The sequence below is a fragment of the Gymnodraco acuticeps genome, unplaced genomic scaffold (assembly GCF_902827175.1).
Source record: "Gymnodraco acuticeps unplaced genomic scaffold, fGymAcu1.1, whole genome shotgun sequence".
Lineage (NCBI taxonomy): Eukaryota > Metazoa > Chordata > Actinopteri > Perciformes > Bathydraconidae > Gymnodraco > Gymnodraco acuticeps.
In genome coordinates, this window is record NW_022989855.1 from 1 (window position 1) to 51,510 (window position 51,510).

At 40.0% G+C, this 51,510-nt stretch overlaps 3 protein-coding genes across 5 annotated transcripts; 1 reads left to right on the forward strand and 2 right to left on the reverse strand.

The window, feature by feature from the left end:
- Nucleotides 1–14,262: 14,262 nt before the first annotated feature.
- On the reverse strand, nucleotides 14,263–37,702 carry xrcc1 (X-ray repair complementing defective repair in Chinese hamster cells 1). Of its 2 annotated transcripts, none has more exons than XM_034239994.1 (17): nucleotides 37,196–37,702; nucleotides 36,725–36,817; nucleotides 34,805–34,912; nucleotides 34,542–34,700; nucleotides 33,424–33,501; nucleotides 32,174–32,297; nucleotides 31,832–31,956; nucleotides 29,732–29,894; nucleotides 29,412–29,646; nucleotides 27,825–27,911; nucleotides 23,376–23,457; nucleotides 22,711–22,810; nucleotides 18,872–18,920; nucleotides 16,838–16,971; nucleotides 16,487–16,577; nucleotides 16,297–16,372; nucleotides 14,263–15,259 (listed from the first exon to the last, which is right to left on the reverse strand). In XM_034239994.1, the coding sequence occupies exons 1-17, from the start codon at nucleotides 37,244–37,246 to the stop codon at nucleotides 15,152–15,154; spliced, it is 1,863 nt and encodes a 620-aa protein (XP_034095885.1). In that variant the 5' UTR covers nucleotides 37,247–37,702; the 3' UTR covers nucleotides 14,263–15,151. The 2 variants fall into 2 exon arrangements, with proteins under 2 accessions (XP_034095885.1, XP_034095879.1); XM_034239988.1 differs by having other exon boundaries at nucleotides 27,825–27,941; nucleotides 37,196–37,701.
- Nucleotides 37,703–39,802: 2,100 nt separating this feature from the next.
- Nucleotides 39,803–45,212, reverse strand: LOC117562236 (sialoadhesin). Of its 2 annotated transcripts, none has more exons than XM_034240096.1 (8): nucleotides 45,134–45,212; nucleotides 43,813–44,217; nucleotides 43,057–43,368; nucleotides 42,706–42,969; nucleotides 41,663–41,935; nucleotides 41,184–41,286; nucleotides 40,931–41,096; nucleotides 39,803–40,818 (listed from the first exon to the last, which is right to left on the reverse strand). In XM_034240096.1, the coding sequence occupies exons 1-8, from the start codon at nucleotides 45,174–45,176 to the stop codon at nucleotides 40,666–40,668; spliced, it is 1,719 nt and encodes a 572-aa protein (XP_034095987.1). In that variant the 5' UTR covers nucleotides 45,177–45,212; the 3' UTR covers nucleotides 39,803–40,665. The 2 variants fall into 2 exon arrangements, with proteins under 2 accessions (XP_034095987.1, XP_034095996.1); XM_034240105.1 differs by having other exon boundaries at nucleotides 43,813–44,214; nucleotides 45,134–45,184.
- A 1,139-nt stretch (nucleotides 45,213–46,351) lies between these two features.
- Nucleotides 46,352–50,693, forward strand: LOC117562039 (NLR family CARD domain-containing protein 3-like). The gene is made up of 7 exons (XM_034239808.1): nucleotides 46,352–46,676; nucleotides 47,302–47,376; nucleotides 47,460–47,510; nucleotides 47,619–49,428; nucleotides 49,684–49,770; nucleotides 50,036–50,203; nucleotides 50,333–50,693. The coding sequence occupies exons 1-7, from the start codon at nucleotides 46,352–46,354 to the stop codon at nucleotides 50,664–50,666; spliced, it is 2,850 nt and encodes a 949-aa protein (XP_034095699.1). The 3' UTR covers nucleotides 50,667–50,693.
- Nucleotides 50,694–51,510: the final 817 nt, after the last annotated feature.

Below are 51,510 nucleotides of genomic sequence, written 5' to 3' on the forward strand. Positions count from 1 at the left end.
GCCCCTAAAGCAGGGGTGGCCAACCCGCGGCTCTCGAGCCGCATGCGGCTCTTTGCCTAGTTTCATGCGGCTCTTCAGTTCATATCGAATTTTATGTGTGAGTTTGGGGGAGAGACACTGACTCCTGACAAGTGTTGCACGCTGTACCAATACTTGAAAGGTACCGCGATACCCTGCCGTTAAAAACGTTACGATTCCTCCGTTTCATTAGTATCGGTACTTTAAGAATGACGGGGGAAAGTACTCCGGTGAGAAAGCGCCGTTTTAATAAGAGCCGTGTGTGTTCAGCGCTCTGCTTCCACTCCCTGCACTGCAGCCGTGCCTGCAGTCCCTCCCTCTCAAGCAGGCTCTAAGTCCCTCCCCTCTCTCGGCCACGCGCTAGCTGCCAGAGCATGTGAGAAAACGAGAAGCATGGCTGCAAGTGGGAGTGCAACTGCCGCTGCGCCTCGGCTTGTTGACAAAAAAGACGCCAGAAGCGACATTTTGATGTATTTGAGCTATATCTCTGACAGTGAGGGCAAGCCTACGGACACCACGAGGCCTGTCTGTAAGACATTTATTTATTTTATTTTATTTTATACGAATTCTTGTCATTTATTTTATTTATTGTTCTCATTGTTTAAAAGTGTGTGTTATGGTTATGGTTCTGGTGTGAAATAAAGCACAATAATTACATTTAAGACTGTTTCCCTTTTTTTAAGAAAAATAATCGGAATTGCAATTCTTGACTTGGTATCGAAACCAAAATGTTGGTATCGTGACAACACTAGCTACTCCTGACAGTTAAACCTGATATTTAGTAGGTCTGTTAAGTATTGAATGCTGATCATTCTGACGTAATTTGGCCGGTCAAAGTTGTTTGGGCTCGGATAAAATCGCTCCGTTACTTTCGTCCCGGCTCTCCCTACGTGTGGTGTGGTGTCAGGTGTCAGTATGAGAGGATGACAGCGCGTCTAATTTTGATGTGGCCCAAGAGCCAATCACAATAATACCTGCGATGCAGTGAACCAATCACCTTTGAGGGGGGGGGAACCTATCGTTGATTAAACACTATTCAGTGTTTCCCCTACCATTGTCTTGGAGGGGCGCTGCGCCCCGCCAACGGAGCCCCGCGCCCCCCCCTGAAATTCAATTTTTAAAAAAAAAATATATATAGCACCAAATTGCAAATAATCTATAACTACTGTCACTTTTCACATTGAACATGTGCTCTTTTATTAAATAAACTAAACGCTTTCATCTTAAGTTGTGGGTTTAGTGTTTTTGACCCTAAGAAACACTGATGCATTAATCAATAACAATAATCCACAGCTCCTCTCTCTGCTCCAGAGGATTTAGAAAATATATCCCAATGCCACAAAAATGCATCAGTGACGTGGTTGAAATCTTGTCTCCAGAAAACAAAAAATTGAAACAAGCGGTATCAGTGACTGTGTTGATGTGGCTCTTTGCAGTAACATACAAATGTGGCTCTTAACCTCTGACTGGTTGGCCACCCCTGCCCTAAAGGGACATGGGAAAAAAAAAAAAAGAGAAAAAAAATAAAGTCAGAAAAACGGATTTGTTTCTCGTGCGCACGAGAAACAAATCCGAAAGTTACCGATGCACCAAGGAGGAAGTGGAACACGAGACAACCCATTTCATTGCAGACTGTTATGTTTACGTGGGGAAATGACAGTGCATACATTATTTGAGATATATTTTGAAGTCAGACTTAATTTTATGGAGATTTCGGCCAGGGGTGTAGAGCTATTGGTTTACGCACCGGATTGGCAAAACACTGGCGAGTCTGTAAACCAGTCTGCTTTGATCTATGAATTAATGTCCGTGACTCTCAAGAGTACCTGCTGCCCGCAGCTGTTTCATAGGGAAACACACACACACACACACACACACACACACACACACACACACACACACACACACACACACACACACACACACACACACACACACACACACACACACACACACACACACACACACACACACACACACACACACACACACACACACACACACACACACACACACACACACACACACAGAGCCAGTGGCGGACTGGCCATCGGGACGAATCCCATTGGGCCGGTACCAAAGTGGGCCGCCCGTCACTAGCCGTCTAAGTACGATATATATCTCAAATAATGTATGCACTGTCATTTCCCCACGTAAACATAACAGTCTGCAATGAAATGGTTGTCTCCTGTGCGCTTCACTTCCTCCTTGGCGCACCGGTAACTTTCTCAACAAAAAAAAGTGCGCACGAGTTAGTAAAAAAAAAGTCAGGATAACGAGTTAGTATCTCGTGCGCACGAGATACTAACTCGTTATCCTGACTTTTTTTTTTTCTCTCTCTGTTTTTTTTTTACATGTCCCTTTAGGGGCTCCGTATGTATGTACTGTAGAATGTATTATTTTATCGATGGAAAACATCTAATAAACGTTATTCTTGATCTGCAGAATCTAAACAACCACAGATAACATAGATGTCATGGTGGTGATTCATGACAAAATAGCAGAAGTGTTTCATTACAAAAAATGTGCAGTAAAGGGAACTAAATCATTTGTCAATTTGCAGAAATCAGCGACCTTTCGATAATGGATTTTCCGTTAGAGTTGTTGTTCAAGCAGCTCTGTTTGTCTCAAATTGTAGTTGACATATTGTTTTTTTAACACTAACGGAACAAGTGATAATGGGGGTTATTGTTAGTTGCACCCCCACACTGAATCACTTGTTTTTCAAGCAGTGCTTTTGCCCAAATGTATCAAATATATTATTCCTGGCATCAAAACAAATCGACTTTCTGCCAGCCATGTTTGTGGAGTTGAACTCAACAGCTTATCTCGCCTCAGTTTCCTTCTTAAATTGGATAAAAGACGAGATGAGTACTGTGGCATGCTTTGCCAAGAGCAGTTCATGTGTTTTTCGATCGTTTTTAGATATATATATATATATATTTTACAACAGTTCAATTATATCAGTTACAAATAATAATATTTAAAAATTGTGTGCAGACTTACACAGGTTCCTGTTTAGGTTTCAAGTGCATAATCATGCCTGTTGTAACAAAGTGTAATTAGGAAGCAATGTGTCCTCTTTTTCAAACTTTACAATATAAATAGAAACCAGTCTATAGGCAGAGCTATGTCCTGACAAATGACGGTATTATAATACCGACGCTTACAATTGGCAGAGGGCCAAAGAAAGGAACAAATTAATAAAATATGTTGTGCCTAATTGCACTGTTGTGGTTTAATAAGGATCAATAAATAAATGAAAAAGTCGCCGGGCACTTTTGGGAATAATGATTCCTTTCTCATCTATCATGCTAGAGTGTGGGACGTCGCCTAAATGGGAGTTTAAATCATTTATTTCTTCTTTTTTTGGAACAAACCAATTTTCGAACATATAATACAATTGGAGTATGATTTATACCGATTATAGTGAATGGCTGCAATGTCGTTCTTGCAACAAAACTGGAACCAAACACAGAAACGGGTCCAAGGAGTGAAGAAGAAGCAGAGCAGCTGTTAGTGATGGTCAGAGCAGGCAACACATCAAGGCACCAGTAAACATCTTTGAAGTGAAAGGTTGATGCTCAGACTGAAAAGGTCTCATAGCAACAATAATGGCCAAAGAACAAAAACAACCCAAGGCAGTAGTGGTAAAGAAAACGATAAAAAAAACAAAATGCCCTTCGAGTGAGCCTCCTGTCTGATAAAAAAATATTTCTTGCTTTGAGAGACATGTATATATTTAAGATAATGTTAAGAATAATGATTTCTCCCAATGAATTCATTTTAAAATGACCTTGGTTACGCTTTTCTCATCTTTTATCGAAAAAGCTGCCGTTGTTTCGGTGAGATGTCTTTTGAAATCACTGCAGCACGTCCATTAACTCTTTTGAAGGACAACATAACAACACATTGAGGGAAGTGCAAAGGCTCAAATTCAGACTTATCCTCCTTTATAATGGATTTACTTTACACTTGTCGTCGTCATGATATTACCCGACCTTAAAGTCCCCCTCCGCTCACAAACATGTGATTTGCTTATTGTTGCTTGACGTGGATGTCTAACTTTCACTGTGTTACGTTTGACATATAAAGACTGTTTTCACATTCATATAAAAAATGTTTCTCTGTGCTAAAAATATTGTCTTAAAAATGTCTTGAGGATATTTTAAGCTTCTTGTAGTTTTCTTCAAAATCATCTTGAGTCAGCATACGTCGTCTACACGGCAGCGTTGCGTGCTTCAACGGAGACGCTTCCCATTCACTTTGAATGGGGTGACGTCACACTTTCCCGAACTGCATTGTGGTTCCGTCGCGTCGCTTTTCCTCCGTTGCTCGCTTCGAAAGTTGAGAAAAGTTCAACTTTTCAAGCATCGACGGAAGCGCCAGCCAATCAAATCATATGCCAGTACAAGCGCTAGCCAATCAAACCACGTGCTTGTGTGTCCAGGGCGGGAGATTAATGTGATTGGTTGTTGGTTGCACGCCAGACACGCCCACCAGCAAGCTTCAACGTAACGCTGCTGTGTGGACGTACCGTTACAACAAAGAAGCTTCACTTCACCTTCAAACAACAACAGAGCTTTAATGTGAATCTCTACCTGATAAAATCACTCACATTTAGTCTGATTGCCTAAAACCGTACTTTTGAATTAACATATATTTCACTTACTCCCCAAAACGCATGGTTAAGGTCAGGAAAAGAACATTTTGAGTAATGCAGAGGATAAGGGATGCTCCGAAGCACGGCCATCATGTCAACCAATATTCTCCTTAATGAGCCGTATGTTTAAATTAGGGCCGGGACTCGATTAAAAAAATTAATCTAATTAATTAGAGGCTTTGTAATTAATTAATCGAAATTAATCGCATTTTTAATCACATATAAATATTTGACCTAAGAACAGTGAGAAGCAATTTTTTTCACATGGATTTTAGTATACCATTAGGCGCATTCACACCGCAGTACTTTTCCCACAAAGGTTCATGAGAACTTGGTTCATGAGAACTCTTTGAACCTGGGGGAGGATTAGGCAAATTAAGGCTGCTGACGTCACTTCTTCTTCTTCTGCTTTGGGTTTACTGGCAGGCCGCAAACCACTTCACGGCGTATACTGCCGCCCAAAAGTCCCCGGCCGGAAGTCCCCGGAGTTAGGGACTGGCTTCAGTAGAAGCTGCTGGGAGTCCCAGCAGCTTCTACTGAAGCCTTCCGAGTAAATCGCCAGAACGCCGACACCTCCTCATCTCCACCGCTCCCATGTTTTATTTTGTGTTGCCATAAGTTAGTCTCTCTGCGTTTCTGCGCTGGGCTAATGCTAATAATGCTAATGCGAGGATATGGCGACAATGGCGGCTTCACAAAACTTTTTGGGAGTTTTACGGGGCGTGGTTTGCAATCCGCCCAGCCAATCAGACATATAGCTCTCTTCTCACAAGAGAGCCGCACGAAAGTCCCTGCTGTGAACTAATTTTAGTACCGGCTCTTTTTGGTGTGAACGCGATAAAAGAGGCTAACGTCCACGCTAGCTGCTATATGTTTTGCATTGAGGTGATACTTGAGGCTTGATGTGCTGCGGTGATATGCGAATTCCTTTTTGCATAATTTGCACACAACCGTGCTCTTATCGACGCTTCCATCCGTCCGTTTTTTAAAACAACATTTACGCCTGAAACTCATCCAGTGAGAAACGTTCCGCGGTGCAAAAATAAGTGCGATTAAAATGCGTTAATTTTTTTAACGCGTTATTTTTGTGTAATTAATTAATCTTAATTAACGCGTTAAAGTCCCGGCCCTAGTTTAAATGTAATTGTACAAAATGACAAAACCTTCTCAGTAAGGTAATGTGGTGGAAACTTCTCCTATTATTTTCAGTAACAATGAAGCATTGTGCTCCTTAAAGCTAACCTTAATCATAGTTCAACTTTCCCAATCCAACCAAACGTATTGAAACTCAATGTATAGCCTACAGAAGGAACGGCTAAGAAAGCTGCGCATTATCCTGCTTACTACACAGCTACTACTAAATAAACCAGCGACTTGACCCGTAATATTGATTTCAGATTCATTTTATTGATTTAAAAAGGACGGTTTTGCTTCAGCTCAGAAAAAATGGTCTGATCTGCTGCGTGGCGGCTGGAGCTGCAGCCGCGAGCCTTTAAATGACGGCGGCACTGATCGAGGTTTTCCATCCAATAACTGTCCAAGTCTCTTCACATTTTCTTTTCCATTAACCAGTCTTTTAAACGCTGCCTGAGCCAACACCGTTAATGTTTACTTCCTGTCTGTCTTCTGTTGACTTCTCTGATGTCCAGCGCTCTGCTCTTTACCTTCCTTTGTATTCCCTTTATTGGGGATATTTGAGCCATTGTGAATCCGAAGTTTTGTGCTTTTCAAAATACAAAGTTAGATATATGGAAATATTGATCAGAGCGTCCTCCGTAGCAGTGGTATGCCAGCAAAAAATAGCAGACTACTGGAATGTCCAAATTGACCAATCACAATCAATGAATATTCAACTAAGCTTTGTAATATGAAATTCATTTTTAATGTGTTAAATTAAAGGACCCCGTCCATAGTATTTCATCTGCATTTCAGAGCTCATTTTTGAAAGGTGAGCAACATGGTTTTACCCGAACAGAAGGGAATAAAGTGAGCCACAGCCCAGCTGCTTTTCTGATGCTGCCGGTCACTCGAACCTTCATTTGGTTTGCACAGACTCACATTCATTATGAAAGGAGCAAAGTCTCATTTGAGTGTGAGCTAAGGAGAGACGTAACATTGCTCAGGAATTCACAAAGGGAAACACAGTCGGTCTGAGAAAATCAATGCAGTTAGAGCAGCGAGTTTATATTCTAATTATTCAGAATAAACCAGAAGAGGTGATGTGTTTTTGACTTAAAACGAAAATGAAACATAAAAGCTATGTAATTACAAACATATACTCCTACTCATTTTGAATTAAAGAAATCTTAAAATACTCATTCTGTATATCAACACTTATTGTCACTGCAGTAGTTATTTCTCTTTATGTTGTTTTGCTCTTCACGTTATGACCTCTGACAATTAGCTGATGCAACTGTCAATTAACCCATCTCAACTTCATCTGCAACACTATGCCTCAGGCCGGGACTCTGGTCCTCGTCCATTATTCTGTCACACACGTTTAAAAATGCATGTATGGTCTAACAGGAACAACTTTAATAACCATGTTGTGCACTCCTGGCCAAAACAAACATGATATATTCAGTAAATTAAACACAATATGGTGCAAAAACATAAATCCTAAACAACACTGAAAAAAACCTGAAACGTTGACTTTAATTAAATGTATAATGTCAACATAATACAGTCGGTGAAACCTGAGATAATACATTTAATTAAAGTCAACGTTTCAGTCTTTTCAGTGTATGACGCTGGATTAGATATTGATGTCATGTGTTGTGTTTAATTCATAAAAAAAGTAATATTATCTTATTTCCTGTAATATTTCCAATCTCTTTTTCTCACACTTCAGTACCCTATAGTTTGTTCATTATGAGCGGACCTCTCCGTCCTGGTGCCCTTGCTCCTCTTATTCTCCCTTCAATAACATCGACAAGCCTTCATTGGTCCATCTTTTCCTCTTATCTCTGTAGACTCTTGACAGGTCTATTACATCCTTGGCCTCATCTGCCCCCCAACTAACTTGAAAAAATATACAACACAAGACTCCTACAAATGTTACCCTCCACTCCACTGGCCAGCGATAAATCTTTAATTTCTTTTTACTGAGCGCCAGGAATGAGTCGCGGCCTCTGGGAATGATGTGGATGTTCGGCTGCAGTAATCAGCTCTCTGCAGAGTTTGGGGCAGAAATTATTCACAGTTGTCTCACACTTCTCAACCCTCGTTTCTACTCTCTATCACTCCTAGAACTCCTTATGTTCCCGTTTTCGCCCGTTTTTAACAAGCAGCCAGTGACTTTTGAAGTGAAATCAAATTGCAGGGCTGTGTACGTCAAGTTACACAAGATAGGAAATACACAAGAGATCACAAGTTTGTTTTTTATTTTGCCCAAAAAATGCCAATGCACCTCTATTTGGAGCAATCAAGCAATGAACGACAGTAACGTCTTCGTATGGCTCGTAATACACAGTAAATCAGCAGCCTGTGCAGAGCCATGACATCACTTATAATGAAAAGGGTGATTTGTGATACCTCATTCTACACCTACATAGGGCTGTGCAATTCATCGTATTTTAATCGCAATTACGATTTGGCCGGCCACAATTACGAAAACAACATAATCGAAAACAAATATTATTTTGCTTTGGCAGTAGGTTGTGACAGTGCACTGCAACATATTTGATCTCATTTATTTTGGTCTAATTTATTTTTATTTATCATATTTATATATGATAAGTAGCTTTTGGAAGTGCGCTCCAAAATATTTGTTGATCTTGTTTATTGGTATTTATTATTTTGATATTATTTATTTAAAGTTTTTCAGTTGAATTATACGTTCAGGGTAATCAACAGTTAAAAAGATACTGTTCAAATTATTATTTGTATTTGTTTTAAAGTTCAATAAATGGATGTTTTCAAAGTCAATGAATACTCGTATTTAATAATTGTGATATCAATTATTGACCAAAATAATCGTGATTATGATTTTTGCCATAATCGCACAGCCCTACACCTACAGTAATTAGTGGGTGACAAGGGGGAGAGTAAAAGAAAAAGTCACACCTTCACATAATTAAACACAGGCGTCAAATCAAGTTAAATTGAGATAAGAGACAGTGGATGTGTTTGCTTTATCGTTAACTTAAAGTGGACCTATCATGCTATATTTGAATAATATATTGTAGGGCCATACCTATATAAAACATGTCTGTGAAGTTTTTTTAGATCATGCATTTTAGCCATGCCTTATTTCGCTCTATTTTCTCTTTTTTAGCCCTGTTTTTGCAAGGGCTGATTCTGTGAGAAGTCTTCATCGCTGCTTTTGTGGCAGACTACAGCGCCACCTACAGGCCTGGCATATGTACTACAGCGTCTTCAGCGCTTTTGAACGGCAATGGCCATGACTGTCTCCTCCTGATAGGTGGAGAGTTGCCCATATAGGCGGAGCTCCTCGTTTCTGGCGTTTTTCAAATCCGTTTTTTGGGAATTGGGTATGGAGGAAAAGAGAGAGGGTTGTGTTTTCTGACACTTGGTGAGTTCCCTGACACACCGGGGACACATATTCATGTATAAAAGACGTACAAAAGTGCATTTTGCATGATAGGTCCCCTTTAAAGTGCAGGCTAAATATTGAGACTTACAATAATCATTTAGCTCCATCTAAACCTCTCCTAGGGTTAGTGATCTGCCACCGAAACGATAAAAGAGATGAGAATAGATGCAGAGGAATACAAAGAGGATGTGAGGATCCACTCTGTGATATGATAAATGCCCTCTCTTTGAATAACTTGTTCAACAAAAACAACGTCTTCCTGATTGGATGATTAATAGAATAGAGAGGGAATCATTTGATCACCAAGTCACACATGGAGAGTCCTCCACCCGGAGGCGACGCTTCAAACCTACCCCAAACATCTTTTATTCAAGAAGCAATTTTTGCATCTCCTCCATCTTTTTTTTTTTAAATGAGCGACTGCAGCTTTTGGAAGTCAGTTCCAAGTGATATGCGCAGATTTGAAATTAAATCACCACAGGAATTGAAATAACACACAACTGTTAAGGCTCTAAAGTGCTTCAGTGGTGTGTGTGAAAACAGGTGGATAACAGCAAAAAAAAGTGTGTTTAGGTTTTAAATTAGTACTTGAAGTAAGAATTTGTCTCGTAACAGATGGTAGAAAAACATTTAAATGTCATTATTAGGGCTGGCTGTTATTTGCACACTTAACCACATGTCTAATTGTCAAATAGGTTCATTCTGCTCTTTGATATCTCACATTTCAGTCCATTGAATTTCAATATGTTTTATTTAACTGAGCTTCATTACCTTAAAGAAATCCTCCAAGCCAAACTTCGCAGCCCTTTGGCCACCAGAGGGTATCACAAATGAGAAACTTCATTAAACCATTAGTTTATGTGACCAGAATGGAGGCAAGATGATTTCACTGCATCATTACGATGGAGCCTAGAGGACTCTATGTGATGTAGACCATCCTTTAATTAAAATGTTTTATTGGAAATCTGTAAAAGAGCATAGGCGATTTTTGTGCATGACGGTATAACTACCATCTGGAATATCTCCACAGAAACATCATCAGATTAAGGGGAATTATAAGGACATAATAAGTAGGACATTAGAACTTTCAATTAATTTAAGTGTCAGAGGTGAATTAACTTAGCTTGAAGTTTTGTGAAATGTGAAAAAAGAATCATTCAGTCACATTAACACATTTTAGTCACATACAGTATTTAAGCTAAACAAGCACAGTGCTCATTTACTTCACCTCAGTCTATCCCTTTTTGCACATGCTACCGATTTATCTTGAAAAAAGGCAATAACAACACAGAATATAGGTTAATGTTGTTTTTATCCATGGTTTTATTGTATAGGAATTATGTTATCAGCTATTGTTGGTTTGAGCCATACACCAACAATATGTTAGTGACATCTGTTATACACTAGTTGTACATTTTAGATCTAGGTCTATTATTTGTCATTGACATGTTTAGTTAACTATAAATCATATATTGTCATCTGAAATCATCTGCTTCTGTGTTTTTCCTATGGCCTAAGACCTGTTTTTGAGTGGCCATATTTCGAAATTATTGTAGTTTTAAATCGTAAAATGTATTTTCCATTTCACAAATAACTAATTTCAAACACACGGTCATTAACACTGCCATGTTTTGTTTTGTACTAACAGAAACTTCTCAATTCTTCCAAAAGCACAACAAACCCCCTCATTAAAAGGTGTGAAAGTTATAGCAACAAGTCCCCTTACTGACTGAACATTACCTACTACGAGTTTATCTCTAAATAGACTAAACAGAAGTCCCACATAGCAATTACACTCTGCATTTTCAACCTCTATTTTTTTAACCGTTTGAAACACTTACCCTTTCCCGGCAGAGCTGCTCACATCCAGGTCCTCTCAGGAACAACACCGGTGTCTGTCAGGCTGCTGCCTCCCATCTCGCAATTTACTGCCGAATCTCCCACCTTGATCTCAGGCAGGACGTCTGTGAACGGTCCACACACACTTGGGCACACACACATACGCACTCGTTAAGTCCCCGCTGTCAGTCGGTTTCCCTACTCGCGGTGTCCAGCGCGAGAGGCTCGCACGAGGAGGAGGATGGAGATAGTTGGAGAACATTAAAGGAGGTTGGTTTCGCGCAGTTTCTGTTGTTTATACTTGGAGAAGAAGAAATAATCGTCGAAGAAGAAATACTGCTACGCTATTGGCTGTGATGGAGCCAGTTATATTTCACGTATGGGACATAGGCTATGCACAAAGTTAACGGTTCGACATATTTACATCGGGGAGAGTAAGATCAATAATAGACTCCTCTAGTCAAATCTCTACCAAAATGCAAAAACCCACACTTTCCAATAACAGGTATCAATTAATATTAATCTGCTACTCAAAACATTTAAATAGAGAAAAAAGAAACAGGAATAATATTAACATTTTCCAGGGAAAAACACGACACATCTAACAATAGCCTATAGGCTAAAAAAACCTCTACCTCTAACTGAAGTTAAAGTGGAAACAGATTACTTCCATTTATTTCATAGTAGGCTTAAGCTAAAAACGTGACTATTGCCATTAGGGTATGATGGGGTGATTTCCCTGAAAATAAATAAAACGTAACTTCTCCTCATTTACACACACAATGTATTTAATGCAGTTTTAATAGTTTGATTACATTTCTTTAGCAAGTTCACTTTCATAGAAAGCAAAAGCAGAATATCAGTAGCTTTGTAGAACCCTTGCCTGATATTAAGGCTCTGATGCAATTTTCTGAAATGTGTTATAAGTTTTTTCATTTACTGTGATGGTAATTCCTGTAATAGCAACATCTAAAATAAAAAGATAGGCTCCAGAGATGTTATAGCCTACTATGGACTTGAACAGAAGTAAATGAGTCATGTGGCAAATCTGATTTCAAGACACCAGGCAATAAGATTGTCAAAGCTGTCAGTACTTGCAATAAATAATAAAGAAATCTCAGTGGCATAGTCCTGCAAGCTGGCGATGCTAACCATTACTGATAGCTGGGGCCAAAGGGAAAAGCAGAAAGAAAAATAAGAAACTGATTTAGAAAAGAAAAAAGAAAAGATATTCAACATGAGAGCAAAGCATTGGCCAAATAAGCTTTTGCTGAGAATGATCTGGGAAGGTCAGCACGACTACATAAACAATATTTACTGATTAAGACAACTTCTTAGAACTTTGATTGAGTAAACACATTATAAGTGCAACACATAAGTGATGGGATATTACAGATGAAACTACCCAGCAGTATGTAATTGACCCCCGTCACCAGCTGCAGATTTACAGTGGTATGTACATAATGCATCAATTAATAAAATATGTTTTGTACTAAACTGAAATGTCTTTCTTCATAATACATCCCATTACCTTTTTTATATTTGTAATATAAATAGTTTGGTTTGTGTACTACCATTTTGATTTCCATGGGGACTGCATGGTTTTGTACAATGGTTTTTTAGTGGTAGAGTTAAAGGGGTCCTAATATGCTTTTGGGGGTTTTCCCTTTCGTGCTATATAGGTTTTTGTGCATTTGAATGGTCTGCAAGCGCTACAAATCCCAAAGTCCCTCAACCCCCCGGTATTATGCCTCAATCCCTATCCTTTGTTAACTTCTTCAACATAGTGACATCACTGCGTAACACTCACTATTCTATTGGCTAGCGCTGCAACAAATTGTATGTGATTAGCTAAGGGGCGGGACATCTCTTACGGTTGACCAATCACAACAGAGCCGGCTAGCTAACCAATCAGAGCAGACTGGGCTCTGGTTTCAGACAGAAAGAGGTGCTGCAGCACAACAAATCAAGACCATTTTGAAGATTAAAGCATGGAAACATTTCACAATAGAGGCACTACATAAAGTTATGAAACCTGAAAATGAGCATAATAGGGCAACTTGGTGCTATTGGGTCTGCTTCATTTGAATTTGCAGAAGCATCTGTACTCTGCAGGGACACATTGTAACCTTTAACTTGATCTAGTCAGTCTATTCATTAATACTTAACTACATTGAAATCCAGTGTGAATAACCATTCAATAAACATTGCTGTTATACAGTATCATGACAATGTTGGGTGAGTAAAGAGAACATCTTGTGTTGGCTTACTTTGGGCTGAAAGATATCAGATAAAAGCTGAGAAACATAGCCCTAGCAGTTCCTTTTAGAAGTGTTCCCATTTCATTGTCTTAAAACATTCAATCAAAGTAGATTTAATGTGGAGTTTATTCACAAAGAAAAATACCTTTGACAGCTTAAGTGAAGATATGAAGGACTTCTTTGAAAAATACCCCCCCCCCCCCATTGACATTACAATTGACTTACACAGGGTGCCGGTGATAATGAGGATTACATTTACAAAGTCAAACAATGTTCGGCTATTTTAGCAGTCATCCAAGGTCATTGCTGAATTTCACAGGAGACATAAAAATGCAATGAGCAAGGAATAAATCTGACAGGAAGTGATCAAGGTGACAAGAATAAGATGGGACAATTTGAAAGCAGCCCACCCTCTCTGCCATCTTTACAACCAAACTGTATTTAAATGAAATATGACATTGTATCAGGATGATGCCGTAAGCTGCTGTAAATTCTCTTGCTTCAGGTCCTAAATGGATTGGACCTTGCACTCTATCTCTTAATGGGAAGCACCAGGTGCAAGGCAGCCCACATTTCTTCTAATGTGAATTATCAAGAAGAAAAATAAAACAGTCTGATCCTTGGCTACTCTAAAAAGGCATCCAAACCTTTCCATCTTTCCTGCAGCCTCTCTCCTCGCAGCCCTCCCCTTCTCCCCATCTCACGTCTACTTTCCAGCTTTCTAATGCCCTTGACTGAAGAGCAGAAGACCCGGTGGCTCCGGGGCACAAACAGGACGAGAAGTAAATTGAAGAGATAGGAGAAAGCGTCTCAAGAGAGAAGCAGAGAGTGCCTCTCGAGCTGCAGCCACAGAGAGGGAGGAACAGGAAGGGACGAGAGCAGCTAAGTGCAAAGACAGTTAGATGAATAATTATGAGAGAAATACCTTTCATTAGAAAACCATTTTTTTATTTTGACTAAATAATTAAGTAGCATAAGAACAAAAACAAGTTAAAGAGACTTAAATTGCTTCGGAAAAGCAGACGGTAACCTCGACAACTCTTTTACATCCTCACATCTGTCAATTTCTTCTAATATTCATTCCACGAACATGACTCAAAAAACAAATCACAAACTCAAGCATTATCAAGCATTGACACAGAGAAATCCATCACTTTCCAAATCATGGCTTTTAATAAAATAAAAGGAGAAAAACAAACTCCAGTATTTATTTATTGTTGTAGAATACTGTTTCCTGATTTCTGCATTTGGTAGCTGCAGCAATAGAAAAATGGCACTTTTCTTCAGCTGACTTTCACTGCTGGTTTCATAATGGTCTCCCCGCTTACCCAAGTCAGAGTGTTATCAGTGCTGCTGGCAGTGAGGACAGCGGGTCATTTATTTCCAGAGAGTCTGAGGTTCTTGAGGTGAGCAGCAACACACTGCATCACAGTAACAGAGGACTCAGAGTGTGTGTGCTTTGTCCACAAAGAGCGCCTGACACGACACTGATGAAGAACATTTCCCCTTCTGGCCAAGCTAAAACTAACAACCTTGAACTAAAAAGCTAACCATGAATCTAAACCTTATCCTAACATTACACACCACATTTTAAAATATTCTTCTCCCATCTTAGCAGAAAGCAAGGAACATCAGGGTTGAACCCGTTCCATGATGGCCAGGAGAAAGTGTAAAAGCATTAATGAACTGTAGTTTGTTTATTGCTTGTCTCTCAGGAAGCTGCAAATCAGAAGAAAGAAAAACCTTTGCTCCATTGTTCAGGAAACTGAGTGTAAGTGTGTGTGCTCATCTGTGTGTGTACGTACAGGATATTGTTCAGGGGACAACGGAGTAGGGCTGATAGGGCAGAATCTTTTGTCGTTCATTGATTGCGTAAATCCATGCGGGTTTGACAAAGTTTAGATTGCCGTTCTCCATCAGCGCCTGTGAGGAAATTGAGAGTGAAAGCGGGGGGAAAGAAAGGTCATCAAGTGTTGCATTATAATGCGCAGATAACAAAACGGTATGACCCTTTAAAAAGCTCTGAAACTCTGCTTGTTCAGATGCTTTCAAGGCTCTCAAATACGATACGATATACTTTATTGTCCCCGTAAGGACATTTGTTCTGGACTCTGTCCTGCAGTTCCGCATACATGTACATATACAAACATAGTGGACATTAAGAGACACACATATCATCAGTCATACACCGTTTGAACAAACACAATACACAGACGCACATACTGACAATGGCGACCTATTGCACTAACCCTCATGGCCAATATTTAAAAAGTACATTTCATTACATGTGAATGTTAAGAAGCTTAATGGACATAGGTAGGAATGAGTGCTTAGCGGTTCAGCCTGCTCTTGGGAACCCTGAATCTTCTACCAGAAGGTAGGAGCTGGAATTCTGGGTGGAGTATGTGGGTGGGATCGGACACCATTGTGTTTGCCTGTCTGATAACGGACTGCTCGTATATGTTTTGGAGAGATGGGTGTTTTTTAACCCCCATCATTTTCATAGCAGTCTGTAAATAGATTTAAAAGATACTCTTTCCCAACAGTGCTGCATTTTCACTGCAAGGCTAAAATACTAAGGTTCCCAATTTGCTGCAATGCTTTTATTTATACCCTGTGAAAAGAGAAGTAGCTGCTTAAAAGCAAATGCCAAAGAAGTGTGTTTGCCTTTGTGACATGTCTTCCTTTGCTACTTTTTAAATGGAGCTGTGCACTCTGTATAATTGACCATTCGATAACCCCGCCGAGAAAAACAGATAGAAGAGTCTAAATGATGTGAAGGATATATCCATGTTGTCAAAGTGTTCAGCAGCGAACAAAAGGGTTAACAAATCTAAAGATAAAGCCCGTAGATCACAGTGTACGTAACCTTCAAAAACTCATGTCCTTATGCTCTAATCCATATGCACAGAAATGTTGAAATCTAATGGTTTTTAGGGGGAAGCGACAATGAAACTCACGTCTTCAAAGGAGTCGTGCCACCCTTCACTGGTCACCACAAACTGCACCTTCTCCGTCATGTAGTCCTCGATCAGCCTGCAGCCAAGACAATATTATGTTTCTATACGATCGTACAACATCTCAGTGAATTCCCATGACCAATTAAAGTAGTGATGCACTTGTGTTGTGCTCTTAAATGGTGTTTCTCACCCGTTGAAGGCAACAATGTATCTCAGCAGAAGGCGCCTCTCGTTGTTGGGAAATTTACCATAGAGGAAAAAGTGCTTTCCTCTCAGGAAGTCTGGGGTAAATGGGAAAATGGGCAGATAAAGGCTTACTACTATACAATGGGAAAGTGGAGCAATTACAGATGCTATTTGATAAAGGAGCAAAGCACAGAAGAAAACTGAGAAAAACAGTTGATGTTTGTGTGTGGTGTTTCCTGAAAGACATCCAATTACTTTCTGTCAGGGTTTGCAATGTCCAAAGAGTAATGGAGGACATCTTGTTTCTTTGATAGGAACAGACAGAGACAGGAGACAAGAACAAAGAGAGCCTCACCTGGGAGCTCAGGGATGGGGAGATCCTCTTCAGCCTCAGCGTCTGTGTTTTCGTCTGTGGACCCCCCGAACGGATCCTCCTGCTTCACCTTCATGTCTGATGAAGCTTTCTTCTCTCTGCTCTCGTGCTCCACCCTATTACAGGGACAGGAAAACGACCCCTTATATTGTTGTATCAATTGTGCTACTGTGTGCAGCTCAAAGGAAGACACTTCTCGACTTTGTTTTAGTGTCAGAGCACTTCTTCCAATTCAACTTTATTTATAAAGCACTTTAAAACCTCCAGACCAAAGTGCTGTTCAGAGAAATACAAAAAGATCCCACAGCACAGCTCTCAAAACAAAAACAAATAAAGGTAAGAACACCAAATAAACAAGAATACGAATAACAGCCATATAGTAAAAACAATATACCATTTAAAAAGCAATAAAAGCAACAATCTACAAAACGCAGAACGCTAAGGATGGTGGGCTTTAAGACGCGATTTAAAAGCTGACAGTGTAGGAGCCTGTCTAACGTGGAGGGGCAGAGCGTTCCACAGTTTTAGGGGCCGTAAAAAGGGAAACGCACGGTCCCCTTTGAGCTTTAGCTTAGTTTTCGGCACATTAAGGAGCAGGTGATCAGCTGACCTGAGAAGGCGAGTGTAGGGGTGTAGCAGCTCAGAGAGGTAGGGCGGGGCCAGGCCATTGAGGGATTTAAAAGTAAATAAAACGGTTTTAAAATGAATCCTAAAATGTCTGGACAGCCAGTGCAGTGCAGCTAACATGGGGGGAATGTGCTCCTGTGCTAATGGCAGTCACACTGGCAGGGTGACAGATCTCACTTTCTTAGAGCTTATGAATCATTTTCAAAAAAAACGTAAAGCTCCTTCTTTGACACTGCTCTTAGTCCCTTTAGAGCAGAGGTGTCAATCATACAGAAAAATATAAGAAGGTCTGGCCGCTGACTAGAGGTATTTTGCCTCAAAAGTTAAGTTATAAGTTGGAAAAATCAATCCAATGTAGGTAAATCATTCTTGATACTTGAAAATGCGTTAAGAAAAAAACAGCTCACAGCTCTCCAGAGAGTTTCATTTATTGTGTTGGCAGCTCATTCCTTAAAACAAAAGCTTCAGATTGATTATCATAAGAGGAAATATGAAGAGTATATTTCAAGGTTGTTATGTACATTTGTTATTGGGCTTTTTTCTTATCAACTTAGATTTGATAGAACATGTTTTCAACTTTAATTGACTGAATTTATTTGAAAATTGGGCCTATTAACACATGGATACTGTGTAATATATTTGAACATATATATTTAAGAAGTACAATATAAGACAAGCAGAAGTTTATAATACTTAAGTCATTATACTTTTTTTATTTGCTGAGTGAGGGCCGATAGAAATAGGTCCGCGGGCCGCATTTGGCCCCTGGGCCATAGTTTGGACACCCCTGCTTTAGAGTATATACGCGATATAGAGTGTGGATTACGTACAACCATCTTTAAAAAGAGATAATTCAGTTCATCCTATATATCAGTATGAACGCACACCACACAGACCACATATAAGATGGTAGTTTAAGAGTTGTTGTATTAAGCTTTTGCCAAATCCTGTCTGAAGTACAGCAAACAATCTCTCTTCTCAACATAATCTTTCATTTCCTGGTTCCCAGAAAACCTTCAACCACTCCCTCAGAAATTAGTGGCTCTAAAGTCGTGAGTGTTTCTGTCAAACCTCTTTTACAGATTATCTTGAAAGGAGGAAATAGCCGAAAACAACAACATCTATTTGGTCCCTTGGGAATCCGTTACAACACTGACATAATTAAGAAGCATAATACAAAATGCCAATAAAATATCTGACTGATTTCACACAAACGTTCACTTAGGTCACAAGCTAGTTTTTTTGTTGATGCAGAAAACAATGCTTATTTAACAAGCACAGTAGGTTGTCAAAGCAAAACAATGAGATTCTGTGGACAACATTTAATTACATGGAAGAACAAACTCGCCCACATCATTACACACAGCATCGTTCACATGATTTGTTTACCTCTGCAGCTCGTCCTCAGTGTCCACGGCAGACTCCTCATCTCCACTTCCTGTGAAAAGTAGTGTCAATATGGTAAAACTGTCAATATGCAAGGCTTATTTTACTGCATGAAAAGACTTAGCAAATGTGTGTAATAAGCGAATATATGTATAGGTAATCATATCAGTTCATTGGTTGACGATAAATCCTTGTATCTTAAATTACCATCACTGTAGTTTGATCTCTAAACTAAATATTAGAATCAAATGCCCAAAAATGAAATCTTTAGTAATTTTTCATGTTTTTTACAACATGCTATGCTCTTACTGTATATTTTCAATATGCATAGCAGAAAGATAAAATGCCATATGAATCCACCCATCAATGACAGACACATATCAGCAGGTTCAATCATGTAACCTTGGTAACACTTGTCCATACAATCCTGTGCTGTTGAGGGGAACAAAAGCAGGTCTAATTGAATGCTGTCGCCTTGCGTGTGTTTGCTGTGTTGCCTCATCGATGCACAGCGACACTTTACTTCTGCCACGGCATTACCATAGAAATGAGAATCATGCACAAGTCCCTTCACAGGTATTACATGTCCCTTTCACGGTGGCCTAGTCGAATCATCCTGTTGTTCTTCATAAAGGTGATGCCTTTTGTCTAATCCCCTCACATTGCCCCCTCGCCCCTCTCACTTCACTCACTCCTCTTCAGCTCCAGATCAAACATCTCTCCATCCCCGGTTAGAATGAATCACTGCCAATGAGTAAAAGCCACTTCATATGTAGCTCTCGAGCTTCGCAATATATACATTTACAGAATGCAATTTATGACTTAATTTCAAGCTTGTGCTTTTTGTTTGTTGCTTCCTCCAATTTTTTGGAAACGTGTTATGCGTGTCATTGGAGTTTATTTTTCGGTGGGTGACCCTGAGGTAGTGTAGATGTTAAATCAGTGTTTCACATTAATAACCTAGACTGTGGCCCGCCCACAAACACCCGTCTCATTCACTACGCTTTAGGAGTAGGACTTTCTTGCAGAGTCATCACTATTCCTATGAAGGCAAAGCTTTTTTTGTAATTTGCATGGTTAAAAACCAACTTCCTTTGCCTTTCACTCCGTTAACAAGGAAATGGCCGATAAAGAAATGAATGCAATAACATAAATAAAGAATAATATGTATAATATACAATATAGCCTACAGAAAAGTTCTATAAAGACAGTGCTTACATTACGGTTTGTATACATATTTGCTTGTGTGTGTGTGTGTGTGTGTGTGTGTGTGTGTGTGTGTGTGTGTGTGTGTGTGTGTGTAGCCTTTATTTAACCAGGTAAAATCCCATTGAGATCAAATGATCTCTTTTTCAAGGGAGACCTGCAAAGTTGGTTACACATGAAAACAGAAAAACAACAGAAAACAAAAAGGACATCATACAACATAATTACAGGGGTACAATTTACAAACCTATCGACATTGACAGGTACCCAGATTATCATATTGCATTGCATCTAGCCGTGCTTAAAAAAGGATGCAGGGGAACCAAGATGCTCAGTTTCAGTTATTTTTGCAGAGTGTTCCAAGCTAGAGGAGCTGCGCACCTAAAAGCTTTCGTACCTAAATCCTGCTTTTTTTTTTTTTATAAATAAGACTATTGACCAAAACCAAGTCGTATTTATCTTTTATCTTTAAAGGGTTATTAATGCCTTCGTAACCTCAAGACTGGATTACTGCAACGCTCTATACGTGGGTATGGACCAGGCCTCAATTAGACGCCTGCAGCTAGTCCAAAACGCAGCTGCACGTCTTCTGACTGGCCACAAAAAGCGTGACCACATCACCCCAATTCTGGCCAATTCTGGTCCGAATTGATTTTTAAATCCTTTTATTTGTTTTCAAAGCCCTGAATGGGCTGGCTCCGGCATATATAGCCAAACTCCTCCATCGCTACACCCCAGCCAGAGCTTTAAGGTCTGCTGACCAGCTGCTGCTGGTAGTGCCCAAGACCAGGCTCAAAACCCGAGGGCACCGAGCCTTCGCAGCAGCTGGCCCCAGGCTCTGGAACACTCTGCCCCTCCATGTGAGGTCGGCCCAGACCCTAGGGGTTTTTAAATCTACTCTAAAGACACACTTCTTCTCCCTGGCCTTCTAGTCAGAGCGGAGCACGACTCCTGACTTTTCCCTGTGTTTTTTATATATCTGTTTTATTTATTGTCTTTCATTGTGATTGTAGTAATGTGTTTTTATTACATGTACAGCACTTTGGCTCGACCCAAAAAAAATCGCTTTTAAATGTGCTTTATCAATAAACCTTGATTTGATTTAAATCAGTCCTAGCACTTGGCACATGTAACAAAACCACAGCATGAGATCTCAGGCAATAGCTACTTGCCACTCTCTGTGAGATCAAAGAGCATATATAAGTTGGTAGTTTACACAACATGGCTTTATAGATAAACATGTACCAGTGACTGAGCCTCCGTACAGTAAGTGATGAGTTAATACTTTACAGTTGGTAACAAATCTCAGCGCACTGTGATAGGCGGCATCTACTGTAACTTGATCAGGTCGGCAGGTGCATTCATATAGATCAGATCACCATAGTCCAGCACAGGTCAAAAGGTCACAGAGACTTTTTCTGGTCTCAAGCGAGAAACAGGACTTGTGTCTGAAAAATATATCTTTTGAACCATTTTAACATTTTAAAGGTTTTAAGGTAGCAGAAAGTTCTCAATTCAAACCTTAATTTCCAGATGCAAACAAAAAGAACAATTTAAAAACAATCTATTCAATTGCGAACTTTTAGACTTAGAAGTCTATTTCCTGATTAACTACAGATGGTAAGTTGTCATCATCATATTGTTCTATTGCTTTACACAAATCTGTGGCTTTTGTTTATAATTCAAACTAAACCTTATTGCACAGGGCCTCTTCTACACCATCTTAAACCTTAAATGTAAGGACTCAAATATTTGTAGAGATGCGTACTTGTAACTCCGGACCCAAAAGAATGTTGTGAAAAGTCAACTCCACCAAACGTGATCATTTGTATTTCTGCACAAAAATCATAGAGAAATCCCTTCAAATTATTAGTGAGAATCAATCATCAGTAAAAGAACATTCTCTGTTCAGATATAAAAGAAACTCATCACAGTTTGTCGAGTATGGCAGGACTGTTTTATTCTGGGTGGAGAGGAAATCTACATTTAATTTATGTTTGAATTTGAAATGAAATCCACTAATGCTCAGACACTTTTCTTTCCTCACCTACCAAGTCATTTAAGGACAAGACTTTATACACTCTCCCTTTGGCTATTCTTTTTTTACTGGCTTTAATCTGAGCACATAGTACACAACCCAAAGTTTTACCTCAAGGTTGGTTCAACATAACTTTTAACTGAGTTCAAAGACGCACCAAAGTAAATAAGACGGCCTTCACGACATGCTGAAATGCTGGTTTTTCCTAATTATGTTTTTTTTTAGTTTGTTCCTTTTCTCTCAATGTATTCAAAGTGCCTCTTGAGCTTGGCTTTCATTCTTTTATTTCCTCTATTTATCTTTTCAACTGACTGACAGCACACTTCTTCCCCCATCAATACACCCTGTTTGTCTGCCTGTTTCAGATTAACTTCAATTAAAGTCAATTGACAAACAATATGAGTCTTTCTAAAGCTCTCCTCTATTATGCACTTTCCAGAACAATGGAACAATGCCTTTCTTCTTATCCAAAGAGTTTCTGAAGGACGTATAGAAATGAGTGGAGTGGCTATGATGACTGAATCTTAAACGAATGACTGGGTAAAGTTCAGTGAAATGATTTCACAGTGTGACTTTATAAAGTAGTTTTGCCTCAAACCTGGTTCATCCACATCGGTTGAGCCAGCATACTCATCCTCGTCTTTCTTCTTCTCTGGCGTCTTTTTCGGGGTCACTTGTCTCTGCTGCTTTGGTGGAGTCTGCAAGGACAAAATGGACAAAGTTTTAAAACTGTCCGTTAGAAACTAGAAAAAGTATTATTGATTAGATCAAAGTCAACTTTAATGTCAATCTTACACGGGCCGTTTCTCAATGTCGAGGAGGCTTGCTTAGTAGCACATGTATGCTGGGCATTTAAACAGTCCTTCGGCGCCACTCGATGACGTAGTATGCTTGAAATAGTGGCTTTGGAGCAGCTTTACTCGACATTGAGAAACACCCTCAGTTTGTGTTTACGGAGAGATCGAAATGACGTTTCCAACAATCCCGAAAGTAAAATTATACAGTATACAGATATGTATAAAATATGTATATTCTATATACATAGTCAGACACATTTACACATATGCACACATTAAGATAAAAAAAAAAAACACAGCAATCAATATATATAAAATAACAGTCACTTCAATATCAATATCTTTGGTGCAAGATTGTCCATAAAATGTGCATTTATTGCAGATTGTCCATAGCAGCGTAACAAAAAGTGTCTTGTGCTGGATTTGAGTGATTAGATAATTAGCCTACTAAAAATCCAAAATGTACCTTTGTGCTCACTTCCTCTTCACTCTGTTCATCCACTTCCATTTCGCTCTCTGAGCTTGACTCTGCTCCATCCATCAGATACCTGGAGAAAGACAAAGAACGGGTGAAGGAAATGTGTCAGGATGATTAAAGGCCAGAGGGAAAAGAACGTTGGCACGATATATCCTGCTATCAATCAGCTTTGCTATGTTTCAAATGGCAGTGGGCCATTGTCGGGCAATAGTAGAACAAAGGATCAGAACCCAGGTAATACTTTTCACCAGACGTTTAATATCCTGATGTTTTAAACATTACCGATGCCAAAAGCTTTGAAGAGTGTCTGCTGGGAGAAAAGTCTGAGCTACTGCAGTAGAGGGGAAAAGAGTACAAAACCTTTCAACCCAGGATTTGTCCCAGTACTCTTCGTGTCTATTTTAGCTTGAGTAAGCAAGTATAAATCCCTCCTCCTTTACATGGAAATACACAGTCTACATCCAATCTAACCTTAAAGGTCCCATGTCATGCTTTTCTGGTTATTACCCGTCCCCTTGTGTGTTATGAAGCTTTTTCTGCATGTTAACGGTCTGCAGAGTCACAAACCCTCAAAGTACACCCTGTAGCGAGTACAACTCTAACACAGAAAATACCTGTCTATGCTGCCCCAGAACGCCTCGTTGGAGATTTCTCTTTTCCTATTGTTTTCTTCCTGGTTACAGTGAGGTGCCCATACCCAAATGGACCCATTGGTCCAAATAGACCAATCCCTGGAGCCGTTACGTTACATCCGCGGAGCCGTTACATCACACACACACACTCAATCTTTTCTCAGCTGCAGCTCCGCCGATTTTTCCTCCGAGACGGTGGGACGCGGCGAGGCTGTGAGTCTGTGTGTGTGTTCGGGCTGGGTTTCGCTGTGTCTCGCAGACGGCCACTGGGCTCATAGGGAGGGGGGGACAGGAGCTCCAACAAGGTGTGCAGGACAGAGAGTGAATACACATACTTCACAGAGATGCTGTATGAGAAACCAATGTGATTTTGGAAAATTGCACAATTTAAATCTATTCTAGTAGACCTCAACAATGGAATTATGATCAGTAGAAATGGCCATGACATGGGACCTTTAATGTTAACCATTAGCAGAACAAAAACCCAAAAGAGGGAGTATATCTGTAATGACCACTGCAAAGGTTAAGAGAGCGGGGGTGGAGTAAAAAAAAAAACATTTTCCTCCACAATTTTAGAAACAAGTAACGAGGTGCCCCCACTTCAGCCCTCAACGATGCTAAACAAATTGCAATTGTTGTCCCTTATATTATAATTGATATAAAAATGGATGTGGAGAACATCAATGGTCTTAGTTTCTTCTATTCAATCAATCAACAACTTTTAATTTTTAATCCCACAAGGGGCAATTGGTTGTGAGCAGCTTATGTCATGTACACAGGCAGGAACATACAGGAAGAAAGCACACAGATACACCGGGAGCCCTTCCAATGTACACGATAAGTAGTTTCATAGCATCACAATAAATAAATAATCAAGTTAAAAACCCTATCAAGAATTTTAAAGTTTGAGTGCAGAAGGGATGAATGATTTTGAAAAGAGATTTGTCTTAAGAGCAGGTAGAGCATATCTACGCCCTGATAGCAACACATGAAATTCGTCTGCAAGAACATGACCTGGAGAGGCCAGTATGCTCTCTGCTTTGCGCAGAATCTGCCGTTTACAAAAGCAGTTTAAATCCCTCCGTTTCACTCCGATGACCTTAGAGCAGGTTTTTAACAATGTTCTTCAGGCTGTTCCTGTCTTTCAGTGTAAGCAGATAAAAGAAAAACAAATAAGGCTCCCAATAAATGCTTGGTAATTGCAGTTCTTTAGCAAGTTCTAGGGTGCTCTAGCTTTTCCAAATAGGGTACATAAATATGGTTATAATTACAACGGTGGAATATCACCAAATGTATTCATCTCAGTCTTCCACAAACCCTCCGTTGTGATGAGATGCTCCATGCCTCGAGGGCTCTCCTCTCTTTCTGTCCATCTCTGGACCGTCACTGGTCACTGGGGCACTTAGTCTCTTTTAAACATACACTACACTTCACATGACGTAAGCATGGCAGGAGCTCAAGCAGCGGACGTGCTCCCCCCCCCCCCCCCCTCTCCCGATGCTCAGAGAGAAGCGTGTGCATGATGGAGCGACAGTTTGAGAGGGTGCATATTTGTTTGGGCACTTGTGATCATCAAAGTAAGTGGTCCCTTTAATTACCCATAGCAGATGCAGCTTTTAAATAAAGGACACATCATCAAAGCTGCATGCTGCACAATAGCAGAGCAGGGGGGGGGGGGGGGCAAGGGTGAGAGATATTTGACAGAATGACAGGCAAGGCAGAATGACAACACAGGCTGCACTGAACTTCTCTCTTCTATGCACTTTTAGAAAATCTTAAATGAATGATCAGATTTCATAAAACCACAGCCTTGTATGCCATCGCCCTTGAGCAGTATATACAAATATATATTTACTGCTGTTCACAGTCATCTCATCAAAAGCGCTTTCATTTGGAGCCTAGAAGATGAGCATAAGTCAAAATGAATTGCCGTGCACCCGGTCTCATCCTCACATTAATCCTGCTGGAGCCGGATAATAACTCAAATGAAATAACATTCACATCAAAACTAATATCAGGCTAATTACAACGAAAGAGGCACACTAATAACAGAGAGAGATGGTTCCGGTAATGACTGCAACCTGACAATTATTTTCGTTATCGATTCATCTTTCAATTACTCATTGATTTGCTTTGTGCGAGAAATTCAATGTGTCATGCTGCAAAATGAAAATATATATTTGTGAGATTACCAGCAACAACGTTAGGCCCCTTCCAGATACTCGCACCACATTCCGAAAATGAGCAGGTTATGCAACGAGACAAGGTCATTCAGTTTATGCTGTAAAACGATTTTCTGAATAGCAGTGTCTAAGTAAACAGAACACACTGACTTCAATACTCTTAGAATTCATCATCGCCTGCTTACCTGTCATCATTATTACATGATCACTAACATTGTAACTCAGTGATAATGAAGAAGAGATCATGGTATTTTCTGTCACTACCTTGTCCTCCATTGAACTGAACTTTGCTGAGTCATACAAATACTTAGAAATGTTTGCTTGAAGCCAGACTGACATCCAAGATTCATAGCCAACATATGAGCCAAAAATTGAAAATCTAACCAGGATTTCTCTATTGAATTAAAGGATGTCTGTCTCTTCCTACCATAAAACCTTTGAGCAGTCAACCTTCATGTCCGTCCTTGACTTTGGAGATATTCTGCATTGTCATGCTGGCCCATAAACACACTGTTAAACCCTGCGTTACACAGAGCGTTACACTTATCACAAATGGACTCAATGGCTGGAAGGACCTCATTATTGTCAAAAGGAAAAAGCCATCTTAACGTTATTTATTTAAAAAGCAGGCAAAAATGTTGTGGTTCCACGTTGTAAAGAGTCCAAACATTCATTTTATTCCTCTAACCTTATAAAACATTTTATTTGTCTGTATTTTGGATTGTTCCGGATAAATTAAGGTAATGATGTTACCTCTAGGAAAAAGTGATGGCTTTTTAAAAAAATTGTTTTCTAATGTAAGCAGCACTACTCAGTGCCCCCTGAGAACACAGTAATGCGTCTCACCTTGGTATGCAGTCAAATGTGTCAACTCCCCTCACATTTGACTGATTCTACATTTCAAATTGCGATAACGACAATATAAATTGCTGAAAGTAAGACTATATATTTTTAAGAGCTAATTATTTGACAGCTTATACCGTTTCTACCACAACACTAGTTCTGCTAACCTTATATTAGCATAACAGCAGCCTGAGACCAGCAAGTTCATAACCTGTGATAACCATCCAGCCTCATTATCATCATCATTATTACAGAAGCAACTACTATGAAGGAATCCCCTAAACAATAAAGCAAAGCTTCATACAGTGCGCCACGAGCACAGAACGATTCTAATTAATTTGGACCAAGACGAGAGTTCTGCTCCACATTATTCAGTAAAGATTAAAGGGGGGCGATGACAGAAAGGTAGCAGAGGAACCTCCTGTAATGAGGCATATAATCCTATCATATAATTAGAGAGCTGCTGGAGCTGGCTGTGTTGAATTTGTGATCACAGCAGGCATCAGCTGCTCAAGGTTACAATGTTCTCTGCAGCAGGCAGCCATCACCGCTGTGAGAGGTGTATTTTTGGAAGCTTCAATCAGTGTGAGTGCCGTGTGCAGATTGTGGGATGCAGAGGGTACAGATGTGGCTGAAGAGAAAGTATTCATCAGAAGAGGATTCATACGTTGGACACATGTTGTGGATGAGTCCTGAGCAGCTGCTCTTGTGACTTCCTCCACATGCAATCATCAAAACAGTTTTACTGTAAGATCATTCTTTGGGTTTCGCTCTCTTACTGTTTATAGGTGATCTTCTGTTTTTTCTTATGGCAGTCCAAAACCCATTCCTTCCGCACGATGATGCCCCCTGCTGATTTCACCTGGCTGTACTTGGGGGTGTTGGAGAAGGCACAGCTGGAGATTAAAGGACACACACACACACGGTTACATCACCTGAGAGACGTTGAAAAGGCTGCCCTCAGAGATCCGGATGAAACCAAACTGAACAGGGGGCTAACAGGGCCATTACACCTTCCAGAAGTCTGTTTTTCATAATAAAACTCAACTACAGATCATAAAAACTCTCATGAAAGAACATCTGTGGAACAATTATTCATTAAAAAGGGGTTTGCCCTTCATATCAATTATCATTCATTTTAATTCATTTCTTACTTCATAGTTTATATCTCAATATTTTGGGTTCATAGTTTTTCCATCATTTGTATTTTTATCTTTGATTGTATTAATCTGTGCGGTCCTGTTTTTCATCCTTACCCTGTTGCTGTTTGATCCACGGGGATTAATAAAGCTCCATCTTATCTCTTAAATTACGAATATAAAATATTTACTTTGTCTCTTGTAGTGGAAATGTCCACTCTATCCTGATATGTTTAAACCAAATTCTTCTCATGTGGTTAGATGTGCTGTTTTCCTCTATCTACTCTACTTCAAGGCCACAGAGCTGTTTTGGCTACTGGGTTGAGACTCACACAAAGTCACACGAGAACTTCTACAGCTCAAGGCCAGGTGTCTAATAACAATGTGACCGTGTGAAGACAGATTTCTTACCTTCTCATCATTTCTGCTATATAAGCTTTGCTGCCATATTGAACTGCGCACACTCGCGCAGATTATTCTATACTCTGTGGGACCTGTGTCTATATTTATTGTATTGTAATGTATATATTTGAAGCTTCAAATAAATACCAGAAAGACAACTCTGTCTGATTCACCATTTATTTGATTTGATCACTCTGACTTGTACTCTACAGTATTGGGGTTTTTAGATTTCCATAACACTCAACTGACACATCAATACAGATCAGCCATATTGCCAAATGTACATTTTAAACAGCTATGCAATGTGTGATCGACATCCTGCACCATGTTATATATTGCATCTTTTGGCTGGTTCGTAGCTCTGTTAAAACTTCCCTTTGTTTTTATGGACGTATTTCTGAGCTGTCCTTGCCACCAGAGGACTGAGTTTATTGTGTCCCCTGCAGTAATTACTTCAGGATGAGATGAGAAAATCTGATTTAGTTGATGTGTTTCTAAAGACAGTCAACAACACAGTGGATATAAGCACAGTGAACTGTTTGTCAATTTGGTGTTTAATCTACCTTATTATCTTTGCTTTGAAATTAGTTTTTTTTTTTTTTTTTTTTTAATTCTAATTCATATCCTAGCTTTTAAATGATTGTTTTTAAATGCCATTTTAAAACATGTTTCTCAATGTCTTTCATTGTTGTAAAGCACTTTGAATTGCCTTGTGTTGAAAGGGGCTATATAAACAAACCTGCCTTGCCATACTATTAAAAGTAAATTAAGGACAGCTGAGGCGTTCAGTGTCTTCTACACACTTCCTCTCTGCTGGATACTTACATGAGGTGTGTGGCGTCGGGGGTCCAATCAGGTCTGTATTTGGCTCCCATGTCCACAGCCTTTTCCCTCAAATCCCCTCTTATGGGGTTTTGGAAGCCGCTGAGGACAAACACGACCCCCTCCAGGATGCGTTTGAAAGGGACCTGCTGCACGCTGGCTTTCGGTTGTTTGGGTTTAGGGTCGGGTTTAGAGTGGCTCTCTCGATTCTTCTCAGCAGACTTCTGTGCCGGCGACGCTGGAGAGAAGAATTGCAGGAGTCAAAGAAGCATCCCAGGTGAAGAAATAATCTATATTCAAGATTCAGTCGCGGTTAGAGTTACCTTTCGGAGTGCTGGAGCTGGGCGTGCCGGCGGGGCTCGGCTTGGGTTTGGGGGCCGCAGCTTTCCCCTCAGGTGAGACAGCTGGGCTGGATTTCTTCGAGGGGGGAGGGCCGGAGGAAGACTTTTGCTCTTTGCTGAACTCAAATGTTCTCTTTGCAGGTGGCTATGTGGAAACAAATGGATATTAGAACTATTGGATATATGGATACTTTCCAGATTGCAAAAATAAGCTTTACATGAATGTTTACGAGACGTGCCTTGAAAGAGATAATGTTGGATGACGAGTGGACTAGAGCACACATCTGAAAACTGTGTACACATTTCATGCTCTAAAACTGACACCTTGGAAACAAAACAACAAGTACTTTTGAGATTACTTCCTGATGCATAGACATGAATATGTATTTGTGCAGTTCTAGATGTGTATTTCTTCCAAATGACTTGTAGCGGATATTGACAATCCCCAGAAGTGATTTTCCTCTCAGAGCGAGCTCATACAGAGTTTTACTGATGGATTTTTATCAGACTAAGGCAATATTTCAAGCCCTACGTTTTAAAGCTGATGAAAGCTGCAATTTAAGCTGCTGCTCACGTACCAGATTCATTCAATAAATTGGATTTCAGCAACAAGAACAGAACATAATGAGCAGAGCTTCCATAAGAAATGTGAGGCACTGCCTGTATAATTTAACAGCATAGGACGCCCTAAAGCTCAGTTGGTAAAGTGCACTGGGACTGGTTACCAAGCGGATTTGTCCCGTGTCATTCCCTCTCCTGTCTCCCTATTTCAAGTCTTTCCTAAAAAGTACTGCCTTTAAAACATTTGATAAAACAAAAATAGAATTAACAAAAGTAATTTTTTTTTTTTTGTCTGAAATGTATTAGTTTGTTTATACAAGTCCAAGGAATTTTGGTTCCTGGTGAAGTTTGGAGATAGATGCACAATAATATTAATGAAAATATGTGATCAAGTAGATGTTAACAACCCTTTTAAAAACCCTTGAACACATACTTTACTTTACTAGTACCATTTCACAGTTTTGGGTAAAACAACTGTTCAGTGTCAGACCTTATCTTTCCTAGGTATAAACGTCACGGCTCGCCACTGGCCAAAAATGCCACATTATTGACCCGAAAGTGCACAAAAAGCAGACTGACGCTCCCCACGGTCCTGACATGCTTCACGCGTTGACATTTTACCGAAAGCTGCTACGGTTCTTCAACAAAAAGTTCAAATGTAAGAGGTTTATCTCTCATTCAGATCAATGGAAAGGCTCTCCTCTCACAGATCACTGCACATCACCATGGAAACCTTTGATCTCTGCACACAGGTGTTTGATAACATCGTCACCATGGACACCTTAGATCTCTGGGCTCACACACAGGTGTTATGATTAGGTGCTCAGCACAGAAACAAACACTGACAAACAGACTGTCTCAGCCTAATCTTTTCTGTCTGACTTCATACTGACTTCAACATGTTCCACATATTTTATACATTATTGGTGACGTATGGTTTTAGTTCAAAAGTTTGCAGTTAAAATATTCTGCTGCTTTCCCAAGCCTTGTTACTTTCTTTTCTCTTCTTAATACACATTCACTCACTACTACTTACATCTGATATGTAACTCCTTCAGCCTACTTTCTGCTGCAGAAACCATTCAACTATTACATTATTCAGCTATTTCAGGACATAAAGCCGATACATGTTGTTGATACCTTTTTTAAACCTTTTCTTTTAAATATTAAGCTTTTTTTTCATACTCTTCCAGTTTAACATTTCACTTTCAAGTTTTCAACAAAGTCATTGCAATGCATTTGAGCTGTAACAATTTGATTCAAATCATTTCACTTTTCTGCATTTCTACGCTAAGTTCAGCAAAACACTTACTTGGTCTCTGTAGCTAAAGGCAGCTACCATTCAGCTAATAACATATTCAGCTAAATTCAGCAACAAATGTTAACAATTTACAGCATTCGCACGCATTTTCTGCAGGAAATGCATTTTCTAGTTGCCTCTTATTTTCTCTGCTTACGATGTACTGTTTTCTAAATTAAGCTGCCTGTCGTTAAGTGGAGACACGACGTGATGTTTAGTACCTGCGGTGAGGCCGAGCTGGAGGAGGGAAGCGGGCCTGAGGAGGGGGGGCCGCCACCTGAGGAGTGGGAGCCGCCAGCCTGCAGCGCAGCAGCAGCGTAACTCAACCTCTCACTCGGAGGAGACACTGAGGGGAGAACAGAGCAGAGGGCTGCTGAGGAACAAAGTAGCTTGATAATAAAGAACGCCTACCTTTTGTCTCCTTTAGAGCTTTACATCAAAACCTAATTAGTTCACACTTGCCATGTTTTTCATTATTTGAGGTGATAAGCCCTTTTGTAACAAGGAAATGAAATCGTGTAATTGCGCTTCAGGAGCTGGTGAATTCAAATGAATGGATTTACCTTTCGGTGAGGTAGTGGACTTTGTTGCATGGTCCCGATTGAAGAAGAGACTGCCAGGCTGAAGGCTGGGAGCGGAGGACGGAGGCTCCTCCTTCACCCTGAACTGTCCCAGCTTCGTCAGTTTCTGAAAGGAGAGAAGAAAGACACGCTTAGTGCAAAAGGAAAAGGTGGAGAGAGGGGCTGGAGTCCTTTTTTTGTTTTAAGATATAGCAATATGTTTACAATATGAAATCTAACAAAATGGAGGGAAACTTGGCAGGTGTATGCTGGTTACAGCTCACTCTCAGTTGCTTGCTACAGTATATTAAAAAACAGATAAAGAAGGAATAAAGGTCTACAGGACATATTCTTGGACAATATGTACGTCAAATCTTGGGCTTGTTATATACATTGATTGAATGGGGCTTTGACCTTATTGAAGCCATAAAATGTGTGAGCTTTTGAACCCAAATGTCACATTAACTCAAGCATTGCTGTGTCATGGCAGATGTATTGCTCAGGACCCAAGGAAGCACTGTGTCGGGTTTAAAAGGTTTTGGATCAGCAGTTCTCGAGAAAGCTGAGAGCAGAAACAACAGAGGCAAGCCAAAACTCGGACAGACACTGGTTTAGTCATCTTTAAGTTGATGAGTTCTTAGAATAGATTTAGGTGCTACACACACACACACTCTGGCGAGATGCATAATCACAAAGACCATCTTCCTAATTACTGAACTTTATGTACAGTCACTAATATGAATGTTTAGTTGTTTACTTTCTTTGGTGTGTCTGGATTCTCAAACTGGTTTGTTTTGGACCTTTATTTAAACCTTATTAAAAATAGGACAGGGTATTTAATCTCAATATTTTTGAGGGATTACCTCAAATGTGTCACATAGTGAAAGAATTTAGTATCAAAAGTCCAAAATGTGGAAAGTTACATCAGATATCTGCTCAGAAGATGTGCGTAAATCTTTTTTAGGATCAGACAGAATTTTGATGGAGAAACTATTTTGAGAATTGTTGACTATTTCATTTAGGCAACACTTGCTTGAGATCTTGTGTTCGGACCACCTTTAACATCAGAGATGCTTTTGAAGAGGGATAAAATCATTTTTATTTTCAAAATCAGGTATCTAAAAGTATGGTTTTAGTGTGAGCAGTGGGTCATCATATCAGCAAAAACCAATATAAACTATATTCAGTGAAAATAACCAGAAATACAGAAGATCTTCAGGCCCGTTGGAGTTTAGGGACCTGTCGAGACTTACCGGGGAGGTTGTTGGAAGAGGATCATTTTTGTCAGGCGGTGAATGAAACTTCACAAAGGCCAGTCCGTATGCTATGTTCTAGAAAAACAGATACAAAACCATCTTAGATTAGATTACTTTATTGTCATTACAAAATGCAAGCACAGTGTAACGAAATTAAGGAGGGTCTAACCAGAGTGCAAAACAGTCAGTTATATACACAATTATCAGAAGTATGTACAAAATAAATTATACAAAAATAAAGGTAAATAGATGGGAAATGTATAAATAAGAATAAATACACAGATAATAATAAATACAGTACTGTATATAAAGCAGTAATGTACAAGGATAATTGCGCTTCAGCACAGCACACGACAACAACTAGGCAGTATGGCAGTATTAGTGTTCATTTCACAAAAACCAATGGATATATGCTTATTAGTGTACACTGGACTACTGGATCATAACTGGACTATTAAACACAACAGTCCAGCAGATCGATTTTTTTCTGTATCTGAAGCAATAATGTCGACTGATGTCTAATGATGTGGCTCTATGGTAAAACTAGTGTGAAAATAGTCCAAATCACAATTGTTTTACTTTTGGATTCTGTTGGGGTAGGTAAGTTTCAGAAACCGGCTCGAGTGCACTAACATTTGAAAGTACACAGCCGAAAAGAATCCGCCCCTTCCTTCAGACTTCCTTACAGAGCACCTCCTCCAACACACATGAACGCGCACATGACGTCAGCAGACTGGTGAAAGTGGCCGCCTGTTGCTGGCGAGTCATTGAAGTACTGCTGCAATGCACGCCCAATGAGGGCACGCCCAATGAGGGCACGAGATACATTTGTGTGTGCACGAGATGGAAGGCTGACAGACAGGGCGGCAATCCAAACGGATTGGTTGTACTTTTTACAGTATCACGGCTTCCACAGATGACTTTTTTTTATGGATTTTTTGTCAAAGCACTTCAGATATTCATTGCTATCGGGATGTTAAGAGCATTCCATGGAAGATAACAAAAAGTGTATCTCGAGCCGGTTTCTCAAACTTACCTACCCCACCTTTAAGAGTGAGATGGATATATTATTTGCACTCTGTTTTTTTAATCCATTTAAACGATTGAACCTCTACCTTGCTGTATGGCTGGCTGCACACAATTTTCACTCTGTCCCACTTCTCCTGAGTCGCGCTCTTCTGCAGCTGCTGAGGCCCAAAGAAACGCACTCGGTTCATGTTGGTGCCGTTACGACTCTCCGTGGGCGACATGAAGGAAGACGTAACCAAGAGAACCTAAAGGGAGAAAAGGATTGACATAAAAGGATTAGAAATAAATTGAGTTATTACCATAATTAGGAGGATAAATACTTTGTAGTGATGTTTGGTTTTAAGAATACCTCATAGTCCTGATCTCTGACAGCTGAAGAATTCCCCACCAGCACCTCGATGAAAGCAGAGCCTTCATTTCCAATATCAATGCTGTGCACCTGCTCCTCCTTCTCTAACTGAGAGAAAAGAAACAGCTCAGGTCAACAGAGCACACACACAAACATAAGTCAAAGAGCTAAAAAAATGTGATTTAAGAAGTGAAAGTATATAACAAGACTGCTTTAAGTTTCCGTTAGCCGGTAATTACCGGACTTTGACCGGTAAAATATGCTGAAGACTGGCAAATCGAAATCTCTATATATCTATATCAGTTGCGCCACTTATGTGACAGACAAGAATAATCAATTCTAATGTCTAACACGTAATGTGGAGAAAGAGATTTCCTGTATGGGTTGATTGTGAGTTGATCTGTTGGTAATGCCTCGGGGTTCCGGTGGGCATGTAAACAAATGCTGCGCTATAATTTGCGGCCTCACCCGGTTGCATAGCGACGCTTATTGTTTAGGTGTCTTTTAATAAGCAGGTAGTCCTATCATTAGCTAGAACTAGCTGGATCTGATCGATATGGACATAAACGCGAGTGAAGTCTAATCTGACGGGAGAGAGAGATCAGCTGCTGCTGACGAGTCGACACGCAGCTCTGCATGATCACATGCAGCGTGAGCGGACAAAACACACACCAGGTTAGAATATCACACGTAGCCTAGCTATTTTAATGACCTCTCAAACTACCTAAACTAGTTATAGATATGTTTAGTTTTACTGTCGGGTCACTCATTACTGATCCGCGAGCTGCATGATACTGACGGGCTGACAGGAGAGGGAGAGAGCGCTCCGTTTATTATTCCCGTGTTATTATAAATTACTGTACACTTTTGAATAATGTAGTTAATCTACTAGGCCTATAATTAGTTTGTTTAATATCGAATCATATCAATTTGTTTTAAAGCTCAATAAATAACAAAGAAGACCTTTGACCGGCACTTTTCTCATTTTGTCCGGAAGATTTCAACTTTAACGGACATGTTGACCGGAGAAAAAATATTCTAACGGAAACTCTGCCTGACACATCAATACTCTACCATATAAAATCTTAAAACCGTATAATCTATTCTTAAAGCATCAGGCAGGAGCTGGAGGGACATAAAGATGAGCAGCACAATAGTTATTTGTCTCCCAGATAATAAAAAAATGTGCAGTAGTAGCATTTGAATAAGCTGGAAAGAGGCAATTAACTTCTGCATAATCTCTAAACAATTATGTGAACTCAGCAAGAAGATTCAGACAAAGGACCCAAATGTATCATAGAAGGAGGGAAGTCAAAATGTTTAATTGGTATCAATCTTGCTGATTCTTAGAATGTTTGTTGTTGTATCAACATGATTGCATGCAACTGTTGTTGATTAATAGATCTTCAGAAGTTACACAAAATAAGAATGCCCAACACTTGGCAATAACAAACGGTAAGTCAGGATCCAAATATTTCCATTTCTTTAGTGGATTTTAAACCAATGAAGGGCAATGAGGGACATATAGTATGATCCGGCATAAAATAATCACAAGCCTTTTTAAAAAGGATGCAAGCCAAGTACCCAAAATATCAGTTTAAGATAAAAACAACATCCACAGACTGACTTCATGTCTTGCAAAGGGTAGCAGAATTCAGGTAGCGAAACATCTGTAAAAAACAAATCTATGTTGGATATTTCTGTCTGAGGTAGCAAATGATCTAAAAGCTCCTTTCCCACTCCCTAATTTGGTGGACTTCTCATAAAAAACGTGAAACTCAGCAATTGAGGTCGATGCGCCACTGTTTGATTTGGATCAAATATGCTGGATCAGCAGGTTTCTAGAGCCTAGGTACATTTCACATCAGCAATGACAAATAACAACATGCCTTTGGGAAAACACGTGTGTTAAAAACATACCTGTAGAATGACTGATGTCTGCTTCTCCCCGGATCTTGCTGCTTTCCACTTTCTGTAGGTGTCAGAGCTCAGCAGGTTGTCTGCCTTGTGTGCCTGTTTTACATTAGAATCAGCAGAATATGGTTAATTGAAGTAGGTATTCACATACAAGGAATTTAGTTTTTGGTGCATAACATTAAATTAGACAAATATTGCAAAAAGAACTACATCAATATAGAAGCAAATCACAACATATTTTTAATTAAAACAGGAGGGGGGGTGCACAAAAAAGTCCAATGGAAGTTTAAAAGTTCACATTAGGTATATAAAATACAGTACCAATTAAAAAATATAAGAAGAATGTGCCACGTACAAAGGGTTATGATAATGGTAATAGGACGGCTCTCATTTGCCTAAATAACACAATACATCTACAAATATTGGTGTAAGGAATATTGTAAACATTCAATGCAAGTGATATAATGAACTTACAGTGTCCTCGGTGCTGCAAGACACGACGTGTTTGAGTTGGATTTCTGGCATGTTGTTGATTCTTGACAGGTTGAATTAGCTAATGTGATGTTAAATAAACCAACTGAGCGCTGCGTAACCACTAAACACTATGTTAACCAATTAAGAAGACATAAAGCACAAGATGTCCTTCAAGCTGCTGTAAATGTAGCCTTCAAAATGTAATTAAATTGACTTAAAGTTTAAGTCAGATATACTGTTGGCTAACGTGATAGCATGCTAGCAAACAATAGGCGGAGTGAACTTTCCCTGATTAGCCTTGTGGTTTTATCAAACATAAAATGATGTTACGCACAAATTCTGAATCGGTTATGTACTTGTCACATAGCCAGTCATGTTGGTATTGCATCTAACATTACAAAACATATATGGATGGATTTAATTTGAGATATATATACGTGGAAGCGAACTCATATTCCCACCAAAAGCCTGGCCTGTGTCGTCCTGTGACGCAATCCTCTAAAACAGCATTTTCATCCAATCAGAGCTTTCGGTTCTTCTTCTGCTGTTAAATAGCAGCACCGACATATTTATATCGCCACCAATCGTTCAGGAGCTGTACCGCAGTCAGACTAAATATCTTAAAATACTGTAGGCCTACCTACACATTTAATTAAAGACATGATTCAAATGTATTACAAAAAAATTGAATAAAAAACATTAAACAATGACTCCTGTTGGTTTCCAGTCTTTAAGTGTTCTTGTAAGTAACACACTTTTTCATCTCCTCTCATGTAAGTAAAGTATGGAAGCCTTTTTACGCCAACATGATGGAAAAACAGAGAATCTAACTATGGAAACAACCCTTGACAACAGAGCATTTAGAAATCTATAAAGAGTGAAATCCTATATGTAAGTTAGATGTGAACGTTAAACTACAACAGTTTATGTATTGATCATGTATTTTTGTATGACTGTTCTAACAACAAATGCTTACCATTGTGTGTGAACGATGTGATAAATGGTTGCTCGTAAAAAAGGCTCCTTTCCATTTAGCTTTTACTGTATCATGTCCTGTAGAGCAGCGGTTCCCAACCTGTGGGCCGCGGCCCCCTAGTGGTCCGCGAAGGCATTGCAAATAATTAAACACATTTAATTTCAATTTTTTTTTTTTTTTTTACATGCTTAAGACACAAACATGGACATAACAATAACATATAGGAATGGAAATCCCATCTCTCAGACAACAACAAAACAAAAACAGAAGAAATAAAGATACCACTTCAACATTTCACAAACAGAAATAGGTTGACAACCAAATACCACCAAAAAAACAACATGGCAAGCATATTTATTGTTTCTTTAATCCCACTCTTCGTTAGAGCTAATTATTTCCCATTTCATGGCGTGTTGAGCCACCCTTTGATTTTTGTGGCAATCATTTTTTTTTAAAGAAATTGTATTTTGAATCTACTCTTCAAACACCTTAAATTAAGATTACTCCTTGATTGACTTTTAAAAATATGTATTTTAGCCAGAATAGTTGTATTTATTAACTGTGTGTGGTCTTCATCTAAAAGCCCAAATACAATATTAAAGGGTGTAAATGTAAATTCAATATATGCGCCAAATAATTTGCAAAACATTATGATTTGTGTGGAAACATTTTCATTATTACGTTTTTATTTTTATTTGAACCTCTTTTCCTTTCTCTTTCTTGATCCTCCTTAGCATAGATATATATAAACACTAGATGGCTCAAGGGGGAGTCGCCAGCGTAGCTCACCAGTGGCCATCGTGCCACAGTCAACAACTACTGCTACAGCTGTTGTAAGGTGAGTGATCTGCACAAAAATACTCTTAACTCGCTGAAATATTGACTGATTTACAAACGGTTTGGTTTATTATAAATGTTATTAGCATGGCTATGATACACAGGAGACAACAACACATGTTGAAAAAAAAAAGTTCATGATTATAATTATAAGTATGCAGTATCATAACTACATCTTTGATGTTTATAACAAACCAAACTGGTTGAAAATTGAGCAATCTACGGTTATTTCAATAGTTCACTATAGACATAATGTTATGAATGAGCGAGCTGCCTGTGGCAAGGGCTGCATCTCGGGTCGATTATTTTCATTTCCTCGCTCGTCGGTCCTCGGTATCATCGGAAGTTGATTTGTCACTCCTCAGTCTATACTGTGTTTTGTTTAAATTAATGTATCATTTAGTTACAAATATGTGATATATCTGAACAACAAAGTGGTCAAAAATCATTTTATTCATTTATTGGAAACATTTTCATGATCGCTTTTTTCGTTTATACATTTTGGCGTTTATCTTTTTTGAGAATGAGTTCTTATTTTATTTAATGTATTTGGGTCTACAACAGATTATACAAATGTTTGTGTCAGTAAATGTGTACTAACAGAGGCGGGGGTGTTTGTGAAAATAACGGGGACAGAGCTGGCTGCTGTCAGACGAACAGCTGTGCGGCGTCATCACAAACGTCGCTTCACCTGACGCTTTCCTTGCGTCTCTCCATGCTTCCCTTGTGGGAGGGACTAAAGGCAGGGAAACTACGCAAGTGAGGGACGCAAGGAATCCATTTAATCGACCTGAGAAGCAGCCAAGATGGCCGCCATGTGGCAACGTCGGTCTCCATTGGCCAGCAGCGCGGGTGAGTCATCTAGTGTTTATCTATGCTCCTTAGCAACGGTCATCACAGTCCTTGAGTTGACAGTGGTCTGTTCTACTGGATTTACAACGTGTCACATGTTCTGAATTGACCAATCACAACTTTATTTAGCCTCCGTATTGTTTATGGTTGAATGTGGGCCGCAACATTTTTTTTTATTCTTAACTGGGCCCTGAGTTGAAAAAGGTTGGGAACCGCTGCTGTAGAGCTTTCTTCACACTGGCAACCCCTACTGAGAAACTTAATAGAACAGAGCCATTATTCTTGTTGTAAATTACTCCTGGGCTTTTCCTGTAATGACATGTTTGCTTTTGGTGAGGCATATTCTCTCATGAGCACTGGGAAACACTTTCTCATTTATGTAATAAATGTTGCAAATTGCATTACAGGTTGAGCTGCGGTCTTTCTCCCTAGAGGAACTCCGAAATATCGCCTGAGGAACACTTTCTGTTAGACATGCGGCAATTGTTGTGAATAATTGGAGCAGTAGAACGGTAAGACCAAATCAAATATGAGGGCTTGTGATTTAAAAAAAAAACTTGTCTTCGTTTATAAAAAAAAAAGCACAGACGCAGGTTACAGACAAAGACTGAAAACACTTCATTTGTTCGATTTGGACATTATGAGAGACTAATATTGAAGATATCAAAAAATGTATGTATGGGTGTACGATATTTACAATAACTGAAATATACATGAACAATGCATTACCATCAGTGTAAGAAAAAATATGAAGTGTAATGAGTTCAATGTATCAGGTTGATCCTGCGACTTATCCACAGTGAGTTTAAATGATCTCCAAGTAAATGGCCGTCTCTGCATCGGCCACATTACTCTGCACCTCTCTTGTGCCTCTGACTTCTAAATCTTCTCGTCTTTCGATGCCTCCGCCCTCTCCTCTTCGTCTTCTCTCCCCACCTCTCCTGCCTATCGGATGGATCTGAAAAAAAAGCACAAATGTTGCTAATCTGTCAAATATAGGAAATATATAATTTGTAGATTTAATGTTTTCTTTTAATGCAATGCCTTCTGTTGAAAAGGACGGTACCTACCTGCTTCGTATGGACAAAATTAGGTGTGCAGTTTTGGTATACAAGTTGGTAGCTGCCGTTGGTGTAGATATGAGTCACTTCCGTGCAGTTAATGTAGAGGGGCATCTGATCCTGATAAATCCCCATTCCTTCAGGGTACACAGCTGGGAGTCTTTTCAGAACATGTCTGAAAGGAGCAGCACATGAATACTCACAATAAACAAGTGAGAACATTTTAGAGGAACATTCTTTAGGGCTGATTTGCTTCACATACTTTTCAGATCTCTTTCGGCAGCAGTAGAAAGAAAGAGACAGAAGGAATAAGACCAGGCAGATGGACACAGCAGGTATCACCAACCACATCAAAAAGGTTGTCTCTGTTTTAAGACAAAACAAGCAGCGAGGGATCAGATGTGAAACTCAGGTGGTTAACTACATGGATTATAGTTCAACTCTTGGCATTTCAGAAATACTGCTTGACCCTCGAGCTTAATGTAACAGCTTCACTTAGATATTCCATTATAAGAGCTAGCATTTTTTTACGTAAAAAAGATATACATATTAAACTGCCACAACTGAAAAGCTGTAAAAAATACAGCTCAAGGTTATCTTTGCAGCATTCTTCAGCAAATGATCTTATGTTTCCAAGCTGCAGGCATGTTGCACAGATGTCTCAGTTCCATCCCTATATCAGAGTGAATAAACAAGAGGCAGAGCTCGAGACTTTGTTAGAGTTAAACACTTTTAACACACCTTCTTCTCCCTGCAGCAACAACAGGGAGTCATTTCCCAGTGCGTTGAAAGCAAAGCAGATGACAGTCAGAGGTTTGTCCATGTGGCCCCTCAGAGTGGCTGTAAGCGCACCGGGCTCAGATGTTACAGACCCGTTGTAATCACGAGGGGGAACAGTACCATTCACGCTCCAGGTGATGGCCGGTTTGGGTTTGGAGTCGACTGAACAGTGACACAGCACCTCCAAATACTCCACAACACAGGTGGAGGAGAGCCGGAGGATCACTGGTTTATCTGTAGGATAGAAAGAGCACATTTCAACTTCGCTGAACTTTTTAATCTCTTCTTCTTTTTTAACTATAAAGGATAACACATTTTTTGAAAATACGCTTATTGGCTTTATTGCAGAGCCAGTAAGCTGCTAGCTTAGTTGAGTACAAACACTGGAAACAGAGAAACAGCTTGCCTGGCTCGGTCCAAATTAAATGAAATTACCTCTATACACTTTTAAAGCTCACTAATTTAGATGTTATATGTTGTTTGTTTAATCTGGAAACATACCACAGTGTAAAAACAATGATTTACCATTGTACAATGTTTATGCACATAACTTCCTCGAGTCCTTGACTGTTGGTAGTAGCTTCGTATTAACCATACAGACATTTAAGTGACGTTAACATTTACATAGTGGCATTTGGCTACATTCCAATAAAAAAAGGGAACCATGAAAAGTTTTCTTAAAAACCCTTAGAACTCTTTAAAGAAAAATGGAAACAAAGCCAACAAAAAATCATGTTTGTTAAATCAGTGATGTTAAAGTGTACTCCAGGTTGTGATCTGCACACTTTTACATCACTGTAGGGTGTGCAACAGAAAAAAACCCTGACCCCCACAGGATTTCAAACTATCAACACAAAAGGGCGGTGAAACTTGTGTTATGTTGCTTATGTTACTCTGTCAGCAGCAAAAATCCAACACATGTAGGTGAGGCTTGTTGTAAAATATTCCAAATGTGTGTATGACCATCAGAGGGAGGGGTACAAGAAATTAGAAGAAAGTATTACATTGTATGTTCAGCGGCGTGGGCTTGGACTCTCCTCGACCAATCTGGTTTTGAACTAAGCAGCGGACCCTCATGTCCCGGGTCACGTTGAACACCCGGATTGTGTGTGTGCGATGGTGGAGGTGCACCGTGCGGCCGTGCTGACTGTAGGACCAGCGGTACACTGACACCGGAGGGTCGGCTTTACACGAGCAGACCAACAAGGCGCTGCCCCCCTCCTGCACCACCAAGGTCTGGATCTGAATTACTACATCTTTGGGTGAAACTAAAGACAATTTAAAAAAAAGAAAGAAAATGTGTCAGTGTCAAATAAGCCAGGAAACACAAAGATAGTAGTCAAAGCCATCCTTACAGGTCACATGCAGATCCTTTGACGTGGATAATGCTTTGGCTCCTGGGTAGCTGGCTTCACATCTCAGCCTGGGTTTCACCTTGTGTGACGCAGTGAAGGACAGAGTGGAGAGTAACATCGGCCTGTGGGGCTCGGGGTGGAGCGTCTGCACCCCCGCGGGCTCAGTGCCGTTGGGCCAGTCTCCTCTCTCCCAGCTCCAGCGAAGGGTCGGGGGTCTGGAGGGACAGGAGTATCTGACGGAGCAGTTCAGCGTGACCAGCTGCCCCTCTGTGGCTGACAACATGCCGCTGATGACAGGAACCTCAGGGGTGTCTGTCATTGAGGAATAACTCCATCAACACTTTACTTTTACTATACTGTGTCATGAAAACAAAAGTTCTAAAAGAGCACAGACGAGTATTTTGGATTATTGGTCTAAATGTCCATTACAAAGCTATTCAATCAATCATCCCAAAAGTGGTTGTGTATTTAGGGTGGATGATTCCAAATTATTTTGTTTCCTTGTAGAAAATAACTTTGTTCTATACTGCTCATTTTAGATATCTATTTGTATTTATTTGTTTGGCTATTTTTTTTTTTTATTACATTTATCTCAGGTAATTGTTTTTAACTTTATATCGTATTTCTACTCTACGCTTTTATCTTTCCACATTCTGAAGCTTTGAAAAGCCTACATTATCTTGTTGTCAAAGTTCCAAAGCAACAACTTGTTTTATGAGAGAAGAAAGAGAGAATATAGCAACCCCCCCCACTCACCCACAACATCCAGACTGAAGCTCCGTGGCTTCCCCCAAAGTAACTCGTCCCCTCTCTTCAGAGCCATCTCAAACTCCCGGGAGTTGTCCTGGCTGATCCTTTCGATCTTCACTGAGCAGTCTCCATCTGCAATTCGCCCAAAGAGAGACGCCCGGCCTTGGAAATCCCGACTCACTTGATCTCTGTCCTCGCTGTTAAAAGCTGTGCTGCGGAGTGGAAAGATATGTCTACCACCTCTGAACCTAATCCGAACGTCCACCCTCTTCCTCCCCCTGAGAGGGTAAGGAGTTTGAGGGGTGAAAGAGCAGGGGACCACCACACAGGAGCCTACCAGTGCTTGGACATGTGCAGGGACTGAGGGCACAGGGGACACAGCATGGACCCTCCTCCACAAGGCTGCTGCTGCTGGGATAAAGAACTGGAAATAATTATCAATATCCATACACAGGATCACATGTTACTAGGCCAAGGTCTACAGTAGGATCAGGTTCAAATCACAGTAGACAGCAGGTTTATATCAAGCCATCCTGCCATTAGTTGCCTCATAACTGTTCATGTATGATGTGTTCATGTTTGTTTAAACTTTGAGCATAATTAAGCAAGAGACCATTTGCAGGGAACATGGCCAATTAAAGCATTAGTGTTCCAAGCCTTTATATCTTAAATAAAGCTAATAATACTGAACACATTTGTAGACAATCAAAGGTTAAAGCTGATGTATTTAGCTGCACTGTCTGCATAACATGACCCAGGACCGTTTTGCAACAGATGTATTTTTAGAAACGGGAAGAACCCTTATCCCCAACACAGCAGCAGTTTTTGCTCTGGAAAATCTACTATTAAACTGTTTTGTACATTGATATTGTGAATTTATCCTTATTGGTTTAGGGATTATTTGCATATATTATTAAACTTTTATTAACAGATAATAATCAGAATTTGATTGCCTCAGAATACCTTTATTCGTCTTACATAGGGGAAATGCACATTGTTACAGCAAAAGTGAAGATAGACAAAAAGTAAAACACTATTAAATAAGGGCATGTACATATATTGAAAACAGAAATTAACAATTAAAAAGTGTTGCCAGTTTATATGAAGATAATAAATGAGCTTGTAATTATTAAAGAAACAGGATTAATTGACTACAGTATGTTCTGCAGGAGACAAAAAATACCAATATCTCCATCTCTACAGTAATAATTATGGTAATAAAAGAGATATTGGGATAATTTATTTAGGATAACATGTCTTGATAAAGAATAACTTTGCAATGTATACAGATATCTGAAGCTAGTTAATTTAAATATGAATTACTCACCAAAAATGAGAGGACACAGAAGGAAGATAGTGTCAACGTGCATGACTGCAACCCTGCTCTGCCAGCACAGACAGAGGAAAGGATGAACAAAGGAGCAAAGAGGGGGAAGTGTTACATCGTGCTCCTGACTTCACTTTAATACATCCTCTTACTCTTCCAATATCTTTTATATCAGCTATGCGTAACACATAGATTTATAACAGACCACGGAGGATCATTTTGAATTTAGCAGTGGTAGGTTAACAACTTGCCCACGTTTATTTTAACATGTAAACATATTCAAATACTTTTCAAGTGATGAGGAATGGTTCGGAAAGAAAGACCTCAGCAAGTATCTATGAGACAACACATGACAAAGGGTGAGTCACTCTCATGCTGCTGGCCATTTCCTCAAAGACTCCAAACACCAAATGTGTTCATTTCTGATTCCCTCTGTCTACGCACACTGTCCCAACCAAACCTCGAACAGTGTTAGAAAAGTGATAGTGGTAAAACTCCATAGAAAGTTGAACAAAACAAATGAATGATTAACTTTTCTGCCTGACACTGATTTGTATCCGTTCTGTCAACAATAAAGATCCGTCATTATAAGTAGGTCAGAGCAGTTGTGTGAGAAGACGGAGGGAAAAGTAAAAAGTGTCAAGATAAACATTTTGTATTTGAGCAGATACTGTTTAGACTGCTGGTCAATCTGTTAATTTACACACAAATACATACAAATATAATACTGCTATATAATATACACACAGTATACTTACTGTATAGTACGTTTTATTTCATTTGAAATGCATAATAGTTTGATATTTTTGCTTCATAATGGCAATAATACCAAGTCACTTGATTGGCATGTTTCTGCAAGATCAAACATAGGCGATGAATCAGAGGCAGGGACAAAGAATGAACACTTTGAACTATGGACTCTTTGAATTATGCTTTGAATTGCTGCCTGCAGTAAGTCAATGCACTCCCCCTCCCTGCACCTTAAGGCAGAACACTATCAGCACTGCCAACACAAAAGTGCAATGGCACAAATAGACGAGAGGAAAGGTGACGTTAAGGTAAGAATTTCAAATGAATAAGCATGGTAATGTATTTTCCATATTGAGTTATAATAGTTTACTGAGTGTAAATGATAAGTAAGACATATTTATCTTAATGTATATATTGTGTATTGACCATGTATTTATTGTATTCCTCCTGACAGTATATTCCAAAGCCATGAACTCAGCTCAGCACCTGCTCCGGTCTCAGAGGGACTTGCTGCTGAGCTTGACTCTGGATCACCCTGCTCCCTTGCTGCGTTGGCTGCGTGATGCTGAGGTGCTTTCTCCTGCTCACTACCTGTCCCTGCTGGAGAGGTCACCATCCAATGCTGTGGCCCAGGCCATGGAGATGGTGTGTGCCACTGAGGAGAGCAGCCAAAAGTTCCTGCAGGTGCTACGGGAGGTGCAGGACTATTACTGCAGAGATCTCCAGCTCTGGGTGGAGAGACACTGCAGGGAAGGTGTCAGTAAGCCAGCGCCTGAACCTTTGAAAGTTGAAGGTGAGGTTGTTTTAATATACTGCAGAGGATTGTTTATTTAAGGTGCATTTAAAGTGAGAAGAAAAGTGACTAACTGGAACTAAAGACAATAAGGTTTTACTGCCTGAGTACCATGCAGAGGTTGAGAAGATTATTAACACATTACAATAATCGGTGATGTCTTGCCAAGTGATTTCTGCTGACTTTGGAAATTAAGGAGGGTGTACATGCACAAAAAGAATGTAACTCAGCTATCATAAGTTCAATGTTATGCCATTTTGATACCATTGTGGCTTTAAGAATGGCAATGCTTGCCAGTCAGCATATCACTTTTATCCAGACTTGTAAATATCTCAACAATTTATAACCAACATATCCCATGCTAAACAAAAGCAAGTTGGCATTTCCTTTGTAAGCATTGTAGTATTTGTCTCAAAGCACTTACAGCCTGAGTTGGTAGCATGTCTGTAGACTCCAAATGTCTTTCATATAAGATCATTTGTATTTAAAAAATGCTCAGGCAACACCTTCTCCTGTGAATCTGACATTATAAATAAATGCATGATATTCAAACCATCTTGAAATTACACTGTGCAATATCATACATATCAAATATGTTAGCACATGCATCCTGTTTAATCCACAGAAAAGAAGCCTAAAGGTTTTGCTAAACTGTTCAAAGGAAAGAGCAAAGGATTTACCCTGACTACTGAAGCAAAAGGTATAATATATCATTTCTACAACTTTCTTTGTAGTTGTCTGTTATTTGAAAAAGCATTTAAGTGAAATGATCTTTATGTGCAGCAAAAGAACAACTGAGACCTAGCAGGAGTTTAAAGCTGGCCAACCTCCGAGGTATGTAATCTTAGGGCATTGAAAATAAGTCAAAAGTATTTATCATATATATAAATAATAATTGAAGTTTGTTGGCAATGAATTTAATCTTTCTGTCTTCCATTGCAGTTCCTATTTCTGCCCATAAAACAACCCTGCTGAAACGCACAGAGCAGTTGAAGTGTTACTCAGAGGGAGAGGGAGTGGCTTCAAACTCAGCTTCTCACATCGAGATCCGCTACACTGACCTTTTCGTGACAGAAGATGATGACTGTGTAGACAGCAGCAAACATGAGTACTTTGACCTAGCGAGCAGACGGGCTCGCATCTATGTTCATCAGGCTTGCCAGCGTATACAACCATGCCATTTATTGGACCCCCAAGGGACATCAGGACGGCCCCCTAAAAGGGTTAAAGTGAAGGGTATTGCTGGAATCGGAAAGAGCGTAGCAGTACAGAGACTCGTCTATGAGTGGGCGATCGGGAAGAACATGCGTGAATTCACCTGCATTTTTGACCTACGCTTCAGAGAGCTCAATCTGATTGAAGCTCCACTGAGCTTATTTGAGCTGCTTGGAGAACGGTTCCGGTACCTAAAGGAAGCACTACCTGATCTCTTCACTTCACCAAGCTCTTTGCTCTTCATCTTGGATGGATTAGATGAGTTCAAATTCACCTTGGACTGGAACAGTCCTGACAAAAACATTGACTTTCGCTCAAAGGTGCCAGTGTCTGAGCTGATGGTGGCTTTAATCAAGGGAAGCCTTCTCCCAGAGGCATCAGTCATTCTCACAACAAGACCGTCTACTGAGGCACCCAAGCGTTTCTTCCAAAGATGTAGTGTGGTGCTGGGCTTCGAGGAGGACCAGGTAAAAGAATATACCACCAAGTTCTACAAAGACGGAAAAGTTGCTGAAAAGGTCTATGATTATATCTTGAACAATGACAGCCTTTTCGTGCTGTCCTTCATTCCTCTTTATTGCTACATCATCTGTACCGCGATGGCTGAGTTCTTCTCTTCAGAAAATCCAGATGCGGGTGACTCAAAATCTCTGGATCTAAACCCGCCCAGAACGGTCAGCGAGGTTTACTTCTGCTACCTGTTTACAGCAATCAAGCACCATGCACTAAGGGGTAGTGCAGAGAGAAGCACCTCAAGATCTGAGGTTCTCTCCCTAGCAAAGCAACAACTGACAAAGTTAGGAAAACTGGCCTATGAAAACCTTCTTCAGAAGAAGATCATGTTCAGCAGAGCAGATTTGGAGAAGTATGATGTTACACCTGGCGATCTTCAGAGCACCTTTCTCTGTCAAATCCTCCAGCCTGTCGAAGAGGAAACAGTGGAGATGTTTTCTTTCTTTCACTTGACTGTTCAAGAACATCTGGCTTCACTCTACTGTGCCGTCAACCTCTTCAGCCAGGAGGACATAATCCAAGCTCTTGACTTATGGTGCTTCGGGCTACGCCCTCCATCCTCCACAGCTGCACCCCTGAGAAACACAGACATCAACATGGACCAGCTGGAGAGTCTCCAGATGTTCACACGCTTCTTCTTCGGGATGCTCCGAGCTCGGCTGGCAGGTCAGTTGGATGGCCTTGAAGTTTCCCCAATGGAGCAAGGGGATGGTATCCCCACCAGGCTGGGTTTGTGGTTCCAAGAGCAATTTAAGCACGGGGAGCTAAAGAACCAGGCATCCCTAAATCTTCTCCACTGCCTGATGGAGTTCCACATGAAGGAAGCCACCAGCCTGGTAGCACCAGAGATTAAGAAACTGTACCTGTTTAAAATGAAGCTGAGTGTAGTGGACTGTGCAGCCATGCATTACGTGCTGCAGTTCTCTCCACACAAACTCCAAGAGCTCAACTTGGGCTACTCCAACATTGGAAACAGAGGCCTCAAAAGACTATGGCCAATCCTACATCGCTGTGAATCTCTCTAGTGAGTAACTGACTCTACATTAACCTTTCAGATAGATGATACATTACAATATTACTACTCGACAATAAAAACAAGTCTGAGTTTGAATTTCCTGGCTGGCCAATGCTTTTCTGTGTGGAGTGACTGCCAACCTAGGTGTACATCCTCTTCATTTATATATAATGCATCCTGTGATTAAGGTCAGCTCCACTCTTCTTTAAGAGAGGAATGGTATGCCAAAATCAATGTTAACTTGTTTTTTTCTATATTTTTCAGTTTGAGATACAACTGCCTGGATAGGCAAGCTGCTATTTTGGAATCTGCAGTTCTGAAGTCGAATGAGTGCCAAGTGAAGAAGCTCTTGTAAGTCATTACGGAGTATATTTTAGAGCTATCATAATAAAACTTTGAATAAGGTTATAACGAATTACAAAATAATATAAACAACTCTAGCTAACTGTCTTCAGCAGATTGTATTTCAAGATTCACACACATTCTAAGGCCTTTGTTTTTGAGGGACTGAATAAGATGTTTGCTGCAGATAGCCTGGCCCTGGCACAAAGCCCTTGATATGAAACACTACACTTTAGGTATTTAATTGCAACACAATTCCTCTGCATGTCCACAGTATGTGTGGCAATAACCTGGGACCAGACGGGGTTTTGGAGCTGTGGAACGCTCTTGAGCACAACACCACTGTGGAGGAACTTTATCTAGACATCACCGGCATCACAGAACGAGGAACAGAAAACATTGTCCACTGCCTCAGCAAAAACAAGGCTCTGAAGACACTGACGTAAGATTGAAACCTCTGCTCCGCGGTTTCATTGTTATAATGCATGGAAACACTGCCCTATAGTGTGAGTCTATGCTTTGAAAGGTAATACAAAGTAAACTCTTACCTGCTTATTTTCTCCTCCATCAGCATTGTTGGGAATGACATCGGAGAGGTGGGGAGGGCGAGGCTGAGGGAGCTGGAGAAATGTCGACCTGGACTCCGGATTATTGCAAACTTTGTGGATGACCTGGGATTACTTCAGGCATACCTGGACTGGGTGGAGGAGATCCGGGAAGACAGAGATCAGATGGATTCAGTGAAGAATGCAGACGCCCTGCAGTCTGTGCTGAGAGGGCTCCAGGTGGCAGAAGAGCAGGTGGAGACAGGAGAGAACGCAGAGAAAGCCAAGGAGCTCAAGAAAAATATTTTAGATTTGCTGGAGTCTTCTACAAATCTGACCGGAGGAAGACATGTTATGTAGCAAGTGTTTGTAAAAGGTCTCCATCTAAGCAGCAGCTGTTTTCAAGGCATCCACCATGAGTCAACTAACAGTAAGACTTAGCCTAATGTTCGGCTTTGAGCCTTCTTTAACTCAATTGACATACTTATTATCTTTTTATCTGCTTGACTCAACCATCACAACATGTCTCCCGTTTTCTTTACATGTTTTATATTTATGTATTAAATCACACTTGTATACAGCTTCTTTAATTAAAATATTATTTGGAATCCCTTGAAAAGTGAAGTCAACAGATGTTACTTTGAGGGGTTACAGCTACCACAGAGGGAAGAAGAGAAACACTGTCATCTGCTTCAGCAAGAAATAAACCTTCTCCTGCTCAGTTACAACAAATGAACACGGTGCCATCTTGTGTTGGGTTTAGGTTAGGCTACTAATTGCTTAGTAGCGCTGTTGGAAATTAGGTCGGCGAAATTAGTCGGCGAAAAATAAATCCTGTAAGAATCAAGATTGTATACTAGGCTACTATACTAAAATACTGCCTATAGGCCTACATAAAATCACTTACCATTTCCCTGATTTTTTTTAGATCTTATTTTCAATGATACATGATCAGGAGTGGTGGTGGAGCAGTAACAGCGGGGCAATGTCTACCGCAGGGGTAAAAGTTAACATTTCCTGATCTGTATATGAAGCTGTGATGAACATTAGCTGTGGCATTTTAAGGTACAGTACAAACAGTGATTCCTGTGGTTAAACTGACCTGGATATATATTTATGATCAGAGCATAGTTCCAGGAATATTCATGACCTAAAGCCTGACATAAATGTTGAACCCAAAAGCGTGTAAGAACTTTTCTTGACT

Excerpts from the sequence above, each read along its gene's own strand:
- xrcc1 (XM_034239988.1), bottom strand. The coding sequence starts at position 37,246 with ATGCCAGAAATCCAACTCAAACACGTCGTGTCTTGCAGCACCGAGGAC. Across the intron at positions 34,701-34,804 it reads TCAGAGATCAGGACTATGAG|GTTCTCTTGGTTACGTCTTC; the intron begins GTATTCTTAAAA and ends TTCTCCCTTTAG. Across the intron at positions 16,578-16,837 it reads CCCCATCCCTGAGCTCCCAG|ACTTCCTGAGAGGAAAGCAC; the intron begins GTGAGGCTCTCT and ends CATTTACCCCAG.
- LOC117562236 (XM_034240096.1), bottom strand. The coding sequence starts at position 45,176 with ATGCACGTTGACACTATCTTCCTTCTGTGTCCTCTCATTTTTG. Across the intron at positions 44,218-45,133 it reads TCTGTGTCCTCTCATTTTTG|CAGCAGCAGCCTTGTGGAGG; the intron begins GTGAGTAATTCA and ends TCTTTATCCCAG. Across the intron at positions 41,287-41,662 it reads GTTGCTGCAGGGAGAAGAAG|AGACAACCTTTTTGATGTGG; the intron begins GTGTGTTAAAAG and ends GTCTTAAAACAG.
- LOC117562039 (XM_034239808.1), top strand. The coding sequence starts at position 46,352 with ATGAACTCAGCTCAGCACCTGCTCCGGTCTCAGAGGGACTTGCTGCTG. Across the intron at positions 49,429-49,683 it reads CATCGCTGTGAATCTCTCTA|TTTGAGATACAACTGCCTGG; the intron begins GTGAGTAACTGA and ends TATATTTTTCAG. Across the intron at positions 50,204-50,332 it reads AAGGCTCTGAAGACACTGAC|CATTGTTGGGAATGACATCG; the intron begins GTAAGATTGAAA and ends CTCCTCCATCAG.